Source organism: Hemiscyllium ocellatum, chromosome 7 (assembly GCF_020745735.1).
Source record: "Hemiscyllium ocellatum isolate sHemOce1 chromosome 7, sHemOce1.pat.X.cur, whole genome shotgun sequence".
Taxonomy (NCBI): Eukaryota; Metazoa; Chordata; class Chondrichthyes; order Orectolobiformes; family Hemiscylliidae; genus Hemiscyllium; species Hemiscyllium ocellatum.
This window is the reverse complement of record NC_083407.1, coordinates 101,161,122-101,233,210: the sequence shown is the minus strand read 5'-3', so window position 1 is coordinate 101,233,210 and position 72,089 is coordinate 101,161,122. Positions and strand designations below refer to the sequence as shown.

The 72,089-nt window shown below is 43.5% G+C and overlaps 1 protein-coding gene across 1 annotated transcript; it reads left to right on the top strand.

Moving 5' to 3' along the window:
• Positions 1-24,524: 24,524 nt before the first annotated feature.
• Positions 24,525-50,479, top strand: LOC132817655 (carboxypeptidase O-like). Its single transcript, XM_060828155.1, has 9 exons — positions 24,525-24,601; positions 30,525-30,636; positions 30,724-30,825; positions 32,757-32,861; positions 33,374-33,484; positions 33,602-33,692; positions 37,126-37,328; positions 43,689-43,773; positions 50,214-50,479. Exons 1-9 carry the CDS (start codon positions 24,525-24,527, stop codon positions 50,477-50,479), a joined length of 1,152 nt encoding a protein of 383 aa, XP_060684138.1.
• Positions 50,480-72,089: the final 21,610 nt, after the last annotated feature.

Genomic DNA, 72,089 nt, shown 5'->3' with positions numbered 1-72,089 from the left:
AGGGGCACTACAGTCCTGCAAAGATGATATGGGATTTAAAGTAAAAAGGCAGAAAGATGTTAAAAAAAACCCTGAGGGGACAAAGTTCTGAAGTCAAAAGGTGAAATGGCATGACTTCTCATAGTTCACCAAGTTTCCTGTCGATGAGATTGAAATGCTGTCCACCAGAGAATGTGAATGTGGCTTAAAATAGATTATATTCACTGTCAGCGATCTGTGCAGCTAGTTCTGATGGAAGTTTTACTCTTACCTTTCAGGAGAAACTGCCTTACTTGCTGCTCACTCTGCAGTTGTTTGTTTGACTATCACACCTGATGACGGGCTCTTGCCTGAAATGTTGATTCTCCTGCTCCTCAGATGCAGCTTGACCCTCTGTGCTTTTCCAGAAGCACACTTTTCAACACCTAGGTCCTGGAAAGCCAGGAACCAACTCCAAAAGAGCGTTTCTTCCAAATCAAATTTGTCCGTCAATTATAGCCACAAATAATCCTAACATCTTATCTCCCTTGAAAGCTTAGCTTGTCTCCTTTCCAAAGTAATTTGACTTTTCAGTAATTAGCACAAGAACAGGTCATTTGTTTGAATAAGTTCATGTCCTCCTATGCTTTTGCATCTAAATCTATCAACATAAATAAGTCTCTAGACTTTAACTTTCTCATATGCTTTATCCCTTTAATTACACCTTTACTATTTCTACCCTCCCCGTTCTAGTGAGCTTCAGGTTTTCACCACTCTCTGGATAGAGATGTTTCTTTAGAATTCCCTACTGGATTCCTTAGTGGCTGTAATTACCAGTAGCTTAAGGTGCGGAGGGACAAACAGCCAAGATTGCCTGCACATTTGCAAGTACAGTGGATAGGAAGGTGGACAAAATCCAGTGTAATGGAAACAACAGTCTACTTACAGAACACTATGTTTTCAATCAATCAGGCGAGACTTATTTAGTGGTCTGTATCAGTAAATTGTAGATGTTAAGTTAGTTAAGCTCCATCATTATCACTGCACATAATTGGGGAGGATGGCTGAGATGGGGCTTGGCAATGTGGGTAGTTGATCAACCTTAGCTGGGTCAATTTGCGTCCTGGACCTAGCTGAAGTGGGACATAACTTAATTAAAAGTGCATTTACTCTCAGCAGCATGCAGACTCCGTATCTTTTTTTACGTGTAAGTTGAGTCAGAAGGTTTTTGTTTCGAAAAGGTGATAGGCTTCTGCACGTGTCAGATATCATCGGATTAAAAGTTAAAAGCTCCCGAGGGACTGGTCACGGTCTCTTCTGTTTGCCCGTAATGAGGGTGAGCTGCTTCTGGAGTGTCCCAATTTGTGGATAATGAGGAATTGTGTGTGAGAAATGCAATGTTCCTCAGCAGATGGAGTTGGTAAGAGAAGCAGTAGGTTAGGCTTTAAAGGGGAAGCCACACATAAGGCAATTTACACAGGATGAGCAAAATTCACATGCAATAAATGAGGCAGCTCAGGATAAAGAAAAAGATATCAAAGATTACCAAAGCAAATAGATTATATGATTAAACTGCAATGGTATTAACAGAGGTTCAGTCCCAGGCAGACACATTGCTGAGAACACGTGTGGGGGGTATCCTTCTCCATTTTGAAGCTGTTGGATACAACATAATGCATCTATCCAGAAAGACAGCGCATTGCTTCCATCACAGCATCCATTTTAGTAATTGGAGGTCAGATGCTGGGAATACTGTGGCAAGTAACTCATCGCTTGATGCCCCAAAGCCTGACCACCATCTACAAGGGACAAATGTGGTGGAATATTCCCAAGTTGTCTGGATGGATGCAGTTCCAATAACACTCAAGAAGCTTGACACCGTCCAGGACAAAGCAGCCTGCTTGACTGGCACCACATCCTCAAGCATCTACTCACTCAACCACCGACACTCAGTAGTGGCAGGGTGCACTATCTGCAAGATGCATTGCAGAAATTTGCCAAAGATCCTCAGGCAGCACCTTCCAAACCCACGACCACTTCCATCTCGAATGACAAGGGCAGTGGGTATATGGGAACACCACCACCTGCAAATTCCCCTCCAAGCCACTTACTATCCTGATTTGGAAATATATCGCCATTCCTTTGCTGTCACTGGGTCAAAGTCCTGGAATGCCCTCCCTCCTAATGGCATTGAGGGTCAACCCACAGCAGGTGGGCTGCAGCAGTTGAAGAAGGCAGCTCACCACCACCTTCTCAAGGGCAACTAGGGACGGGCAATCAACACTGGCCCAGCCAGAGATGCCAACATCCCACACATAAATAAATAGTTTCCACTAGTTTATTTCTGCAAGTCTAATTATTGATCAGCTCAGAAGATCTTCCTGAGATTGGTTCCAAGTTAACATTTACTGTGCTGTTGTAGGTAAAAATAAGATGAATTTAGTAGTGAACCAGATGAAGTTTTTTTGAGCAAAAGTTTTTGGGAGGAGCATGAGACCTCAACGTGGTCAAGCCAGCTTCTTGATAGTTACATAGGGCAGCTATGTTTTATACTCTTGATTACATTTGCCCCTTGAAAACAACCCGCGCTCATGGTCTGTACACAACAACCCGCGCTCATGGTCTATACACAACAACCCGCGCTCATGGTCTGTACACAACAACCCGCGCTCATGGTCTGTACACAACAACCCGTGCTCATGGTCTGTACACAACAACCCGTGTTCATGGTCTGTACACAACAACCACGCATACAGAGAGGATGCCAGCAGGCCCCGAGAGGAATCCATGTGAAAAGAAAGCAAAGGGTGAGGATCCTCAGTTAGTACCTGTCTATTCTTTCAGCTGGGACCAGTGTTTGCTGACCCCCTTCCCTTGCACCTCAATACAAATGCACGTGTCACACCTAATGTTCAACTCCGGCACCATTCCACTTAGGGGCAAAACCAGTTTTACCGAGTAGAGTCTTCACCATAACTTTACTAGTTGCTGATGGGACATCGGAACAATCCCCTGATTGCCTCTGTTCCACCCGTCCTGCCTGTTTGTCCCTAACTGGTTTATGCATCTCCTTCAGCTTAGTTTTCCCCGGTATCTTGGACGATGGTAATGGATTTGGCGGGTGGCAAAAGGACAGCCTCCCATTTCGCTCTTCTCATGTTAGAGACTGACCATAATTTTCCTGGTTTTTAGCATTTCCACAGGGTATGTTTGGTATGTAAAATAATATTCCCTGTCATCACAATAGGATCACTGACTCTTAATGCCCATGTGGCAGAGTCTAAGGTGGCTATACATTTGGCAAGCCGTTAACTATGGGTCCCTCTGCAGTCGGACAGTACCCTACAGGTCGCTGTTTGTCGCCATGGATCAAGGTTACCACCACCGAATAAAAGCACCTCCCCTCGTTGTTGCAATAACTCTGGAAGCATTTACTTGCTTCTGGCAATCCCAGTCCCGGGGATGACATTTACTCCACGTTCAGTTTTATATTGGAGTCATCTTCTTCCTGATTCCCCAATCAAAGTGGTCCGTTGCAGGTTCCCCTTTTTTACCAATCGTTATGTGGACTTGACCAATTCGGTAAACTCAGGGATAAAATTCCTGCAGTAGTTAAACAAGCCCTAGACCTTTCTCACATCACGGATTGTCACAGGTTGTGGCATTTGCTGTATTGCAGTCTTCCTGTCTACAGGCATTTCTTTTGTGCCATGGGAGATTAAATGCCCCAAGTAAAGAACTTTAGTTTTCCCAATCTGGGCTTTCTTCAGGCTGCCTTTAACCCTCTATTCCTCAGGACAAAGTATAGTGTCTGCTGAGGCCAGTTTGGACTCAGAAGCCAGTAGGATTTCATTGACATATTGGAGTATAGTACTGCTGTGCAGCAGATTGATCTCCCTGAGCACATCACTCACTGCACGGTAAAAGATGGCTGGACTACTATGGAATCCTTGGGGAAGCCTGGTCCAGGTATACTGTTTATCCCTGATGGTAAATGCAAACTTATCTTGGGAGTCACAATGGAGGGGGATAAACCAGAATCCATTGGCAATATCCAGTACAGTAAAGATGTTATGGGTAGGGGAGAGCCCAATTAAGATTGTGGATGGATTGGCGACTATGGGGTACAATTTATGAGTAACCCTATTTAGGGCCGTGCAATCAATTGTGAGACAGTAACTCCGGTCAGGTTTACTGACCGGCCAGATAGGGGAATTAGTGGTTCCTGTGGTCTCTTGGAGAATTCCCTCTCCACAATTTCCCCAACATCCCTTCTGGCGTTCAGGTTTTCTCGGGTATTGGCTGCGCGGTTTAGGTTCTGGACCCTCGACAGTAATGGGGCCGGTTGTAATTAGGCCTCTGTCCAATTTATTTTCCGCCCATTTTCACCGACGGAAGCACAAATGGCAGCGAAGCCATTTCCCCTCCTTGTCAATTGCATCCCGTGATGGATGTGGCTTGGATGATGCCCAAGTGTCTCACATAGGTTCCCATTTTTTCCTTTCTCCTATCGGGGAAGGGGTAAGATTAATTCACCTTCCCCACACTCTATAAGGACTTCATATTCCTTCATTAAATCATTCCCCATAATAGTTCCTTCGTTGTTGTTACACACATAACATCGCATCGGTATAAACAGATTATTGATTTCTACCAGAGATTCCTCACTCAAATACACATGAGGTTCATCATCTGTTAATCCGTTACATAAAGCATTTTATTAGTTGTGGGCAGAGGTAGGTCAGTAATAGATATAGGGGCTTCTGTGTCCACTACCAACTCACACTGTCTGCCCCTTACAAGTGCAGACATGTAAATCCTACCCTCCTTATTACCCATGCCTGTGGGGGTAGCTGGATGTCAGTCTAATGTGTTCTGGGTGGTTGTTGGTTTGCTGTGTTTTCCTCAACAAGTGCCTTCAGAGTGGTCCTTTTTGCCACAGCCTTGACAGACACACACGTACATCACTTTGTTCTGTTTTGGGGCCTTACACTCCCTGACAAAGTGACCCGTCTTGCCGTAATTGTGGCAAATGGATTTTGACTTTGTCACAGCGCCCACATTCTCCTGTTTTATTTGCGTGGTTTTTTTTCTCCCATCTCTTCCCTCACACCCAGGTCAGAGCTGTCTGTCTGTGGAATCCCTGAACACTCTTGATAGACTTTAAAGAGTCGCTCTCCATACTTGGAGGTGACGTCCCCTTTCTGCTGTTTAGCAAGAGTTATTTTTGCCCAGTTGGTGTCTCTACCAACACTGAAACAAACACAGACTACATTTTCAAATCATCAAGGATTTCCAAAATGTAGACTTAATTCAAAACATTCCTGATCTCAAGTTCGAGGGAACAAAAGTGAATATTACACTAGCCCACATATAACCACCATCGAACAAAATTACATTCAAAACAGACCTCAAAGAGTTAACACTTATTTCATGAGAGAAACTGTTCCCCATTCTTTTGACAACTGTCTCTCTCTCTCTCTCTCTCTCACACGCACACATGCACACACATGCGTGCACACACAGACACACACGCACACACACAGACACAGACATGCACACATACAGACACATACAGACACACACAGACACAGACACACACATGCACACATTTGTGCACACACGCGTGCACACACAGACACACATGCGCACATACAAACAGACACACACGCGTGCACACACACAGACACGCGCACACATACAGATGCAATTGTATACATGTACACATGCAATACACATGCAATTCAAACTGGAGATCCTTTAATGCAAATATTACAATTTAGCAAGTTGACCAATGCACACAAAGAAGTTCCAAATTGTCTAATTTCTCAGAGGAGCCTTTAATCTCTACATCTCTAACTCGTCACTGTAGGATTCTTCTCTCCTCTGTCTGCCTCTTTGGGGATTCTGAGGTTTTGGCCTATAATGCTGGTCAATTTTTGCAACAAAATAACCCCAGTTTTATTGGTCCTACCTTTTTTTTTGTTCAAAGAGCCAATTTCATGGTTGATTCACTGCCCTGGGATAGATTCCAACCTCCCTTTTCTATCTGTTTAATAAGTGAATGTCTGTCTGTTACATACCGATTAACGAGAGACCCTCGGTGTCCCCATTGACCTTCCTGGCCCTCCATAATTATAGGCTTAGACTCATGATGCCTCTGATCTCTTGACTGCATTTAACACACTGGCCACCTCATACTCATATTTTTCCCACCAGCCACGCCTCATGCACGGTTGTACCCTTCAGAGTCCAGGGATACCTAAATGGAGGGTGATCAATTCTCCATATCCTGCTTTACTTTCTCCTGGGCAGGTTCTCAACCACCACACTGACGTCTGAGTATCACATCCCAGGCATCCTTTTTCCAGGCTCCACTCCTACTTCAGGGTCCTGGCTTTCGCGTGGGGACTTCCCCTCTTAGAATCATAGAGTCATAGAGATGTACAGCATGGAAACAGACCATTCGGTCCAACGCATCCATGCCGACCAGATATCCCAACCCAATCTAGTCCCACCTGACAGGACCCAGCCCATATCCCTCCAAACCCTTCCTATTCATATACCCATCCAAATGCCTCTTAAATGTTGCAATTGTACCAGCCTCCACCACATCCTCTGGCAGCTCATTCCATACACATACCCCCTCTGCGTGAAAAAGTTGACCCTTAGGTGTCTTTTATATCTTTCCCCTCTCACCAAACCTATATCCTCTAGTTCTGGACTCCCCGACCCCAGGGAAAAGACTTTGTCTATTTATCCTATCCATGCCCCTCATAATTTTGTAAACCTCTATAAGGTCACCCCTCAGCTTCCGATGCTCCAGGGAAAACAGCCCCAGCCTGTTCAGCCTCTCCCTATAGCTCAGATCCTCCAACCCTGGCAACATCCTTGTTGATCTTTTTTGAACCCTTTCAAGTTTCACAACATCTTCTTAACTACGGCTCAGGCTAGGTGCTAGAGGTGGATACCTCCTTCTCTGTTTACGCTCAACTCAGACCCCACAGGACACACACCCTCACAGTCACTCATAACAGATCAGCAATTACTGACATCTGATTCACTTAAACTTTGTTTGGTGTCCTTCTCCGATGCCTGGGCAGTGACCACCTGGTAGACAGGACCCTGCTCGTAGTGCCAATTTGTTGTAGGCAAAAATAATATGAATTTAGCAGTGAACAGTTTATTGAGTGAAAGCTTTTGAGAGGAGCATGTGACCGCAACGGGGCTAAACCAGCTTCTCTGTTGTCACATGGAGCAGCTATCTTTTATACCCTTGATTACATTTTACTAGTTACGTACACAGAGCCACACATTCATATCAGCTAAGCAGATGTTGTCTTCTGATACACTAACAATGATTAAAAGTTCCGTGAATCTTGGGTTTATGGTCTTCTTGGTAAGGCCAAAAGCTTATCTCACCTCTCCTGCAAAGTCACCCTCGTCAACCAATGTTGGTCAACTATCCAGGCATTCTTTGCAAATTTAGCCAACAATCCCAGCATGCTCTGCGTCATATGCCAACCATAGTTCCATTGCCCTGACATCAAAATTACTTTAGGGTGACAATGCAGATTTATCTTTCCCATTGTCAGGGAATGTGCAGGCTACAATTTCTCAAAACTTGGAAGAATTGGGAAACATGAGGAGGATAGCAATAGATTTGAAGAGAACTGAACAAGGCTGGTGGAATGAGTGGCAGATGAAATTTAAGCTATTTTGAAATAAGAGGTGATGCATTTTGGTTGAAAGAGTGAGGAGAGGTTTTATAAACTAAAATGTGCAACTTAAAGTGGGTCTAAGTGCAGAGGGTATGTGCACACACATTATTGAAGGAGTTAGGACAATTTGAGAAAATGGCTAAAATAATCTTGGGGATTCTGAGCTTTATAAATAGTGACAGTGGTACAAAAGACAGGAAATGATGAAACTTTATGAAACTCTGGTTAAACATCAGTCAGAGCACTGTGTACTCTTCTGGATGGCACCAATTAGGAAGCATGAGACTGCGTTAGAGAGGGTGCAACAAAGATGAATGGTTCCAGGGATGAGGGGTTTCAGCTATGAGGATATCTTGGAGAGACTGAGGTTGTGTTTTTTTTTGTGAAGGGATCATTAAAAATATATTCAATTGAACGGTTCAAAAGCATGAGGTACTGGGCAGATGGGCAGAAACTGTTCCCTTTGTCAAAAGGATCAGGAACGGGAGGACATTGATTACCAAAACAGCCAAAGGTGAGCTGAGGAAAATCATTTCTATTCAGCCTCAGTTTTCCTAATGAAATTATTCACTTTGAACTTTCCATCATTAAATTTAACCTGCCATGTGTCTACTTATTTTATCAGTCAACTTATCTGCTCTCAAGCACTGACACTATCCTCACTGCTTTTTACGTTTCTGCATTTTGTCTCAGCTGCAGACTTTTGAAATCATGTCATGTCGACCCAAATGCAGGGGGCTAATCTATATTAATAAAGCAGTGGTTCTCAAATCCACTCCTGGAGGAAAGTTCCTTTGAGTCAGAAAATGAACCCTTCACCACTACTCTATGGTGCTGCCAGTGTCCCATTAATCCCAAGTTCACTGTGTGATACTTCAACAAAAATCTGCTGCAAGTCCATAGATGCCATATCATCCCACACTGCCTTCATCAAGCCTTGTTATTCATTGACCAATGAACTCAATCGAGATGATCAAATTAAAAATCAAAGTAAAAAGTACTAGAAATACAACCGCTCAGACAGAATCTATGGAAGGAGATGGATGACCTTTCGGTCGAATTGGTCAACTGCTTCGGTCAGTTCGCCAATGTCCTTTAGGGAAGGAAGTTGCCATCTTTACCTGGTCTGGCCTATGTGGGTGTCTCCTGACCCATAGTAATGTGGTACAAACAATGACTGCAGATGCTGGAAACCAGATTCTGGATCAGTGGTGCTGGAAGAGCACACCAGTTCAGGCAGCATCCAAGGAGCAGCGAAATCGACGTTTCGGGCAAAAGCCCTTCATCAGGAATAAAGGCAGAGAGCCTGAAGCGTGGGGAGATAAGCTAGAGGAGGGTGGGGTGGGGAGAAAATAGCATAGAGTGCAATAAGTGAGTGGGGGAGGAGATGAAGGTGATAGGTCAGGGAGGAGAGGGTGGAGCGGATAGGTGGAAAAGGAGCTAGGCAGGTAGGACAAGTCCAGACAAGTCATGGGGACAGTGCTGAGCTGGAAGTTTGGAACTAGGGTGAGTGGGGGAAGGAGAAATGAGGAAACTGTGAAGTCCACATTGATGCCCTGGGGTTGAAGTGTTCCGAGGCGGAAGATGAGGCGTTCTTCCTCCAGGCATCTGGTGGTGAGGGAGCAGTGGGGAAAGAGGCCCAGGACCTCCATGTCCTCGGCAGAGTGGGAGGGGGAGTTGAAATATTGAGCCACAGGGCAGTGTGGTTGATTGGTGCAGGTGTCCCAGAGATGTTCCCTAAAGCGCTCTGATAGGAGGCGCCCAGTCTCCCCAATGTAGAGGAGACTGCTTCAGGAGCAACGGATACAATAAATGATATTGGTGGAGTAATGTGGTTGACTCTTCACTGCCATCTGGGCAATTAGCAAAGGGAAATAAAAGCCGGCTGAGCTAATGTCACTCACACCCTGTCAATGAATAAAAACACAATTTTCTTTTGACACACCTGTGCTAGTTTCAGTTATATCGCCAAGAGTTGATTAATTTTGTCCCGAGTTAATGCATCTTTGTCTATTCACACCATGTCATCAAATTTATCCATCTACCTCATTATTTTAAACAAGGAAGCAACGTTTGTAATTCATCAAACCTCTTGCATCACTTGGCTGGAAGATTATGGCTATAGCTTTCATCATTTCCACCCTTATTGACCTCATTCAACAATCTAAGATGTGTCCCATCTCCATAGGATTACTATCCTGAACTCCTTGTAGCTATGGGGTGACCATCTCCTAGAACATGCTCTCCAAGAAATGTTCACTGTTTGGTATGTCATGCAATGACTCCAACTGTTCCTTAAGTTCGGATGTGGAATGACTTTTCCTGTACTCTTCTTTTCCACACTATATATCATCAATTTCCACACTGAAAACATACGTTGCGGCTGTACAGGTTAGACCACTTTTGGAATACTGCATTCAATTCTGGTCTCCCTGCAATAGAAAAGATGTTGCGAAACTTGACAGGATTCAGAAAAGATTTACAAGGATGTTGCTGGGATTGGAGGGTTTGAGCTACAGGGAGAGGCTGAACAGGCTGGGGCTGTCTTCCTTGGAGTGTTGGAGGCCGCAGTGTGACCTTATAGAAGTTTATAAAATAATGAGGGAGATGGATAAGGTGAATACTCAAGGTCATTCCCCCAGTGTATGGTAGTCTAAAACTAGAGGGCATAGGTTTAAGGTGAGAGAGGAAAGATTTATAAGATACCTAAGGGGCAACCTTTTCTCTCAGAGGGAGGTGCGTATATGGAATGAGCTGTCAGAGGAAATGGTGGAGGCTGGTACAATTGCAACATTTAAAAGGCATCTGGATGGGTAAATGAATTGGAAGGGTTTGGAGGGATATGGGCCGGGTGCTGGCAGGTGGGGTAAGATTGGGTTGGGGTATCTGGTCAGCATGGACGGGTTGGACCGAAGGGTCTGTTTCCATGCTGTACATCTGTATAATTCTATAACACAGAATTTATAGCACAAGATCATAGTGTCATGCAAGTGATATAATATATTGAACAAACCTAGATTACTATTATGTCTTCCATCTTTTAGAATGGGTGGCATTATTTTGTTGTACTTAATACCTAATCTGTTTACTTATGCAGAAAGATCATTCAGTTTTGATTTGGTTTCCTAACTATAGGAGATGCCATAAATTGCAATCGTATTGGAGGTGGTTCTGTTTTGGTCATTAGTGTTGAGCAGAATGCAGCCTGCTCGTTGCACCCTTTAGAACATAGAACATATAGAACATAGAACATAGAAGGATACAGCGCAGTACAGGCCCTTCGGCCCTCGATGTTGCGCCGACCGAATCCTACCTAACCTATACTAGCCCAATAACTTCCAAATGCCTATCCAATGCCCGCTTAAATGACCATAAAGAAGGAGAGTTCACCACTGATACGGGCAGGGCATTCCATGAACTCACAACCCGCTGTGTGAAGAATCTACCCCTAACATCTGTCCTATACCTACCTCCCCTTAATTTAAAGCTATGTCCCCTAGTAACACCTGACTCCATTAGCGGTAAAAGGTACTTAGTATCTACCCTATCTAAACCCCTAATCATCTTATACACTTCTATCAGATCTCCCCTAAACCTTCTCTTCTCCAATGAGAACAGCCCCAAGTGCCTCAGCCTTTCCTCATAAGATTTTCCTACCATTCCAGGCAACATCCTGGTAAACCTCCTCTGCACTCGTTCTAAAGCTTCCACATCCTTCCTATAGTATGGCGACCAAAACTGCACACAATACTCCAGATGAGGCCTCACCAGAGTCTTATACAACTGCAACATGACCTCAGGACTCCGGAACTCAATTCCTCTGCCAATAAAGCCCAGTACACTATATGCCTTCCTCACAGCACTATTTACCTGGGTGGCAACTTTCAGAGATCTGTGTACATGGACACCAAGATCCCTCTGCTCATCCACACTACCAAGTAGCCTACCATTAGCCCAGTAATCCATCATCTTGTTATTCCTACCAAAGTGAACGACTTCGCACTTAGCTACATTGAATTCCATTTGCCACATTTCCGCCCAGCTCTGCAACTTATCTATATCCCTCTGTAACCTATCACTTCCTTCCTCACTATCCACAACTCCACCGACTTTTGTGTCATCCGCAAACTTGCTTACCCAGCTTTCAAGTCCTTCCTCTAGATCATTTATAAAGATAACAAAAAGCAATGGTCCCAAAACAGATCCTTGTGGTACACCGCTAGTAACTGCGCTCCAAGATGAACATAATCCATCAACTACTACCCTCTGTCTCCTTCCAGCCAGCCAATTCCTAATCCAAACCTCTAATGTATCCTCAATGCCATACCTCCGAAGTTTTAGCATTAGCCTACCATGGGGAACCTTATCGAACGCCTTACTAAAATCCATATACACAACATCTACTGCTTTACCCTCGTCCACTTCCTTAGTTACCTTCTCAAAGAACTCAATAAGGTTTGTGAGGCACGACCTGCCCTTCACAAAACCATGCTGGCTATCCCTGATCACGTTATTCCTACCCAGATGTTCATAAATCTTATCCCTTACCATTCTCTCTAAGACTTTGCCCACCACTGAAGTCAGACTCACTGGCCTATAGTTACTAGGGCTATCCCTACGCCCTTTCTTGAACAATGGGACCACATTCGCTATCCTCCAGTCCTCTGGTACTATTCCCGTTGACAATGACGACATAAAAATCCAGGCCAATGGCTCTGCTATCTCCTCCCTAGCTTCCCATAGGATCCTGGGGTAAATGCCATCAGGCCCAGGAGACTTATCTATATTCATCCTTTCCAATATTCCCAAAACCTCTTCCCTGCATATTTCCAGGGCATCCATTCTAATTATTTGTGATTCCATATTCACATCAGCAACAGTGTCCTGTTCCTGAGTGAATACTGATGAAAAGTACTGATTTAATGTCTCTCCAATCTCCTCCGCCTCCACACACAACTTCCCACTACTATCCTTGACTGGACCGATACCTACCCTAGTCATCCTTTTATTCTTGACATACCTATAGAAAGCCTTTGGGTTTTCCCTAATCCTACCAGCTAAAGACTTTTCATGTCCCCTTCTCGCTTCTCTTAGCTCCCTCTTTAGCTCCTTCCTGGCTACCTTATAACTCTCAATCGCCCCTACTGAACCTTCACGCCTCATCTTTACATATGCCGCCTTCTTCCCTTTCACAAGGGACTCCAATTCCTTACTAAACCACGGCTGCCTCACAAGGCCCTTTACACCATGCCTGACTGGTACATATCTATCGAGGACACGCAGTAGCTGCTCCTTGAACAATCCCCACATCTCATTAGTGTTCTTCTCTTGAAGCCTGTTTTTCCAATCCACACATCCTAAGTCATGCCTCACTGCATCATAATTTCCCTGCCCCCAGCTATAGCTCTTGCCCTGCGGCGCACGATTATCCCTCTCCATCACTAAAGTAAAAGTCACCGAGTTGTGGTCACTGTCCCCGAAGTGCTCACCTACCTCCAAGTCTAACACCTGGCCTAGTTCATTACCTAGAACCAAATCCAATATAGCCTCCCCTCTTGTTGGCCTGTCGACATATTGTGTCAGGAAACCCTCCTGCACACATTGTACAAACACCGACCCATCTAATGAACTCGAGCTATAGCTCTCCCAGTCAATATCTGGGAAGTTAAAGTCCCCCATAACAACCACCCTGCTACCTTCACTCTTTTCCTGAATCATCCTCGCAATATGTAATAAGACAGGACAGAAAAGTCTGCAGCTTTATTTTTTATAGTTTTCGCTGCTTCCTATAAGATTATAGTATCCTTAATGGGCAGAAACAGGCCATTTGGCGCATTGAGTCCACACCAACCTTCTGAAGAATATCCCACTCAGACCAACTTCTCGCTTAATTAATATGTAAATCCCAGAATTCTTTTACGTCACATTCCTGAGATAACTTTATGAAAAAATGTGACATCTCAGTTCAGACAATGCATTAAAGGTGTGAGATTAGAGTCTGTCTGTAATCCAATCTTGAATCAGACTGGTTATATTTCCAAAGTGGGCTAAATACTTCAGGCTAGACAACTGTATCAGGAACCTCACTGGGCAATGTCCATGAGCAGAACTTCATGGGTACTGTCTTGTCATCCTGATCAGAGTTGGAGTAATTGAGAGTCACCATTGAGTGGGAACTCAAGACACTTTCCCCATGTTGCCTCCACCAGTCCATGCCACCTCCCTCCATGTCACCCCGGATGTCTAAATATTAAATTAAAGCAATTTGTAGAATTGGAGGCAGTACTGTGGGAGGTCATTCCACCCACCAGGTTGTTGCAGGCACTTTAAAAGCGCTATTCAGTTAGTTCCACTTTGCCCCATGGTACTGCATAGCTTTTTTAAAAAAGTATACATCCAACCTTTAAAACTCTTGAGTTGCAGTGATAGTGGGTAAGTTAAAGGTGTGGGATTCAAGTCTGCTACAGAGGAGAGTCATAACGTACCTGAACTGGTCATTGGAGGTACTTACATCGAACTTGCTTTTGAAAGCTATGGTCAAATCTGCTTCTGATTCCCCTTCAGACTTCAAAAAAAATTCTTCTCATCTCCCCTCAACTCCTTTGCTGATTATCTTCGATCAGTGTCCTCTGGTTCACAACTCTTCTGCCACTGGAAAAATGTCTCTCCAAACCCAATCAATCAAAACCTTCCATAATTTTGAATGCATTAATTTGAACAGTATTTAAATTTCCCTGCTTTTGAGGATAGCTTTCCTGCCTTTTCCAAATAGCTGAAGTTAAACTCGTCTTCCGTTCACATTTACAATGTGAAGAAGCTGCAATTTGGTTGCTTGTGGGTTAAGAATGTGGGCGTGGGGCATGCATAGTGGCAGATAGTTTTATCAGACCCTGTGCTCTACACAGCTCTCAGTTTCCAAATCCTTCAGTGAGAGTTTGTGAAAGTCTTAGGGGAATATATTTATGAATACTATGCAGTGGTGGATAAAGTGTATCTCTATCCTGGGGATATTCCCTCTGACTTCTGGATATTTCCAGGCACAATACAATGGGTAAGTTAAATATATTTTTCTTTGGAGGAGTTGGCTTTCAGCCGAGGCATTAAACAGAAGTATTGGCTTAAATCGTGGTGTCACGATTGTCAAAATTAGAACTTACATTGGAGAGCACCTCAGGGCTACATGGAAAGTGTCAACCTGTGGGCATGGACAGCAGATCTGAAGGAATTACATGATTTTACAGACTTACAGAAATGCAGGGTTACAGGGATCGGCTAGAGAAGTTGGTCTGGGTGGGATATTCTTCAGAGGGTTGGTGTGGACTCAATGTGCCAAATGGCCTGTTTCTGCCTGTAAGGATCCTATAATCTTATAGGAAGCAGCGAAAACTGTAAAAAATAAAGCCGCAGACTTTTCTGTCCTGTCTTATTACATATTGTGCAACGAGCAGGCTGCATTCTACTCAACACTAATGACCAAAACAGAACCACCTCCAATACGATTGCAATTTATGGCATCTCCTACAATTAGGAAACCAAAACAAAACTGAGTGACCTTTCTGTATAAATAAACAGGTCAGATATTAAGTTCAACAAAATAATCTCTATATACATATACTGACAGATATTCTTTGGACTTTAACCAGACTCCCAGGCTAAGGGTTCAATTCCTATTTCTGGCAGCTGGTGGAACTGAAACTTAGTGAATAAATCTGAAATATTACTAATTTCAGGGCTGGTGACTATGAAGTCAGTAATTGCTCTGTGAAAGAAAATATCTGATTCACCAATTCTCCTTCAGGAAAGAAATCTGCTCTCTGTCTGGTCTACAGCCAGTCAGTTGAAATGCTGCAAGGAATGGGCAACAAACGCTCACAAGGAACCATAGGATCCCTTCAGTGCAGCTAGGGGCCATTCAGCCCAATGGGGCTGCACCAACCCTCTGAAGAACATCCCACCCAGACCCACTCTATCCCTATAACCTGCATTTCCTATGGCTAATCCACCTAACCTGCTCACCGCTGGACACTAAGAGGCGATTGAGCATACCCAATCCATTGAACCCGCGCATCTTTAGGAAGAAACCAGAGCACCCAACAGAAACCCACAGAGGCATGGGAAGAATGTGAAACCTCCACAAAGTTGGAATCATCCCATGAATTTCAGAGGGGTGTAGGTAGAATCATGAAATGACATAAAAATGACGCAGAAGTTCAAATTACTCACCTTACTGATTGAACGCCAAAGCAAGCTGATGCCTTATGTTACGACATGGCAGTGAACCCCTCTGCTAATTAAGCTAAACACCCAGAAAGGCTCACCTCACCTCGTAATCTGTTAAAATATGAGTGACAGAGAATTCCCAAATTCCACTATATAAAGAAAATATTATCTATTTATTCTTTACTCTTAAAGTTAACATTAAACAACAGCTATTCAGAATTCTAAGCTCCCCTTTCTCTTAACTGCTTATTACCTGTCTCCAACTCTATAATAATATGCTATTCCGATAAAACACTTATTAAAATTACATCAACTTAATTTCTAAACCATTAAACGGCCGTCATAGAGTCATAGAGATGTACAGCATGGAAGCAGACCCTTTAGTTCAACTCATCCATGCCAAACAGATATCCCAACCCAACCTAGTCCCACCTGCCAGCACTTGGCCCATATCCCTCTAAACCCTTCCTATTCATATACCAATCCAGATACCTTTTAAATGTTGCAATTGTACCAGCCTCCACCACTTCCTCTGGCAGTAAGAGATATAAGCTTTTCATGTGTGGCTGTCATCTTTGGTGCCTGTCTTCTTCCAGCTGAAGATCTTCTTGGGCCATATTCTTTCTTTTTATACTGTGAAGGTGTTTCATATGAAAAGGTACTTTGATAGAGAGTGTTTCCTAATTTCTTGAATTTCTCTCAATGGCTGTTGGTCTGTCTGCAATTTTCAAAATGCCTGCCTTTTTTACATCCCCAATATCAGATCGTCTCATTGGCTCAAAGTCAGCAAAACAATAAATTGAAACTCAATTGGGTTTTAGTATCCTTGGACAAAGTTTAAATTGATTGGTTACATTCGAATTGTTGTCAAAACAGCATCCAACTCAGGTATCTAGTTCACAGTCAAATGTTAGATATTTTCATTTTTCCAGTACACCCTGAGACTGCCTTTCTGAGCTTTCAGTGCAGTATAGCATTCATTCTCTCTTAAAGGTACAGTACACACTTCAAATTCATAACACTTACCTTAGTAAACCTTCCCAACTTTTCAAGCATGATTTGTGGGTGTCACTTTGGCTCTTTGGGGTGTCCTAGAGGATAGCCACAAGAAAGTAGGATGTTAAGCATAAACCAATAGACATGATGGTTCTGAAGCTGATGAAAAACTCAATGTCACTGTCTCTTCATTTGGATTGAATGTAAAATTTTCTAAAGGGCTATAGGTACCTGGCCTGAATAACATTCTCAATTAATACTGAACACACCTTACCTTACGCCCGGACCAACCAACCCAACCACCCCGTGGCTCAACACTTTAACTCTCCCTCCCACTCCACCGAGGACATGCAGGTCCTTGGACTCCTCCACTGGCAGAACATAACAACACGACGGTTGGAGGAAGAGCGCCTCATCTTCCGCTTGGGAACCCTCCAACCACAAGGGATGAACTCAGATTTCTCCAGTTTCCTCATTTCCCCTCCCCCCACCTTGTCTCAGTCGGTTCCCTCGAACTCAGCACCGCCCTCCTAACCTGCAATCTTCTTCCTGACCTCTCCGCCCCCACCCCACTCCAGCCTATCACCCTCACCTTGACCTTCTTCCACCTATCACATCTCCATCGCCCCTCCCCCAAGTCCCTCCTCCCTACCTTTTATCTTAGCCTGCCTGGCACACTCTCCTCATTCCTGATGAAGGGCTCTGGCCCGAAACGTCGAATTTCCTGTTCCTTGGATGCTGCCTGACCTGCTATGCTTTAACCAGCAACACATTTTCAGCACACCTTACATTTAGCAAGGTGCAAGGATAGCACCTTTAATGTAATAGAACATTCTGAGGGGCTGCCCAGGAAATTCATAAAGCAGAATTAGACAGCAACCCATATGAAAAGATATTAGGACGGGCAGTAATAAACTTAATTTCAGGAGAGATTAACTGCTTGTTCAGCTGGGATCTTGTCACACACACCTGGAATGAAGGGACTGACGTTGGAAGCTTGGTGAATCAGAGGTTGTGCCAAACACCTTCACTGTGTCCTGCTGTAAGTAACTGCTGCTGAATGAGCAAATGCATTTTTCCCACAACGCAACTGGATCCTTGCCCACAATCTTTTCCTTATCACACTAATGAATACAGATTGTTACAACATTGAGATGGACAGCCAAGCCAAATCAGCCTTTCTACCTCTGTATCCACAACACAGTAAAATTAAGACTTCCCAAGAGCCTAAGCAGAGTTTTAAAATAAACAATCCCTGACACTGCAAATAATCAACTCTTGTGTCTTAAATAAATATCTTAGCAATTTGTTAACAATATAGTAACTTAGGCAGAGCAACATTAAACAACAAAGTAGACAAGCAAATGCAATTAACAGATAAATAAAAGATGCGAACAAAATTGGCAGATTACTTGAGTGATTTTCACAGTGTGTTGTTCCACAGGCATAAATGATAGTTTTAACTCAGTTTTCTAATCTCTGAGCTTCCAAGAGTTGGTATGGAGGTTAGGCTAAGAGCTTTCAAATCTTCAGGATGTAGCATCGACAGCAGTCCAAAACCCAATTCAAACTCTGACCACTCCCTGACAGACTGGCCATCTCCTTTACCAAGTCCAAGTTACTATTCAGCATCTGCCGTCTGGAGTAAAAGGTCTTTTCAAGACTTGCTAGAATCAATTCTCAGGCATTGACCAAGTTAATTGCCAGCTTGTGCGATCTGTTTAAACATAATGCCCTTCTCCAATGACAAAGTGTGTGCAGAACATTTTGATCAGGACCCAAAATTGTTGAAAGAATAAAATAATATAAGGAAAAGTTAGTACGGGCTCTAACTGGTCTATAATTGAGTCTATATAAGTCTGTTAGCCACTAACAGTCCCCATTGATAGCCATTCATCCTCCTAGCCAGATCGTTATCCATTCCTTGTCTGTCCAATTGTCCATCTCTCTCTTTGGGCTCGCTCTCCACATATCATTTATTCCTTAGCCCTTCCCCCACCCTAACTTCTGCATTAAAAACCAACATTTTCCAAGCTACCAACTGTTCTGAGGAAGGGTCACTGGACCCAAAACATTAACTCTGATTTCTTTCCACAGATGCCACCACACTTGCTGAGCTTTTCCTGAATTTCTGTTTAAGTTTGTGGCCTATAGTTATTTTTTTTTTGTCTCCTGCTCTTTTTAAAAAATGGAATTACATTGACAGTTTTCCAATTCTCTGGGACTTTTCCAGAAACTAAGAATTCTTGGATTATAACTCCCAGTGTTTCCACTAACTTGTAGCTACACTCCTTAATTCTTTGATGGGAGCTCTAATGTAGAGGTGCCAGTGTTGGACTGGCGTGGACAAAGTGGAAATCACACAACATTTCAAATAGACCTGTTGGACTATAACCTGATGTTGTGTGACTTCTGACTGATGGGAGTTATACAGTTTGAAGTTGACACATCCTCTCACAGAACGATACAACGATAATGTGAATGGGCTGACTCACCTCTGGATAACACCTTGCAGTTACTGGATGACTGGTCAACAGGTACATTGTGCAGCCTGTTAAAAATAGATAAATGCAAAAAAAAGCACTTCCTAATTTACTTTGAAAGGTGTTGTATTGGTGAGGCTCCCTTCACTACCCGTCAAACACTCAACAGCCAGGATTTCTGGCCAAATGATTCCGGCAACAGGGGGAGAGGGGTTATTAATTAATGTATGACAAATCAGAAGAAAATAGGAATTGTGAAAAGGAACTTCTCCTCTCATTTCAGGGACCAATTGTTCCGATTCACCCCTACAGATTCCAAGCAGGTGGAGTTTCTAATGGAACTGGCAGAGGAAGAGTTGGTAGGTTACAGTATGCGCTTGAGCAACCTGATCAGCATTTCTCATGGAGAATTGACATTCTGATGTCTGCTTTTTTTTTTGACAAGAGGTGGGCTTCTGAATGAACTGTCCAGGTATTGTCAGGCTCATTGTCTATGTCCAGTTAGGATTGATCTGGAGATGCCGGTGTTGGACTGGGGTGTACAAAGTTAAAAAAAATCACACAACACCAGGTTATAGTCCAACAGGTTTATTTGGAAGCACTAGCTTTCGGAGCGCTGCTCCTTCATCAGGTGGTTGTGGAGTATAAGATTGTAAGACACAGAATTTGTAGCAAAGGTTTACAGTGTGATGTAATTGAAATTATATATTGAAAAAGACCTGGATTGTTTGTTAAGTCTCTCATCTTTTAGAATGATCATGTTGGTTTCAGTTCTTTCATGTGTAAATCACAAAACGTTTCTTTTAAAAGTTCATTCTCAAATGAACTTTAACAATAGGTGACATGTCAGCTTAGATAATGTATTGAAGGTGTAAGGTGTCCTGTTGGAGGCTGTCTGTGCTCCAGTGTTCAGATTGATTCGATTTCTAAAAAAGGGATTTTACAGAATCTTACATGGATTCATGCAGTTTTTGAGCAAAATAAAATGTAGTTCTGCAAGTACAAATTCACCTACAAACCTATGTGTGTATGTGTGCATGTGGGTGTGTGTGTGGGAGGGTATGAGAGTCTGTGAGAGAGTGTGTATGTGTATGTGTGCGAGTGCGAGTATAAAGGGGTATAAGTTCGTGAGAATGTGCATGTGAGGGTGTGAGTGTGGGTGTGTACATATCAGCATGTGAGAGAGAGCTTGTGTGTGAGAGAAGGTGTGTGTGTGTGTGTGTGTGTGTGTGTGTGTGTGTGTGTGTGTGTGTGTGTGTGTGTGTGTGTGTGTGTGTGTGTGTGTGTGGTGCAGTGCACCTATAGTGTGACATGAACCCAAAGTCCCGGTTGAGGTCATCTCCATTTGTACCCATTAGGATTGGATACAGTAGTACCATAGGAGTATAGTCAGATGCTTGACACCAAATGACATAATATGACATGAAGACAGTACAGTAAAAAGCACTTCTGAAGAGAATTCTGAAAGGGTAATCTAATTATATTACATTTCATTGCAAGGAGAGTTGAATGCAAGAGTAGGGAAATTATGCTTTGATGCATGGGTGAGACTGCAACTGAAGTACTGTGCACAGCAGCAGTCACTGTGCATATAGAAGGATGCTAATGTATTGGAAGCAGTTCAGTGAAAGTTTATCAGACTAACATCTGGAATGAGTGGAATGCCTTATGAAGAAAGGCTAGTCAGGCCTCGAGTTTACAAGAGTCAGAAGTGGCTTACTTGAAATATATAAGACCCCGAGAGGACATAACTGGGTCGATGTTGAAAGGATGTTTCCTCTTGTGTGAAAATCTATATCGAGGAGTCATAGTTTAAAAATAAAGGGGAGCCCATTTGAAATAGAAATGAAGAACTATGTTTTTCTCCCAGAATATTGCGAGTCTTAGGAATTCCCTTCTTCAAGAGGCAGAGGATGCAAAATCTTTAACTGTTTTTTAAGGAAGAGGTAGATAGATTCTTGATTATCAAGGGAAGGGAAGATTATTGGGGGGATATGCAGGAATGCAGAGATGAGATTAAAACGAGATCAGGGGTTATCCTACTGAATGGCAGCGTGGCCAACCTTTGTTCTTTGTTTGGGTGTCATCCCTGCATCATTGTAAACAAGGACAGAATTCTATTTTTATTTATATGGGTGGAGCTTCCTTGCATTTTGAAATATGTTTTTGGGCAGGATTTTAAATAAGACAATGTCTTAGACTCCTGATGTTAATGGCCCTGTGTAGAAATAGGTTGTTAAATGTGGCAGATAAGGGTGATATGAAGTGATCATATTATCATTGTTTTTACAATTCCCGAGGATCTATGTTGTGATATTTTGCACAGATCGAGTTATGGAGATCGCAGATCCCGGAGGGAATTCAACCTCATGGTGAGGTTCACGCTCGGGTTCCAGCCTCAGCACTCGGCACAGTCAGAGGAGAACTGAAGAAAAGGGCCATCCAATACAAGTAGGTGTAACTCTGAATGATCAAGTGATAATAAGTTTGTTTTATCTTACTGCAGTGTTGCTCACGCAGTCACTTTACACATGATCAGACCACAAGGCGAGTGCTGCAGCATTGTTTATATCATTCTTACACTGTGATAGCTGGCCATTCCCCATTTTCCAAATTGGGTGGGGTATAATCAATTCATGACGTAGATCAATAGATTCCTTTCTTTCAAGATATCCAGAGATATGGGGATAGTCCAGGAAATTGACAAAGAGTTAGAGGATCAGCCAGTTAAACAGCATAGCAGACTTGAGGGGCCCAATAGCCTACCTCTTCTCCTATTTTCTAAGACCCCATATTAAGAAGGATTGCAGCAAATTGCAGAAGGACATTAATGAACTTACGCATGGGCAAGCAATTGTCAAATGAAATTCAATGCCGATAACTGTGAGGAAGTACATTTTGAGAGGAAGAATAGGTCCCACTTACTGCCTTCGTTCTTCTTTCATGGGATGTGTGTGTCTCTGGCTGGATCAGCAGTTGTTGCCCATTCCTAATTGCCCTTGAGAAGTTGGTACAATTAAGGATGGACAATAAATGCTACAGACACCCAAACCCCATGAAGGAATAAAGAGAAAACGGTGCAAATCTTTTTGGGGCAGAGGAGCACAGGGATCCCTGAGAGCACGTCATTAAAATTTGCACCACAGGCTAGTAAGACTGTGAAATTAATAAACCAAGCTCTAGGCTTTATTTCTGATGAAATAAAACTTAAAGGTTTTTGCTACCCCTATACTGAACTTTAGTAATGCTAAACTCTTTGGAGAAATTCAGCAGGTCTGGCATATAGAAACTCTACAGTATGGAAGTAGGCCATTTGTCCCATTGAGTTCACACTAGCCCTCCAAAGAGCATCTCATCCAGACCCACCCTTACCTCTGTAGCCCTGCGTTTCCCAAGGCTAACCCAACTTGCCTGTACATCTCAGCACACTATGGGCAATTTAGCATGTCCAATCCACCTGGCCTGCACATTTTTGGACTGTGGGAGGAAACTGGAGCACTCGGAAGAAATCCACGCAGACACAGGGAAAATGTACATGGACAGTCACCTGTGGCTGGAATCGATCCCAGGCCCTGTTGTGGTTGAGAGCACCTTTTAGGAATGACCAGGAAATGCAGAGAATTCCTCAAGATGATAAACCTTTATTTGCAAACAAAAGCTGTGGCCATCAGAGAAGCCAACTCCGAAAGCCCCTGAACAGCGAGAGTACTCTAAAGTTACATTGTTCTAAAAGCCATGCCCTATCCCCATTACATTAGCCTAACCAATCGCACTAAGCCTACATTATATCCCCTAAACCAATCAGACTCTGCCACAATTGTCTTCTGGATTGCTGCAGACCATCACCTTGTGCCGTGGTTATCTTTCTTCACCTTTTGTCAACTGACAGGCCGCAGTCACGCTCAGCTGACTCAAGCACACAACCCAGACCTTACACTTACGCAACATCTCAACATGTATTACTTTGTAATTATATATTCATATTTTCCATCCTTTGCGACTTATTGGTCTCACACAAAGAAAGAACACAATCATGCTAGACCTTCAGAACCCAATTTATGTAGCTGCCGCCCGGAAGCGGGCAGAAGAAAATTTAGAGATTCAGTTCTCAAATGGTTCTTCCTCTATCCCTGGAGTATCCGGGCTAAAAACCCGTCCCCCATTGTCTAGAACCAGGAAAAATGACCCAGAAACCCTTACAGGTGAAGTCTAAGAAAAAAGAAATAGGAAAAGAAAAATGCAAAACGTCATGTGCCCACAAGCCATCTACACTTCAGTGGAAAGTGTGTCATATCAGTAGAGCATTGGAACCTTTTCTGTGATGGGAGACAACTGTAAACAAACCGGTATGACGAGGAGTTGCTGTTCAGCAATGCGCACTAAAGAAGACTTAATGAGAGGTAAAGCACAGTATAGCACAACAGCAAGGACCAGTAACACAATAGCAGCAATGATTCCAATCTTGGCAAACCAAGCCCCCTTCCTAACCTCCCAAGATGCTGTCTAACCAGTCAAAGAACTGATGACCAGACCCTGGATTTTCCTTAAGCTCTGTTCTCAGACTGCTCAGCTTATCCATTGTCTTAATAAATGGCCCCCCAGGACGAGTGTCATTAGGTATGAAGGTACAACAGTGTTCCCCAAACATTACACAGACACCACCTTTCTCAGCCAACAGCTAGCCCAAGACCTGCCTATTTTGCCATGACATTTTGCTGGTTGCATCCAACTGCTCACCTAATGCTGAGAGGGCATCATCAGTGTAATTAATAAACCTCTGCTGTTTATAGTGAATATAATGAATCCATTCAGCATTTTTGCTAACGTTTGGCCACCCCATACTGTCAATGTGGATCACCAGGTCAGGGACATAATCTCTCCTATGGTGATGTAGTATTCATTGAAGTGGTGTGTTAAACTGACCCTTCGGGGAGATAGCAATTTGTTGTAGAAGCATCACTCAGGTGCAGGTGGCTCCTCATTCCAGGGGAAGTGTTCGCCTCAGTCCCCCTTCCATGCCACGTAACCACCAAGATTCTGCCATCGAGATAAGCTGGGCATCCAATGCACGACCTGGGAGTGCGACACCTACAACAGGCACTACACCGTGTGTGATGTCCCATGCCCGGGTGCACCTTCTCACAAAATGACCGACCAGGATGTCACCACGCCACGTGAAACACTCAAAGCCCAGATAGTGAAGGAGGCCAAGGGCCTGTATTGGTAATTTCTGTTGTCTTTGATGGTAGATGAAGGAGGACTGTAATTACATTTTCGGATGAGTTCACTTTGATCTATTTGGGGAGATGCCTGGTATAACATACACCAATATGGACAATAGGGCGCATTGCTAGTACAGTTGAGGTAACACAGGTCACTTACAAGGCAGCATTTCCTTCTACAAGGTGTAATCGCATTGGGGCATTACCTATTACATTGATCTCTGCTCATTTGTTAAAAAAAATTCACAACCGTTCTAGCACCTGAGTCTTCAGACGGTGTTGCCTCCACCCAATCTATTAATCACCACCAACATATATCTTTTCCCTCTCACTGTCTTTATCATATCCACATAGATAATCACCCAATGTTTAAAAGGTCCTTCGAGCACTGGTATGTGACTTAAGGGCGTCAATATTCCCTTTCTAACATTATTCTGAGCACATACCTTGCATTGTGACAGGATGTAATCTGCTGTCTTGTTCCCAGTCCCAAAGGTGTAGCAATGGGGCCTGCCTGTCCCCACTTCCAGGGTCCCCTCAGGAAAGGGTTGCTCAGCAGTGGTCAAGCATTTGAGGTGGCTTCCGCCCTTAGTGGGGTATGCTGGTCTCAATCAACCTGCAGCTGCATTATAAGGTCTTGTCTACTCCTTATACTTCTAATGCACAAATAATGGCTGAATCCAAAGACACAGATATTAACAATAGGATATTAAGTTTTGATACATGATTTTCACAACGTAATATTCAACCCAAACTTCGATTCTCAGTGAGGGAGGGAAATTGATATAGAATAAAGTCACAACTGGCACTCCATAATCACCAATGAGATGCAGCAGTCTTAAATGGAAACAAATGAGTCGGAAACGAAAACAATATTTCTGCCAGTATAATATTATGCAAACAATATTGTTAGCTTGGGATATTTTGGATCTATCTTTATTCTTCCAGTTCTAAAATTTTTAAACTAGATTCTATAACATTCATGTAATTCCTCCACCCAATGAGCAACTGTTAAAGTTTGAGGTGATTTTCCTCAATGTTAGGTTTAGATTATTAAAATGAATTGAGGAGACACTTGCCGAGGCCAGGACTTACAGAGCTACTGCTTTTACTGCCTTTAGTCTAATCTTTGATTAGTCCAATGAGGTGAAAGGGGTGAAATTGATATTTGGCAGTAACATCAAATTATGGGGAATTTGGAAGTAGGTTTATACTAGTGTCAAATTGTAATGCCGTCTTCCTCCATATTAAACTGATTCAAATTTAAATAAGATTGGTTGTCATCTAAACATAAAATGTGACTAGTTAGAAATTGACAGTAGAGCAGTCATGAAGAATGGGTGGGTTAAAATTTCAATAATTTTTTTTTACAAAATATTCAGTCTCTCTCTCTCTTGCACACACACACACGAACATTTTCCAACTTTCTTCCTATCTCAGTTTGCAGCTTTTGTTTAATCCTTGCTTGTAAGGGGAATGAGGCACTCACATTACAGAAAAATCAAAGTTAGGGAGTTTAACCTCATAAACTTGCCTGTGACACATAACTGCTTAAATCAAGGGGACCTCTCAGCTGTTCCATTTGCAACTCTAACAATATTTTCGAGGCAAGTTGTTCGTGCCTCTGCATTAGACTGCAACCTAACTTCAGGAACCCTGTCACCTATAATAGCAGTGCTGTCAAATCTCCCATAGCCAACAATTGTCTTGTGGTTTTGTCTTCAAAGGCTCTAATCCATTTGCCTGCACCCTCATGTATACTGGGCAATGCATTTCTCAGCCCCTTCAGATCCTGGGTTCCCCAGGGAATATATTGTGAGTGTTCCTCCCCCCCCCACCTCCCCCTTTAATGAGCAGAGGCATCATTCTAGTTGTATGTGGGTCTCTTTCTCCCTGCTATCATCCTCATCCAGGCAGTCCCCTTTGAATCCTGACCCTGATTCTATCTCCAAGTCATTCTATCCATCCTCTGCTGGCTCCATTCAGACCCTCCCCTTATGGAAACCTTCTGCCCCTTCAGAGGATCATGTTCCCTCTGACCCCGATCAATACTCTGTGTAGAGTTTAGAAACTTCCCGTACTGTTTTTGTTCTCATACTGTCCGCAGTAACCTGAGGTCCTCCTCCAAGTTCCCCCTTTGTATTTTTCTTGTTTCCATTTCCTCCTGTAACATCTTTCTCTCATTCTGCCTTTCCTTGATTAACCCCTTCGCTTCCTCCCTTCTCTGGTTCAGTTTATCTTTCTCGTCATTGTCATCAACCCATGCAATTTCTCTTCTATTTCCACCATACCCTTTATCAAAGGACATTGCTTTGTGTATTCTGTGTTTGAGTAAGGTGGCAGTTCATCTAGCTCCTGCAAACCAGGATACAATAGAGATTTGTCTGCCTGACCTTCAGTTTTCACAGACTGCTTTTATTGCTCTTTAGCCGCCTGCCTGGTCACTGCAGGCGCCTGGTACACTCTTATTAGTTTTTCTCCCTCTCTTCTGAAAAGTTTTCATATTTCTATCTTCAGTTCCTTTTACAGATTTCTCTTTTTAGAATTATCTCTTGATTTGTGATTTCTTAAATTAATCCTTCCATTTCATCACAGACATTTATATCAAAGGTACCTTCTTTTTGGTTAATAAGTTCTGAGTTCTTTTTTCCCTTTTCTCGGAGATCCTCACAATGTCATGTTTTGAGACAGAGAATTTTTTTACCCAATATTTCAACTGGAGTTCCTTTATTAATTTTGACCTATATTTCAGTCCAGCTCACTTATTGCCTCTTTTCTCACAGTTCACTCCTCTTCGCCTTGTAAGTCTGGTAGTGTCTCATCAATTATTATGAGTATTCCCTAACTCTACAGTTTGTAATCATCCCTTATCAATCTGTCAGTCCCTAACTTCCTTGATTTCAATTAATTAACAAAGACAATCTATCCTCATTTGTTCTGCCTATGCAGACCCCTACTGTTCTAGGGCTGTATCCGCAGAACTTACTTATCACTGATGGTTCCTTAAAAATCCTTAAAAATAGTTATCTTAAATTCTCAAAGTTCATATTATCATCAAAACACTCCCGGATCCGAGCTCCAGGGAACAAAACACAAACATTCAATCACCAATAAACAAATGTGCATTCAAACCAGATCACAAAGGGTTGAACTCAGAGTCTCTCTCTCTCTCTATCTCAGATACACATACATGAACCTTTCTGCAAACAGCCAGGAAAACAGCACTGAGTCAGAGCTCCTCTCTCTCGCTCTCTCTCACACTGCTCTACACGTGCATACCCTCACGACCGGCGGGGCAGTATCCACAGGAATTTACGAACAGTACACTGACTTACATGTGCAGACCCTTGTGACCAGCAAGGTGGTATCCACAGAACTTACTAACATTAGACTGTCCTGTCCGAGCAGATCCTCACAACCAGCAAGGTGGTAACCACAGGGATGTACGTACACTACACTGCCCTGTCTGTGCAGACCCTCGCAACCAGCGAGGTGGTACCAATGCGGGCTTACTAACACTGCACTGCCCTGCCCATGCAGATCCTTGCGACCAGTGAGGTGGGGCTTACCAGTACTACGAGGAATTTTATATTAGCAATTTCTACTTTCTATTCTTACCCACCCCACTGCACAGTTTTCTTGACCAAAACTCTGAGTCTCCGCAAATTTTAATTTATTACCAGACTCTTTGGTTCTTTGAATTGGAGAGACCTTTCAGCAGCTTTCCTGCACTTCTGCATCCCTGAGGACCTCTTTCACTCAATAGAATTTAATCTGAATTATCAGCAAAATGCTTATCTCTTTTTGTGGGTGGTTAGCCTTATTCTATCAGGCTCAGGAGAATCCCTGATGGACCTGGAAGCGCCCTCGGGCTGCTGCCTCCTTTGTGTAGGTCTTTTTCCAACCCTGCTCGCAGCACGAAAAAGGTTGATGGCACCTTTTAGGAATGACCAGGTGACACAGGTAATTCCTCAAGATGACAAGCTTTTACTTGCAAAGAAAAGCTGTGGTCATCAGAGAAACCAACTCCGAAAGTCCCCAAACAGCGAGAGTACTCTAAAGTTATGTTGTTCTAAAAGCCATGCTATATCCCCATTACATTAGTATAACCAATCGCACTAAGCCGACATTATATCCCCTTAACCAATCAGACTCTGCCACAATTGTCTTCTGGATTGCTGCAGACCCTCACATTGTGCCGTGGTTATCTTTCTTCACCTTTTGTCACCTGACAGGCCTCAGTCACATTAGGCTGACTTGAGCACACACTCCAGGCTTTACACTTATGCAACACCTCTACATGTTTTATTTTGTAGTTATATATTCATATTTACCATAGTCCCTGGCACTATAAGGCTCTATAAAGAGATCCAGTCTATCAACGTTTCTGGATATCTAAACTCACACATGAGAATAAAACCATAAGACATAGGAGTGGAAATAAGGCCATTCGGCCTATCGAGTCCACTCCACCATTCACTCATGGCTGATGGGTATTTCAACACCACTTGCCCGCACTCTCCCCGTATCCTTTAATTCCTTGTGAGATTCAGAATTTATCAATCTCTGCCTTGAAGACATTTAACACCCCGGCCTCGACTGCACTCCATAGCAATGAATTCCACAGGCCCATCACACTCTGGCTGTACAATCTGTCCACAGATGTTGCCAGACCTCAGAGTTTCTCCTGCACGTTTTGTTTCTCTTTCAGATCTCTAGCAACTCAGGCAACTGTCTGTGTGGAGTTTGCATATTCTCCCTGTGTCTGCATGGGTTTCCTCCTGCTGCTCTGGTTTCCTTCCACAGTCCAAATAATGTGTAGGTTAGGTGAATTGGCCATGCTAAATTGCCCATAGTGTTAGGTGCATTAGTCTGGCATAAATGTAGGGCAATGGGTCTGGGTGGGTTGCTGTTCAGAGGGTCGGTGTGGACTTGTTGGGCCAAAGGGCCTGTTTCCACACTGTAAGTAATCTAATCTAAACCGCCATACTTACCTTTTGTTGTACAGTACTGTTTGCAGTACTGTTTAGAATTTTAAAAAAATATTGAGACATTGGCAAGGCTTCAGAGAAGATTCACAGGCATAACACCAGCAATGTTTATCTCAAGAGGGTTGGAATGTAAAAGCAGCGACGTGCTACTGAGACTTTATAAAGCTCTGGTTAGGCCCCATTTAGAATATTGTGTCCAGTTTTGGGCCCCACACCTCAGGAAGGACATACTGGCACTGGAGCATGTCCAACTGAGATTCACACAGATGATCCCTGGAATGTTAAGCCTAACATAACAGTGAATGGCTGAGGATCCTGGGATTGTATTCATTAGAGTTTAGAAGGTTTAAGGGGGGATCTAATAGAAACTTACAAGATAATGGATGGCTTAGAAAGGGTGGATGCTGGGAAATTGTTTCCATCAGGTGAAGATACTAACACCATGGGCACAGCCTTAGAATTAGAGGGGATCAGTTTAGAATGGAAATGAGGAGCCATTCCTCCTTATGCGTGGGTTTAGATATCCAGAAATGGATCTCTTTCCTGTTGAGAGAAGGGCCAAAGGGTGACCCAACCAAAGTCTTTCAAACTGTGAAAGGCTTTGTTTGATTGGATACAGAGAGAAAATTGCCTCTTGTGGGGGAGAGTTTAGCTAAAGGCCTTCAATATAAGATAGTCACCAAAGAATCCAATAGGGAATTCTGAAGCAGCTACATTACCTAAAAAGTAAGGAGAATGTGGAACGCTCAGTTCCAGTGAGTGGTTGAAGTGAATGGTACAAATGCATTTAAGATGAAACTGGGCAAGCAGATAAGGGTAAAGGGTCACATGGAGGGAGGCTTTTCGAGTGGAACATACTCACTGGCATGGCTGGTGCGGTCCATGTAGCCTCTGTAACCCTATGCAAAAATGTGTCTCATTCTTATTAATCAGCGTTCTGACACAGAATATTCAAGATCTCCTGGACAGGCAGATACAGCGTGAGGATAAGCAGCCTTTCGACACTGGAGCATATAGCTACACCAAGTATCACCCGATGGAAGAGGTAAGTCTTACGTAAGAGGAAAGAATTGACTCTTTTCCCTTTAACACTTCAAAAACATCCTTCACTGTTTCTTTCTCAAACACTCAGATCTACCAGTGGATGGAAGAAATGAAGGAAAACTATAAGGAGCTGGTGACACAGCACCTACTGGGGATAACCTACCAGAAACGGCCAATGTATTATCTGAAGGTATTCAGAGAGTGTATTTAAATGTTCTACCTCCTATTTTATCTCATTACTAGCCCTCTCATAACCTCCCTTACCAATAATTGTTCTGGCAATGGACTTCACCACATAGCAGCTCACTGACCCTGTTGCATCCATGTGGCTACAGAATTTCCCATACTTCCTATCCTTGAACCATCTCAGTCACCTTCCCAATTACTGAAATAGTTGGAGTACCAGATAGCAATGTAAAAGAAGTTGAGATTAGATATTGGAATTGTGTGAACAAAGACATTCATCATGTCTGTCTGGGCTCAGTTAATGATTGGAACTGAAAGACTAGGATTTCTGCACAATTTGTGTTGAACATCCTGTATAGAATTTATAGAGATGTACAGCGTAGAAACAGACCCTTCAATCTAACCTGTCCATGCCAATCAGATATTCAAAGTTGAACATATGTTCCACACGATCATGCCTGAATTTGAGCTAAAGTCTTGGGAGGTCAGATGAATAAGGTTTTAATTGTAACACCATGTCTCCCCATTACATCAGTCCATTACCAAATACAGCAAGACCCGGAAAATATCCAGACTTGGGTTGGCAAGTGGCAAGTAACAATTACATCTCACAAGTACCAGACAATGACCATCTCCAATAAGAGAGAATCTATCCATTGTCCCTTGACATTCAATAGTATTACATCACTAAATGTCAACATCCTGTGGGTTACCATTGACCAGAAACTTCACTGGACTCACCACATAAGCACAGAGGTTACAACAGTAGGTCAGAGGTTAGGAATACTGTAGGACGTAACGTATTTCCTGACTCCTCGAACGCCTGTCCACCATCTATAAGGCACAGGTCAGGAGTGTGATTGAGTACTGTCCAGTTGCCTGGATGACTACAGCTCCAGTAACAATCAAGAAGCTTGACAGCATCCACGATACTTGTTTGACTCCACATTCACAAACATCCAACTCCCGCCACCTCCGATGTTCAGTAGCTGCAGTGTGTACCACCTACAAGGTGCATTGCATAAATTGGCTAAGGCACCTGAGACAGCATCTTCCAAAACCATGATCATTACCATCTAGAGGTTCAAGGGGAGCTGATACATGGGAACACCTCCAAACCGGTCATCGTCCTGTTGTTCTTTCAGCATTGCCAGGTCAGAATCCTGGAACTCCCTCCCTTTTGGGTCTACTCACAGCAAACTGACTGCAGAGGTTTAAGCTTGCCATAGCTCCTCAAGGCCAAATGGGGATGGGCAATGATACCCAAATGAGATGGAGCAGACCATTTCATTCTTTGAGTCCGCACTGCAATTCACCATGGTCATGGTCAATTTTAAATTTCAAATCCTTTTTCCTGCCAATGTCTGGGTTACTTCATTCCCTGAAAGACCAACAGCCTGTCCACCTCAACCTTAAATACACTCAATATCGGAGCATCTGTGTCTTAGTCCTAAATGACGGACTCCTTTTCTCTTTCCCCTTCTCTAATTGCTTGATGTACCTGTAGGATGACTTTTCAGTGTTTTATTTTGTTTGTTAACAGTTAGAAAGTTGGAGAGAACATTGTTTCACGGGAGCTCAGTGAAATTTTTGAATTGCAAGCTCTTTTATCCTCTTAAATCATTTAATAGAAATGTTCATGGAACCATTTTAAGGTACCATCAAGACAATTGATATCATCCAGACAACAACAAACCTAAAACCTGTAACAAGGTCATTCATGTCCTCTACAAAGGTTCCTCCAGCCAAAATATTTGTCTCTGGGTGGACACTGAAAATTTCCAGTTGGCAGATGTCTGTCATTCTATCGCACTGGCACCAAAGCCTTTGCTACACATCATTCTTCCTCCTGCGAGATGCTGTGATCCCAATCACCCCACACAAATCAACATCAGAACCAGTGGCCCCTTCATCTTCCATCTGTTTTGTTTGCAGATCAGTAGAAGATCTGATAAACCCAAGAAGATTATCTGGATGGATTGCGGAATTCACGCCAGGGAATGGATTGCTCCTGCTTTCTGCCAGTGGTTTGTGAAGGAGGTGAGTGTCCCCTTACTGGAGATCTACAACAGAAACACTCAGGTTCAAACCCTTGGGACACTGGTGAGGCCAAATCTTGAGAACTGAGATCCAGACTGATTGACAAATAACAAACCTGGTTTCAGAATGAGGTAAACGTGTGCAATGGCTGACAGAGCGAATCTTTCTTGCGTAGCTTGCAATCTTGCTGAGGGTTTTGTTAATTTTAGAGTCACATGTATTGCTAACACATGTAGAGAAAGTGGCTGCTCCTCATAGAAAGGCATTACTTTGAAACTGTGAGATAGTCTGCTAGATTAACAGTGAGACGTACAAGAGCGACAAGTTCCAATATACTATTATTAACACATAGAATTATACTCTTTAAATTATTATTTTTACATGATGAGAAGTGTCAGCAGTGCTGAGGAATGGAGCACTTGCTGATTGCTGTAACAGAGTCTCCAATCATTGATAGCATTAATTGCAATCAGGATGAACTTTTCATGATTTAATTTTTGTGTGTGTGCCAGATATTACAGACCTACGCTGCAGATCCTCAAACGGACCGATTCCTCCAGCACATTGACTTTTACATTCTGCCAGTTCTGAATATTGATGGTTATGTTAATTCCTGGACTACAGTAAGTATGCTCCTTGATCATGCATCATTACCTTGCTGGCGCAAATGCTTTCAAAGGCAATTCGGTGAAATGTGTCACAGTCTAGTTCACCATTGCTGTGTCCTTTTCTATCTCTAGGACCGCTTATGGAGAAAATCAATGTCACCGTGTCAAAGCAGCACTTGTTTGGGCACTGATCTCAACAGGAATTTTAATGTGGAATGGTGCAGTAAGTAAAATTCCCATACTGTCTGTGCCTGTCTCCAAATTTCTGTACAGCAGAGTATTATATATGGTAATGATTCCAAACAAGATAATGTTGAAGCTGCATAAACCTCCATCCAATATGACAATATCTTATCGTCTTTCTGGGGGAGGTGGTCCAGCCTAAGGTCCTGACAGAGAGAAAGTCGAGTCCTACCATGCTCGTGATAGTCTCTACAATTAGAGTCATAGAGTCATAGAGATGTACAGCATGGAAACAGACCCTGCGGTCCAACCTGTCCATGCCGACCAGATATCCCAACCCAATCTAGTCCCACCTGCCAGCATCTGGCCCATATCCCTCCAAACCCTACCTATTCATACCCATCCAAATGCCTTTTAAATGTTGTAATTGTACCAGCCTCCACCACATCCTCTGGCAGCTCATTCCATATATGTACCATCCTCTGCGTGAAAAAGTTGCCCCTTAGGTCTCTTTTATATCTTTCCCCTCTCACCCTAAACCTATACCCACCAGTTCTGGAGTCCCAGACCCCAGGGAAAAGACTTTGCCTATTTATCCTATCCATGCCCCTCATAATTTTGTAAATCTCTGTAAGGTCACCCCTCAGCCTCTGACGCTCCAGGGAAAACAGCCCCAACCTGTTCAGCCTCTCTGTATAGCTCAAACCTTCCAACCCGACAACATCCTTGTAAATCTTTTCTGAACCCTTTCAAGTTTCACAACATCTTTCTGATAGGAAGGAGACATAACTTTTATCTATTTCTGTCATGCAGTAGGCTCCATGATGTGCAAGGCAAATGCCTCTTCTCGTTAAGAATCAATATTGGCGTATCCTCCAGCAATGCTGGTAGAGCAGTCTCCTTCTCTGTGGTTATATCCATGCCTCAGGTGTTCATTGCGAGGGGGTATGCAATGTTCACTGGCACAATAGAGGCCTTTAGAGACCGGTGGGCACCACAGGGGTTGGAGCACATGAACGGGCCAAATAGCCCATCTCTATGACACCTGTGTGTATTTTATATTACTCTTGAGAACAAGATTTTGATTTCATTTTGGTAAGTGTCCATTTCAGTTTTGCAAAGCTTATGGCTATTTGATTTTCTTTTTGCGTCACCAGGGCTTCTCCAACCTGACTAAAGTTTTATTTTACAAGGTGGGAAAAGAGGATTGTAAGGACATTTGTGATGCAGTAGCATTGTCCCTACCTTGGAGCCAGAAGTCCTGGGTTCAAGTCCCATTTGTTCCAGAGGTGTGTCATAACATTTTTGAGTAGGTTGATTAAAAATGTCCAGAAAAGAGGACGGGTGACCGTACTGTATCCCAACCATGAATCACCAGTAGTTGATAACATGATGCAGAGCATGTGCTGGAATCTGAACTAAGAACAGAAACCACTGGAAATAGTCAACAGAATTTTAAAAATTACACTTAAATAAGACAATAGACAATAAGACCATAAGAACCAAGAAAAGGAGTAGGCCATTCAGCCCCTCAAGCCTGCTCCTCCATTCAATACGAAATGGCTCATCCACCATTCCTCACATCCACTTGCCTGCCCTTTCCGCAGAATCCTTGATTCCCCGGCTGATCAAGAGTCTATCCATTCCAGCCATAAATACAGATAAGGACTCTGCCCTGGAGCTCTCTGTGGTCAGGAGTTCCAAAGATTCACAAACTTCTGAGAGAATAACCTCCTCCCTATCTCAGTTTTAAACTGGCACTATTTTATTCTGAGACTGTGCCCTCTCATCCTAGAATTTTCCATGAGGGGAAACATCCTCTCAACACTTACCCTGACAAGCCCCTTAAGAATGTGACATGTTTCAATAAGATCACCTCTCATTCTTCTCAGTTCCAGTGTCTGGAATCCCAACCTGTTTAGGCTTTGCTCATAGAAAATTCTTCCATATTGGGGATCATCATAGGGATCATCCTAGTGAGCCTTGCCTGAACTACCTCCAATGAAGTAATATCTTTCTCTCGACAAGGAGACCAAAATTGCTCACAGTACTGCTTATGTGGTCTCACTAACACCTGGTACAGTTACAGTCAGACTTTGCATTCTCCAATCCCACTGAAATAAGGGTCAACAGTCCATTCGCCTTACTGATTACCTGCTGTGCCTATGTGGTAGCTTTCTGTGTTTTGTGCACAAGTTCCCCACCCACACACAAATTTTTTTTGTCTTACAGCTTTCTACATCTAAATACTCTGTTCTTTTGTTCAACCTTCCAAAATGAATAACTTCACATTTGCCATGTTATACTCCATTTGCCAAGTTTTTGCCCACTTACTTCACCCATTAATATCTCTGCAAACTCTTGGTATCCATCTCACAACTTACTTTTTCATCTATTTTTGTGTCATCTGCAATTTGGCTACAGTGCATTCATTTCATTTCTCCAAGCTGTTAATATATATTCTGAACAGTCACTATCCCAGCACTCATCCTTGTGGAATTCTGCTTGCTGTTTCCTGCTCATCAGTCAGTACTCCAACCTGGTCAATATTCTACATCCATCGCCATGATCCCTCCATCTAAGATTTAACCTTTTGTAAGGAACCTTGTCAATTGCCCTCTGGGACTCCAAACACAACACATCGACTGGTTCTCCAAAATAAACTGATTCTAAAATTTTTCCAACAGTATACATTAGCCTATAGTTATCTGCCTTTTGGCCTCTCTCTGTTTTTGAATAAGCGTGACACATCAGTAGTTTTCTAATTCTCCTGTACTTCTCCAGTATCCAAGGATTTCTAGAAAGTTACAATCAATGCATCCACTATCACTGTAGCTACCCCTTTTAAATCCTAGGATGCAAACCATCAGGCCCAGGGGACTTATCTGTCATGAGCCCCAGTAGTTTGGTTCATAATACTTCTCAAGTGATGGTGTTGATGCTTAATTTGTAATACAAAATACCTGTTTAACTTGTCTGTAATAACCATTATTATTTTTACAAGCTCCTATTATTTGTTGATTTATACAGTGTGGCTACTGTTTTGGGTCTATACATGACTCTTACCCTTGACTTTTTTTGCTTGCTGTTAATTATATCCTCCCGAATGGACTCCTCATCATCTGAGCTCAGGTCATCTCTCACAATTGTCCTCTTTTCATCTCTTTTTAACAGTGGTACTGCACAACCTTTTCCTTCCCTCCTATCGTTCCGGTAGGTCACATGACTCCAACCAGTGGAGAGTTACCCCTTCCTTCCCATTGGCTTCAATCTTGCTTGCATTGTTGATGCTGTACTCAGTCAAGGATTGCTTTGTCTCGAGGACAGACACTTAGAGCCGAGGCAGCTGAGTACACAGCTACCAATGGTTGAGTAATGTAGTACAGCATTCACAAGTGACCAGAATGGTAGAAGCAAGCACACACCTATTTGTTGCTTTCCTTTGAAATCATGCACGTCATCTTTTGTTACAGGTATTGGAGCTTCAAGAAACTGCTGTTCAATCACTTACTGTGGTTCAGCACCTGAGTCTGAACCAGAGACCGTTGCAGTTGCTGCTTTTCTCCGTAAGCATCTAAGTGATGTACTGTGCTACCTGACCATTCACTCCTACGGTCAAAAGATCCTTACCCCTTACGGATACAAAAACATAACGCCCAACAACCACGAGGAAATGGTGAGATATCAACATCAGCAGCTTGGGGAAGGGGACTGGTGGGAGTCTACGTTGTTTCGTATTTAACCCAGATGCTCCTTAGGTAGGCATCAGGCTGACTGGGACAGAGGGCCCTTACTTACAGTGAACGTACTCTGGAAACCCTGGTAAAGATAGTTATTCCCAGATTATGGATTGAGAACTGTGTTGAGCATAATGTGTAACTGCAGCACCTCTGTATCGTTTAATAAGCCAGAATATTCATTACAACCAGGAGAAAGTGAGGACTGCAGATGCTGGAGATCAGACTTGCATGTCCTTGGTGGAGTAGGAGGGGCAGTTGAAGTGGTCGGCCACGGGGCAGTGGTGTTGTTTGGTGCGCGTGTCCTAGAGATGTCCTCTGAAACATTCCTCGAGTTGGCATCCTGTCTCGCCAATGTAGAGGAGACCACAGTGGGAGCAACGGACACAGTAGATGAGGTGTTTGGATGTGCAGGAAAATATCTGCTGAATGGGAAAAGATCCTTTGGGGTCTTGGATGGAGGTGAGGGGGAGGTGTGGGCGCAGATTTAAACCTCTTGCGGTGGGCAAGGGAAGGTGCCGAGAGTGGAGGGTGGGTCGGTGGGCGGTGTGGATCTAACAAGGGAGTCACGGAGGGCATGGTCTCTGCGGAATGCTGATGGGGATGGGGAGGGAAATATATCTCTGGTGGTGAGGTCTGACTGTTGGTGGTGGAAATAGTGGAGGATAATATCTTGTATCCTGAGGTTGGTGGGGTGGAAGGTGAGGACCAGGGGTGTTCTATCCTTGTTGAGATTGGAGGGGTGGTGTTCAAGGGCGGAGATGTGGGAAGTGGAGGAGATACGCTAGAGAGCATTGTTGACCCCATGGGAGGGGAATTTGCATTCCTTGAAATAGGATTCCATCTAGGATGTCCTGAAGTGGAATTGCTCCTCCTGGGAGCAGATATGGCAGAGGTGGAGGAATTGGGAGTTAGGGATACCCTTTTTACAGGAGGTTGGGGTGGGAGGAGGGGTGGTCCATGTAGCAATGGGAGTCGGTGGGTTTGAAGTCAATGTCTGTGTTGAGTCAGTCACCGGAGATGGAGATGGAGAGGCCAAGGAAGGGAAGGGATGTGTCCGAGATGGTCCAGGTGAACTTGAGGTCAGGTTGAAAGGTGTTAGTGAAGTTGATGAACTGTTTGACCTTCTCGTGGGAGCATGAGGTGGCGTTGATACAGTAATTAATGGAATGGAGGAAAAGGTGGGCGATGGTGCCACACCAGGACATCCCCAATGGCTTCCTATTTCAAGGACTGTAATTTCCCTTCCCACCTGATCAACAATGCCCTCCAGTGCACCTCCTCCACTTCCTGCACCTCCACTATTGAACCCCACCATTCCAACCACAACCATAATAGAACCCCCCCAGTCCCAGCTTCCTCTCCACTAATATCTGGATACTGTGCATTATCCTCTGCCATTTCCGCCACCTACAATCAGACCCCGACACAAGAGATATATTTCCCTCTTCACCCCTATCGGCATTCTGCAGAAAACATTCCCTCCATGACTCCCTCATTAGGTCCACACCACCACCCACCAACCACCAACAACCCACTCTCCACACTCGGCTCCTTCCCTTGCCACTGCATGAGGTGTAAAACCTGCATCCCCCCCTCTCTCTCCCCCCGGCCCTAAAGGATATTATCACATTTGGCAGAGATTTTCCTGCATATCCAAATACCTCATCTGCTGGATCGTAAGTCTTGGATCGTACCTTTGGGGTCCTGAAGGGAGAGGGTGACCAGCCTCAAGTCGTTGTCCATGTAGGTACCAACGACATAGGTAGAAAGAGGGATAGGGATGTAAGGCAGGATTTCAGGGAGCTACGATGGAAGCTGAGGGCTAGAACAAACAGAGTTGTTATCTCTGGTATGTTAACCGTGCCACGTGGTAGCGAGGCAAGGAATAGGGAGAGATATCAGCTGAACACGTGGCTGTAAGGATGGTGCAGGAGGGACCATTTCAGGTTCTTGAATAATTGGGGCTCATTCTGGGGAAGGTGAGACTTGTACAAACAGGACGGTCTTCACTTGAACCAGAGGGGTACTAATATCCTGTGTGGGAAATTTTTTGGTGTTATTCGGGTGGGTTTAAACTAGCTCAGCAGGGGGATGGGAACCGGAGGTGTACCTGCAGTGCACAGGAGGGTGAGAATAGGGAAGGCATGGACAGGATTTCAGCGTCACAGGAATGTGACGGCAGACGGCAAAGTGGTTTGAAGTGTGTTTACTTCAACACCAGAAGTATCCGGAATAAGGTAGGTGAGCTTGCAGCATGGATAGGTACCTGGGACTTCGGTGTTGTGGCCATTTCGAAGACATGGATAGAGCAGGGCCAGGAATGGATGTTGCAGGTTCCAGGGTTTAGATCTTTCATTAAGAACAGGCAAGACGGTAAAAGGGGGATGGGGGTGGGGTGAGGGTGGGGGGTGTGGGCACGGCCTTGTTAGTCAATGATAGTATAACAGTGGCTGAGAGAACCTTTGATGAGGACTCGTCTACTGAGGTAGTGTGGGCTGAGGTTAGAAACAGGGGAGGAGAAGTCGCACTGTTTGGAACCAAAAGAGAGGCTCTGACAAAGGGTCAGTTAGACTCAAAACATCAGCTCTTTTCTCTCCTTACAGATGCTGCCAGATCTGCTGAAATTATCCAGCATTTTCTCTTTTGGTTTCAGATTCCAGCACCAGCAGTAATTTGCTTTTACCACACTGCTTGGAGTTTTTTATAGGTCTCCGCAGAGTTCCAGAGAGGTGGAAGAGAGGATTAGCAAAATTATTCTGGGTAGGAGTGAAAGGAACACGATGGTCATTATGGGGGACTTTAACTTCCCCAACATTGACTGGAAATGCTATAACTCCAGTACGTCAGATTGATCAGTTTTTGTCCAATGTGTACAGGAGGGTTTCCTGACACAGTATGGCGAAGGGCCAACAAGAGGGGAGGCCACACTGGATCTGGTGCTTGGTAATGAACCAGGCCGGGTGTTTGATTTAGTGATAGGTGAGCACTTTGGAGAGAGTGACCATAATTTGGTTACGATTAGTTTATCGATGGAAAGAGATAGGTACATGCCACAGGGCAAAAGTTATCGATGGGGCAAGGGCAATTATAATGTGATTAGACAAGAATTAGGATGCATAGAATGGGGTAGCAAAATGCAGGGGATGCAGACAATGGAAATGTGGAGCTGGTTTAAGGAACAGATATTGTGCGTCCTTGATAGGTACGTCCCTGTCAGGCAGGGAGGAAGTGATAAGGTAAGGGAACCGTGGTTTACTAAAGAAATTGTATCTCTTGTTACGATGAAGAAGGAGGCTTATGTGTTGATGAGGCAAGATGGTTCAGATGGGGAGATGGAGAGTTACAGATCAGCTAGGGCGGATTTAAGGAGAGAGTTAAGAAGAGCAAAGAGTGGACACGAGCAGTATTTAGTAAATAGAATAAAGGAGAACCCTAATGCTTTCTGTAGGTATGTGAAGAATAAAAGGATGATTAGGGTAGGAATAGGGCCAGTCAAAGACAGAAGTGGGAAGTTGAGTGTGGACCCTGTGGAGATCGGAGAGGTGCTACATGAACATTTCTCATCGGTGTTCACTCAGGAAAAGGAGAATATTGTAGAGGAGAAGAATGAGGTACGAGATATTAGACCGGAAAGGATTGAGGTTAGTTACGAACAGGTGTTGTCGATTCTGGAAGGAGTGAAAGTAGACAAATCCCCAGGGCCAGATGGGACTTATCCAAGGATTCTCTGGGAATTAGGGAGGAGACAGCAGAACCTTTGGCTTTGATATTTGAGACTCATTGTCTACAGGTTTGGTACCAGAGGACTGGAGGATTGCAAATGTTGTGCCTTTGTTCAAGAAGGACAGTAGAGATGACCCAGGTAATTATAGACCAGTGAGCCTTACTTCTGTTGTAGGAAAGGTTTTGGAAAGGATTGTAAGAGATAAGATTTATAATCATCTAGCAAGCAACAATTTGATTTCAGATAGTCAATATGGTTTTGTCAAGGGCAGGTCGTGTCTCACAAACCTCATTGTGTTTTTTGTGAAGATGACCAAGCATGTAGATGAGGGTAGGGCAGTTGACGTGGTAAACATGGACTTCAGTAAAGCCTTTGATAAGGTTCCACATGGTAGGCTGTTGGAGAAAGTGCAGAGGCATGGGATTGAGGGTGATTTAGCAGTTTGGATTAGAAACTGGCTTTCTGAAAAAAGGCAGTGAGTGATGGTTGATGGAAAATATTCAGCCTGGAGTCCAGTTACTAGTGGTATGCCACAAGGATCTGTTTTGGGACCACTGCTGTATGTTATTTTCATACGCAGACATAGGTGGATGGATTAGTACATTTGCAGATGACACTAAAGTCGGTGGAGCGGTGGACAGTTTGGAAGAATGTTGCAGGTTGCAGGGGGTCTTGGATAAACTGCAGAATTGGGCTGAGAGGTAGCAAATGGAGTTCAATGCAGCTAAATGTAAGGTGATGCACTTTGGGAAGAATAACAGGAAGGCAGAGTACTGGGTTAATGGAAAAATTCTTGCTAGTATGAATGTGCAGAGGGATCTTGGAGTCCATGTACATAAATCCCTGAAAGTTGCCACCCAGGTGGATAGTGCTGTTAAGAAGACATACAGTGTGTTAGCTTTTATTCATAGAACGATTGAGTTCTGAAGCCGCAATATCATGCTGCAACTTTACAAATCGCTAGTGCGGCCACACTTAGAATATTGTGTACAGTTCTGGTCCCCATTTTTCAGGAAGGATGTGGAAGCATTGGAAAATGTGCAGAGGAGATTTACCAGGATGTTGCCTGGTCTGGAGGGAACGTTTTATGAGGAAAGCTGAGAGACTTGGGTCTGTTCTCATTGGCAAGAAGAAGGCTAAGAGGGGGTTTGATAGAGACACACAAGATGATCAGAGGATTAGATAGGATAGACAGTGAGAGTGTTTTTGCCATGATGATGACATCAGTGCGTACGAGGGGGCATAACTACAAATTATGGGGTGATAGATTTAAGACAGATGTCAGAGGTGGATTCTTTATGCAGAGAGTTGTAACGGTGTGGAACGCCCTGTCTGCCAATGTAGTCAACTCAGCCACATTAGGGAGATTTAAACAATCCTTAGATAAGGACATGGGTGATGATGGGATAGTGTCGGGGGACAAGCTGAGAATAGTTCACAGGTCGGCACAACATTGAGGGCCAAAGGGTCTGTTATGCGCTGTATTGTTCTATGTTCTATGTTCTATGCTGTGTCCACTGCTCTTGATATGGTCTCCTCTACATTGGGAGACAGGACGCCAACTCATGGAACATTTCAAGGCACATCTCTGGGACAAGCACCAAACAACCCTACCGCCCTGTGGCTAACCACTTCAACTCCCCTCCCACTCCGCCAAGGATGTGAAAGTCCTGGGCCTCCTCCACCACCAAATCCAAACCACACTGACACCTGGAGGAAGAATGCCTCATCATCTGCCTTGGGACCTTCCAATCTCATGACATCAATTTCACCAGTTTCCTCATCTCCCCTCCCCCCACCATATCCCAAATCCAACCCTCTAACACAGCACCATCCTCTTGACCTGTCCTAGCTGTCTATCTTCCTTCCCACCTATCTGCTCCACCCTCGCCTCCGACCTGTCACTATCACCCCTCCACTTATATCTACCTATCGCCTTCCCAGCTACCTTACCTCCACCCTCACCCCCCACCCTTACCCTCCTATTTATCTCTCAGCCCCCTCCCCCCACCATTCCTGATGAAGGGCTTATGCCCGAAACATCGATTGTCCTGCTCCTCGGATGCTGCTGACCTGCTGTGCTTTTCCAGCACCACACTTTTCGACTATTCAATATAATCACCAAGAACAATACAGTGAAACACTTAGACCAAACACTCCTGTTTGATTCAATAAATACAACTAAAGGTCGTCTGACCAATTCAATATTTCAATCAATTCGATCTTTGCAACTCACTGCAGATCATCTATGTATAATTGATTCTATTCACATTCCCCAGGATGTCTAATGCCTCATGAGCTGAACATTACAATGGACAATTAAGAGTTAATCTTATTGCTGTGGGTCTGGAGTCCCTTGAAGGCCAGGCCAGGGAAGGATGGCTGATTAGTGAATGAGATAGGTTTTTACATCAATCAATGGTAGTCATTCTGGTCACCATTATTCATTACTAGCTTTTGATTCCAGATTTACGAATACGGAGAGTGAAAAAGAAGAAAATACTTAAAAGTTTTTATCTTTAAAAACATTTAAACATCATCCTGTTCGATCATCCTCTTTGCCGTCTTCTAGATGAATGTTGGACGAAAGGCAGCTGATGCGTTGTACCAGAAGCACGGGACAGAATATGAAGTGGGACCCTTATCAGAGGTTCTCTGTAAGTTTAACCCTCCTCACATATTATCTTTATTTCTGTTAATAATCCCACCTCGCTTCAGGTGTTGCTCACTCAGCTGAGTGACACTATTTGTGGACTGATTTTCATTTAAATCAAAAAGGGGGCTGCTGATGTCATTGCAGAGAGACTAATTACAGTAGTCATACAGGAATAGGACTGATCTGTCTCAATTATGACGCCAACACAGACCAATAGCGATTGAATTTCATTGTCTTGGCATTTAAGTGAAGCATTCCCAAACGGTTGAGGTTCTTGTGTTTGTGACTAAACGTAAAATAACTCGCTTATGTAAGGTGAAATATGAACAAGAGGCAAAAGACATGAACAACACAATGGAAGTCAAGTTCTAGGCTATGCCCTTCACAAAAGATAGATTAGCCTTGGAGAGGGTACCATTGCAAATACTTAGTTTATGGTTTATGTGTATGAGTAAACAGCTTTTTGTTTTGCTTTTTAACTGTAGAAAATGGAGTAAATGCAGCTATAACATGCTGGAAGTCTGTTACATTTACAACATTGAGGTCTTGTAGATTTAACAGGCTAATGTCTAGATGGTAAGTTCATGAAACAGCAGGTGAGCTTGTGTAGCTAAGTAGACATAGCATCTGACATCATTTCACTAATTGCAGTACAAAGAAATGTTTTCCTTTTGTACTTAGGTAAGCCCCGAAGGGTTGTGTAATCCATTTATTTAATCAGATCAAAGAAGGAATGAGGAATTAAGGTCCATGCAGGTAAATCCTAGAGCACGCTACATCATCATGGAGATGGATGGAGCATAAGGGGTTTAATGGTTTAAGTTTATCAGGGTGTTTGTTATTGGAGTTTGTTGCAGCCTGGACCCTGAGCTCACTGTGGGAAGATAGCCAAAGTAGCAGACACTAACTTCAGTAGCAGAAACTAACTTCAACATTTAGCATATGGAATGTGGATGACATTTGATCCCAGTTTGACTTTGGTGCCTGTGTGGAATGAGCTGCCAGAGGAAGTGGTGAAGGCTGGTACAATTACAACATTTAAAAGGCATCAGAATGGATATATGAATAGGAAGGGTTTGGAGACAAATGTTAGGAAATGGGACTAGGTCAGATCAGGATATCTGGTCAGCATGGATGAGTAGGACCGAGGCATCTGGTTCTGTGCTGTGTGGCTCTTCGAGTCTAACCCTTTTGTGGAGAATTGCAAAATTGCCAAATGTGAAGTTGGTGGAAGAATCCAGACAGAATCTTGAGGCAAAAGAAAACAATGAGAGGAAGGAGCTGGGAAGGATACCACCTGGAGTGGTATGCTCCTCTTAGAGATGTGGGGGATCAGAGAGAAGTTAAATGTCCCTCACAACAATGTCTGCAGCAAATGTGTCCAGCCGCAGCTCCTCTCAAACCACATGGATCAGTTGGAGTGGTAGCTGGACTCAATGGAGAGCATACAGGAGGCAGAAAGTTTTATAGATAAGAGTTTCAAGTATGTGATCACACTAATCGTTCAGTCACATAGAGAGGTGACTACCAGCAGAGACAGGCAGGCAGTGCAGGACTTCCCTATGGCCATTCCTCTCTTGACCAATTAAACTGCTTTGGATACTGTTGAGGAAGATGGCCTTGCAGAAGACAGCAGCAGCAGCTAGAAAAAGGAACCATATGTAAGGTTAAGGAAACTGACATCAGGCAAGGCTCTTGAGGTAAGTAAAGAAAGCAGGAAAGACCTTAAACAGGGAATTAGGCGGGCTAATAGGGGCCATGAAGTAACCTTGGAAAGTAGGATTAAGAAGATTCTCTATGCATTTTATACGTCTATTAGGTTAAGTGGATAGTTAGGGAAAGGACAGGTCCACTCAAGGACAAAGAAGGGAATTTATATGTGGGGCCTGAGAAAGTGGGTGAACCCTTGATGAGTACTTCACATTGGCATTGACCAAGGAGAAGGACAATGATGATGGTAAGATTAGAGAGGGGAATGCTGATATTCTGGGTCATGTCAACATTAAGAAGGAAGAGGTGTTGGGTGTCTTAAAAACCATTAACGTCGGTAAGTCCCCAGGGTCTGATGGAATCTATCTCAGGATATTGAGGGAGGCAAGGGAGAAGACTCCTTAGGGGCCTTGACAGAGATCTTTGTATCCTCTTTAGCCACAGGCAAAGTTCCAGAAGATTCGAGAATAGCCAATGTTGTTCTTTTGTTTAAGAAGAGCAATAGGGATAATCCAGGAAATTTTAGGCTGGTGAGCCATATATCGGTGAGAGGGGCATTATTGGAGAAGTTTCTTAAGGACAGGATTTACTCACATTTGGAAAAATTTGGACTTACTGAGGAAAGTCAGCATGATTTTCTGCAGGGGAAGACTTGTCTGAAAAATTTTATTGAGTTTATTGAGGAATTGACAAAGATAACCGTTAAGGGTACAACAGTGCTTGTACTCAACATGCACTTTATTAAGGCATTTGACAAGGTCCCTCATGATAGGCTGCTCCAAATGATTAAGTCACATGGGATCCATGGTGAGCCGGTAAGTTGGATACAAGATTGGATTGGTCATAGAAGGCAGTGGGTAGTTTTGCAGGGATGTTTTTCTGACCAAAGGTCTATTATCATTGATGTCCTGCAAGGATCCAATGTAGTTGGTCTGATTAGTAAATTATCAGATGATATGAAAATTGGTGGAGTTGTGGATAGTGAGGAAGGCTGTTAAAGAATATAACAGGATATAGATCAGTTGGAAAGTTAGACAGAGAAATGGCAGATGAAGGTCAAATATAAAAGGAAAATACAGTGGTGACCCCAGAATCTGATCGCCCTATTGATCGAACAACTCGTATTCCGAATAATTATTTTGAGAAAATTTTGCCCTAAAGCGTGAAGGCATTTTCAGAATCTGAACACCACGTACCATTCAGGTCGCACATTGTTTGTTCAGTTTGTCCCCGGAAGTAGCATCTCTCGTGTGTCCGTCACTAGTTTACCTCGTGTTTTTACCTTGATTTGTGCTGTTTTTTTAAATGATCACCTTTGTGCATTCACCATGGCACCCAAAAGAGCAGTGAAGCAAATAAGAGTAAGAGGAAGTCTGTGAGAACGACAGTTGAGTTGAAGAAAGAACTTATCGCTAAGCATGAAAATGGTACGCGTGTGTCTGATCTCGCTGCCATGTTTGAGATGCCTAAATTGACGTGTGTACGATTCTGAAAAATAAAGAAGTGATAAAAGCAGCTGATGTGGCAAAAGGTGTTACGACTCTGACCTCTAAGAGATCGAAGTTTATAGAGGAAAAACTCCTCTTAGTGTGGATAAACTAAAAACAGTTGTTTGGTGATCCCATCTCTGAGGGCATAATTTGTGAGAAAGCCAGGCTCCTGTATGCTGACCTTAAAAAAGATGTGCCTGTAAGTAGTGCTGATAGTGATGAGTTTAAGACTAATAGGGGGTGGTTTGAAAACTTTAAGAAGAGAACTGGGATCCACAGTGTTGTTACGCATGGTGAGGCTGCTCGTTCGAATGTGGATGCAGCGGCAAAGTTTGTGAAGAAATTTAGTGAGTTTGTGAACACTGTGGGGCATGGGGCACAACAAGTGTTCAGTTGTGATGAGACAGGCCTCTTCTGGAAAAAGATGCCAAGGAGGACCGATATAACTAAGGAAGAGAAGTCTTTACCAGGCCATAAGCCAATGAAAGACAGGCTTACTCTCTAGTTGTGTGGTAATGCTAGTGGAGAGTGCAAGATAAAGCCTTTGCTTGTGTACCACTCAGAGAATTCACGTGTGTTCAAAAAGAACAATGTTATGAAGACTAAGCTTAATGTTATGTGGAGGGCAGTGGGTTACCAGGCAGTTCTTCACTGAGGGGATTCATGAGGAGTTTGCCCCTTTTGTGAAGGCTTATCTTGAGGAAAAGAATCTACCCCTGAAGGCTCTTCTTGTGATGGACAATGCTCCTGCTCATTCTCCAGGCTTGGAAGAAGATTTTGGGGTGAATATAGCTTCATCAACGTGAAGTTCTTGCCCCCCAATACCACTCCTCTCATCCAGCCCATGGACCAGCAAGTTGTCTCAAATTTCAAAAAAACTGTACACCAAGGCTATGTTCCAGAGATGCTTTGAGGTGACAAACGAGACTGAACTGACCCTCAGAGACTTTTGGAAAGATCATTATAATATCTTACATTGCTTAAGAATCATAGACAAGGCATGGAGGGAAGTGTCTCTGAGGGCAATGATCTCTGCCTGGAAGAAACTCTGGCCCAAATGTGTTGCAGGGAGAGACTTTGAAGGCTTCAAAGAACCAACTGTTGTGCCTGTTATTGTGTCTCTGAGCAAGTCCATGGGCTTGGAGGTGAATGATGAGGATGTGGAGGAGTTAGTGGAGGATCACAAGAATGAACTCACCACAGAAGGACTTCAGCACCTCCACAAGACGCAGCAAGAAGACGTGGCAGAGGAAATTTCTTCAGAGGAGGAAGAGGGAACTAGTGGGAACATTTCCAGTGCTGAAATTAAGGCACTGTGCTTCCTGTGGTCTAAAACACAGGCCATTGTTGAAAAGTGGCATCTTAACAAGGCGGTGGTCAACAGGAGCATAAACATGTTCAATGACAATGCGATTGACCACGTCGGAAAAATTCTGAAAAGTCGCCAACACCAGACAATTTTGGATTGGTGGTTCTCGAAAGAAAGTCTGTCCAGTGAGCCCCAGCCCTCTACAAGTGGTCTTAGTGTTACGAAAGTGAAGAGACAAAGACAGCAAACACCAGAGCACAGTTACCTGATGTTATTATGGAAAGTGACTCATCCTTCAAGCAGTAAACCCTCTCCCTCCTTCCTCCTCCCCAGCTCCCACATGCACCATTAGCACTCCTCACTAAGGTAAATGAAATTATTTTCATGTTAGTACATTTATTTCTTGTTTTTATTATTATTAGTTGATATTTAGGTCATTTACTCATCTTATTTTACCTTAACCATATATATTTGCAGTTAAAACTGTCCTGGAAATGTTTTTTATTGGGTCTAGAAATGGATTAATTCACTTTCCATTATTTCCTATGGGGAAAATAGTTTCGGAATTCGAACTTTTTGCAATCCGAACAGCCTCCTGGAACGAATTAAATTCGGATTCTGAGGCACCACTGTATACAATAAATGGCAGGAACCTTATGAACATTGATACACAGAGGGATCTAGGGGTGCAAATCCATAGCTCCCTGAAAGTGGCAACACAGGTGGATGAGGTGGTAAAGAAGGCATATGGCCTGCTTGCTTTCATTGGTCGGTGCATTGAGTATAAACACTGGCAAGTCATGTTGCTGCTGTGTGAAACTATAGTTAAGCCACATTTGGAGCATTGCACGCTGTTCTGTTGGCCACCCTAGAGAAAGGATATGGAGCTTTAGAAAGGGTGCAGATGAGGTTTACCAGGATGTTGCCTGAATTGGAGGATATTAGCTATAAAGGCTAGCCCGAGGGGACATAGCTTTAAATTGAGGAGTGATAGATTTAGCACAGATGTCAGAGGTAGGTTCTTTAAGGGTGTGGAACGGCCTGCCTGCAACAGTAGTAGACTCACCAACTTTAAGAGTATTTAAATGGTCATTGGATAAACTTTTGGATGATAATGGAATAATGTAAGATAGATAGGCTTCAGATTGGTTCCACAGGTTGGCGCAATATTGAGGACCGAAGGGCCTGTACTGCGCTGTAATGTTCTATGTTCTATGTTCCAAAGGAGAGATTGGACAAACTTGGATTGCTTTTGCTAGAGCAACCTGATAGAAGTACTTAAAATTATGAGGTGGATAATTGGAGCCCTTTTCCCCTGGAGGAAATATCAAATGCTAGTGGGCATAGGTTTAGGAAGAGAGGGGGAAGGTTGAAAGGAGATGAGCAAGGCAAATGTTTTTTAATGCCTGGTAAGTGCCTGGAATGCGCTGCCAGGAGAGGTGGTAGGAGCAGGTAAAATAGCAATGTTTAAGTGACATTAAGCCACATGAATGGGCAAGGAATAGAGGGATATGGAGCATGTGCAGGCACTTGGGATTAGAACAGAATGGCATCATGGTTGTGCAGACCATGGGGTGAGGGTCTACTTTTGTGCTGCACTGTCCTATATTCTATTGAAAAGGTAACCAGAACAAGGGTCTGAGAGAACCATGCAAATTTTGCTGAGAATAGTTGGAACTGAGGATAATTAAAAACATTCCCAGAGGATTGTTACAGGTGGTCCCTACAGAAATTTAAGATTGATGTGTCTTATAAGGAAATGCTTTGGGGTGTAGTAAAGAGTAAAACAGTGTATACCATACGTAGTTATAATTTATAGTGTTAAGAGTTTTCTTTGTATTTAATCATAATGTACAATAAAGTTTGGTTTCTTTAAAAGTGCAGAACCATGTGGCATAATTCAATCTGTTAAAATGTTGTTCTATTTCACAGACTATGTTGCTGGCACGTCTTGTGACTGGGTAGCTGACCTTGGGATCGACTTTCCATACATATTTGAGCTCCGAGACAATGGGACCTATAACTTTGTCCTCCCAGAGGATCAGATCCAGCCAACCTGTGAGGAAACCATGGCTGCTGTGATGATCATCATCGAACACGTACATGACAAATATTTCCCGAACTCCACTTCGACCATTCTAGCCCTGTGGTCCAGTGTGTTGGTCCCCAGCTTCTTAACCATATACTTTGTCAAATAATTCCTAGAGCCAGGGGTGAGACCAAAGAAATGGGACAGTGGGTTGGGGTGAGTGGTGTTATTGAGGGAAATGTTGGGATGGAGGAATGGGGACACAAACACATGTCGTCATAGGCTCACTGCGGCTCAGATCACTCCGTAGCACAATCCAGTCAGCCACAGCTCCTGGCTGTGTTGCCATAATCCAGAAGTTTATTTTGCTCAATTTCCTGTCCAATTTCATTTTGAAATCATTGGACGTCTTCCAATTTCCTATAGCATTACCAGTCCCACTGTGAAAAAAAGGGTTCTTCCTCGCCACCCCCTACCCCACATCGGTTCCTTGGTCCTGCTACAGAAAATGGTAATTACGTTTCTTTGTCATTATCATATACAAATCTGCTTTGTCCCAAAGAGGACAATCACAGCTTCTCCAAGCTAACCTTGTAGCTCAAATCTCTTGTCTCTCAAAGCATTCTGGTCAAGCACTTCTGTATCCTCTCAAGGGCTCCCATACCCTTGTTTAACAGCGGTGACTTAAACTGGATGTGATACCCTATTTAAATCCTAACTAGGACTTGATAAAGATTCAGCATAACATTACTGCCTTTGTACTCAATACTTCTACACTATTGATAAGGCTCAATATCTAATCTGCCTTACTAATTACTTTTTCAATATATCCTGTGACCTTCAAAGGTCCATACACATGTACCTCCAGGTCCCTCAGTCTGTACATGTTTACATCTGGATCACTTCCGGGAACAGGAAGAGGAACATGCTCTGACAATGTTTGTAAGTCAGTTTTGTACTATTGCGCCATGTGGCTAGGCCACTCTTGAGAAGGACAGAGATTGAGGATTGTCAGAAGTGTAATGGAGATGTGTATTCCAGTTATCATATGTCATGGTAAAACAGGAATATTCAATGAAAACAAGGGATGACACCCACAGAAATCAATCGTAGGCAAAGTTGAAGGACTGCTGACCAATACATAATGACTGACATCTTTGGAACATTTCACTTGTGTACTTTATTGAAGGAAATGAGAGATTTAATAGAACAACATCACAACATTTTTCCTAAATTCCTGTCCTTTATGTCCCAGCCCTCCCAAAGGGGCTAGGTATATCACATGACAAAGGTGTCACCCTGGCACTCAGATTAAGTGAAATGAAATGCCATTTCCAGAGAGTAGTCGTATGGGCAAACTGACAACTCTCTGGAGTAGAACAAAGTTGTCAAGTAATGCAAATAAATTCCAGCCCAGAAACAGACCATTCAGCCCAAATGGTCCATGCCAGTCTTTCTATTCCACCAGAGTGTGTCTCCTGCCAACTTTTATTTTTAATCTAGCTCTATCAACGTGCCCTTCTGTTCCTTTCCTGCGCTAGCTTCCCATTAACTGTGCCTATGCTATTCACCTCAAATACTCCTCTTATTATTGGATTCCAGATTCTAATCACTCCCTAATCTAAACCCCATTTCAATATATTTGTGACCATGTTTAAGGCCCTCTGTTGACATCTGTCCCATTCAAAACCATTCATAATCTTTCAAACCGTAGCACCCTTCCTTTCTCTCTGGTTTAGAGAAGAGAGCTCCAACCTGTTCAGCATTCTTCTGTTGGGTCCTGGCTTGAGGTCTCGATCCCAAGGGAACAAGGTGGCTGGCCTCATAAATGTCTGATTGAAGTACAATTTGGCAGGCCTTCCCTGCAAGACTCAGCGCACTCTCTTACCAACTCTCTAGGAGCTGCTGTGACGCCCACATTTTAATAGGATTCCACCCAATGTACTACCAAATTCCTGAGTCCAACTTAACTGGTGAACGACAGTGGTCCCAGCACCACTAGGAAGACCATTTGAGGAAGACCATTTCCTGCTTGTTGTTAGTCTGAGTGACCATCTTAAGCGCTAATTCTCCTGGTTTGAAGCCTGGTTTACTCTGTTTCAATGTTAATTCCCTGATTTGACATGATCTAACATTAATCAAGAGTCTAATACGTGCTATCCTATCAAAGGCTTTTTGGAAATCCATCATTAGTGATCTATGCACTTCTATCCCCACATATATGCTTCTCCTTTCAATCGTTAATTTACCAGAGATTATTTGGCATCTTCTGTTCTTCATATTGCCTACGTCTTTAAGAGTTGTTCCTTTCACAGCAATGCAATAGATTAGAAGCTACCACTCGATGCTCAGGGAAAATTAAAAATCAATTTCTCAGCCTGGTAACTGGCAAATTGACTCACATAGTTTGAAAACGAAAGGACTAATGAACTGAATAGGTGATAAGAAAGGAGTCGATATCATAATCATTGCAGCAGAGAGAAAACAAGCTCCTACAAGAGGCACTGGCAGCATCTAAGAAGTATGTCTGAAGTTTGAGTAGGATACGGATGTTCAAATAGACTACAGAGGTTTAAGAAGATGTCAGAAGGACAAGTTCACAAGACAAATCCGGTCAGATTTTCATATACTCCGTCGGCTATAACCAAAACAGGAAGCTATGTTATTCACTGCTGGTTTTACCAAGTCTCAATTTATGTGTAATAAATCTGCACACTTTGACAATATCATTGACTTATTTATCACACCCAAAATTCATTAAACCTCTCAACGTCAAATGCAGGAGATTTGAAACCTACAATATACCAAAGGGTGGTCAGCACATGACAGCCAGTGTATAGACAATGCACATTACTGGTTGCAGCCTATAATTGGGGGATCACTTGGAATATATAGACACTGAAAGGGAGACCTCTAACTTTCACAGAAAAGAAAACTGAGCACCTGACTAATTTTGCTGAGTCAGCATTGCTCCCATGCCTATTTCTCTCATGATTTGGAGATGTCGGTGTTGGACTGGGGTGTACAAAGTTAAAAATCACACAACACCAGGTTATAGTCCAACAGGTTTAATTGGAAGCACACTAGCTTTCGGAGCTACGCTCCTTCATCAGGTGATAGTGGAGGGCTCGATCGTAACACAGAATTTATAGCAAAAAATTTGCAGTGTGATGTAACTGAAATTATACATTGAAAAATTGATTGTTAAGCCTTTCATCTGGTAGAATACAGTGATTGTTTCACTTCTTTCATGTGTAATTCACAAAACCTTTTTTTAAAAGTTGCATTCTCGGGTTAGCTGTTAACAATGGTGATAGCTAGACAATATGTTGAAGGTGTTAGCCCCCTGTGTTCTCTGTCTATGACCTGATGTTTAGATTGACTCTAATCTAAAAAGTGAGATAACAGAGTTTTACATAAATTCATGGAGTTTTTGAGCTCAGAGTTCTACGTGAATGTATGCAGTTTTTGAGTAAAGTGCAATGTAACTCTGCAAGTACAAATTCACCCCACAAAATATATGCGTGCATGTGGGTCTTTGTCTGTGTGTGTCTGTCTGTCTGGGGGTGGGGGTTGTGAGTGTGAGAATGTGTGTGTGTGTGTGTGTAGTGAGTGCAGAGTGTCTTAAGTCTGTGAGGGGGTGCATGTGTGAGTGTGGGAGTGTGTGTGTGTCTATAAGGGTGTGTGTGGGTGTCTGTGTGTATCTGTGTCTGTGTGTATGTGAGAGTGTGTATGTGTAGTGCAATGGTGATCACCTGTAATGTGACATGAACCCAAGGTCCCGGTTGAGGCCCTCCCTATGGGTACCGAACTTAGTTTCCCATAGGGAGGGCCTCAACCGGGACCTTGGGTTCATGTCACATTACAGGTGATCACCATTGTACTACACATACACACTCTCACATACACACAGACACAGATACACACAGACGCGCACACAGACACCCACACACACCCTTATAGACATACACACACTCCCACACTCACACATGCACCCCCTCACAGACATAAGACACTCCACACTCACTACACGCACACACAGACACATACACACTTTCTCACACTCACAACCCCCACCCCCAGACAGACAGACACACACAGACAGACAAAGACCGACATGCAGACATATATTTTGTGGGGTGAATTTGTACTTGCAGAGTTACATTGCACTTTACTCAAAAACTGCATACATTCATGTAGAACTCTGTGCTCAAAAACTCCACGAATTTATTTAAAACTCTGTTATCTCATTTTTTAGATTAGAATCGATCTAAACATCAGGTCATAGACAGAGAACACAGGGGCTAACACCTTCAACATATTGTCTAGTTATCACCATTGTTAACAGCTAACCTGAGAATGCAACTTTAAAGAAAAGGTTTTGTGATTTACACATGAAAGAAGTGAAACAATCACTGTATTCTACCAGATGAAATGCTTAACAGACAATCAATTTTTAAATGTATAATTTCAGTTACATCACACTGCAAATGTTTTGTTATAAATTCTCTGTTACGATCGAGCCCTCCACTATCACCTGATGAAGGAGCGTCGCTCCAAAAGCTAGTGTGCTTCCAATTAAACCTGTTGGACTATAACCTGGTGTTGTGTGATTTATATTTCTCTAATGTTATTACTGAGGGATGATTTTTCTTGTGTAGTATAAATTGTTGTGATTCTGGAAAGTGTGAAAATAGATAAGACCCCTGGACCAGACGGGATTTATCCTAAGATTCTCTGGGAAGCCAGGGAGGGGATTGCAGAGACTTTGTATTTGATCTTTATTTCATCATTGTCTACAGGAATAGTGCCAGAAGACTGGAGATTAGCAAATGTTGTCCCCTTGTTCAAGAAAGGAAGTAGATACAACCCTGGTAATTATAGACTCTGAACCTTACTTCAGTTGTGGGTAAAGTGTTGGAAAAGGTTATAAGAGATATAATTTATAATCATCTAAAGAGGAATAAGTTGATTAGGGATAGTCAACATGGTTTTATGATGGGTAGGTTGTACCTCACAAATCATATTGAGTTCTTTGAGAAGATGACCAAACAGGTGGATGAGGGTAAAGTGGTTGATGTGGTGTATATGGATTTCAGTAAAGCATTTGACAAGGTTCCCCACGGTAGCTATTGAAGGAAATACGGAGGCATAGGATTGAGGGTGATTTAGTGGTTTGGATCAGAAATCGGCTAGCTGAAAGAAGTCAGAGGGTGGTGGTTGATGGGAAATGTTCATTCTGGAGTTCAGTTACTACTGGTGTTCCGCAAGGATCTGTTTTGGGACCACTGTTGTTTGTCATTTTTATAAATGACCTAGATGAGGGTGTAGGAGGATGGGTTTGTAAATTTATGGATGACACTAAGGTCGGTGAAGTTGTGAATAATGTGGAAGAATGTTGCAGGTTGCAGAGGGACATAGATAAACTGCAGAGCTGGGCTGAGAGGTGGGAAATGCTGTTTAATGTGGAAAAGTGTGACGTGATTCACTTTGGAAGAAGCAACAGGAATAAAGAGTACTGGGCTCATGGTAAGATTCTTGGTACTGTAGATGAGCAGAGAGATCTTGATGCCCATATATACAAATCCCTGAAAGTTGCCACCCAGATTTATAGGGTTGTTAAGCAGGCATATGGTGTGTTCGCTTTTATTGGTAGAGGGATTGAGTTTTGGAGCTATGAGGTCATGTTGCAGCTGTACAAAGCTCTGGTGCGGTTGCACTTGGAGTATTGTGTACAGTTCTGGTCGCCGCATTAGAGGAAGGATGTGGAAGCTTTGGAAAGGGTTCAGAGGAGATTTACTAGGATGTTGCCTTGTATAGAGGGAAGGCCTTGTGAGGAAAGGCTGAAGGACTTGAGGCTGTTTTCATTAGAGAGACGAAGGTCGAGAGGTGACTTGATTGAGACATATAAGATAATCAGAAAGTTAGATAGGATGGATAGTGAAAGCCTTTTTCCTCAGATGGTGATGGCTAACATGAGGGGACATAGCTACTAATTGATGGGTGATAGATATAGGACAGATGTCAAAGATAGTTTCTTTACACAGAGAGTAGAAGGGGTGTTGGATGCCCTGCCTACAACAGCACTAGATATGCCAACTTTAAGGGCATTTAAATGGTCATTGGATAGACCAACGGCCGAAAATGGAATATTGTAGGTGAGATGGGTTTGAGATTGGTTTCACAGGTCGATGCAAAATCAAGGGCCGAAGGGCCTGTACAGCGCTGTAATGTTCTATATTCTACATTCTATGTTATAAGTTTGGCGTTCTTGCGTTTTGGCCTCATGAATACAAGATGGAAGGTTGCAGAAGCCTGTCTCTCTTTCATTCAATAAATCCTAAAGTGGAATGGTCACAACACCAATCTCTGGGGGAGGCCCATTGTACATTTATCATGATATTTCTGAAGGAGCTTTTTAAAAAAGTGAGCATAGATACTTCTGGGCCCCAGGATTGGGATTCATGCCATGGCTTTACTTGTTCAGATCAAATGTATGAGGCACAGAGTTGGACAACTCAATTCATCTGCTGTATTTCTGTGCCCTCAGTGCTGGTCTTCTCTTGCCAATACTGCCTGTATGGTCTGCACAGACCAGGAGGCACCCATAAAATTATTTGCCAATCCTGTGATAGAGCCAATGCTTTTTTTTGAAAGAGAGGTTGTCTCTTAAAAGCAAGGCCAGGCTTCCATCGTTAGTTATCTCATCAACGACCTTTCCTTGATCATCACATCAGAAATGGGAGAATCCACTGATTTGTACATAATATTCAGGAAGGCGTGGTGGCTCAGTGGCTAGCACTGTTGTTTCACAGTGCCAGGGACCCTGGTTTGATTCTACTGTTGAGTGACTGTGTGTGATGTTTGCGTATCACCTCTGACTGATAACTCTCAAGTTAAAATTGGTGTCTCACAAATAGCAGTTTTGCAGACAATGACCAATTCCAACAAGAGTGAATCTAACCATCACCCCTTGACAGTCAGTTGCATTATCATCACTGCACTCCTCACAATCAGTACCCTGAGGGCTACCGTTGACCAGAAACTAAACAAATAGAGTCACAGAGTCATAGAGCACAGAAACAGGCCTTTCAGTTCAACTTGTCCATGCTGGCCAGGTTTCCCAAACTGAACTAATCCTGTTTGCCTGCATATGGCCCATCTCCCTCTAAACCTTCCCTATCTGTGTACTTATCTTTTAAATGCTGTAATTGCACTCACCTCTATCACTTCCTCCGACAGCTCCTTCCATATACCTGCCACCCTCTTTGTGGAAAAGTTGTCCCTCAGGCCCTTTTTAAATCTTTCCCCTCTCACTTTAAATCTTTGCCATCAAGTTTTGAACTCCCCTACCCTGGGGGAAGAGACCTTGACTATTCACCTTACCTATGCCCCAGGTGATTTTATAAGTGTCTTGGAGGTCACCCCCTCAGCCTCCGACGCTCGAGGAGAAAACGTCCCAGCCAAACCAGGCTCTCGTCGTAAGCCAAGTATTCTAGTCTCAGTCATATCCCTGGAAATCATTTTTATAGAGTCATAGAGATGTACAGTGCAGAAACAGACCCTTCAGTCCAACCCGTCCATGCCGACCAGATATCCCAATCCAATCTAGTCCCATTTGCCAGCACTTGGCCCATATTCTTCTAAACTCTTCCTATTCATATACCCATCCTGATGTCTTTTTAATGTTGTAATGTTGTACCAACCTCCATCACTTCCTCTGGCAGCTCATTCCATACACGTACCTCCCTGTGCATGAAAAAGTTGCCCCTTAGGTCTCTTTTTTATATCTTTCCCCTCTCAACCTAAACCTATGCTCTCTAGCTCTGGACTCCCCCACCCCAGGGAAGAGACTTTGTCTATTTACCCTATCTATGCCCCTCATGATTTTATGAACCCATATAAGGTCACCCCTCAGCCTCAGACGCTCCAGGGAAAACAGCCCCAGCCTATTCAGCCTCTCCCTATAGCTCAAATCCTCCAACTCTGGCAACATCCTTGTAAATCTTTTCTGAACCTTTTCAAGTTTCACAACATCTTTCTGATAGGAAGGAAACGAGAATTGCACGCAATATTCCAACAGTGGCCTTACCAATGTCCTGTACAGCCGCAACATGACCTCCTAACTTGCACCCTTACCAGTTTAATAACATCCTTTCTAGAGCAGGGGTTACTAGAATTATATGTAGTACTCCAAATGTGGCCTTTCCAATATCTTGTACAGCTCCTCAATATGATGTCCCAATTCCTATACTCAATACTCGGACGATGTAGGCAACCATGACAAACTCCTTCTTCACCACCCTGTAGACCTGGACTAATACCTTTTAAAAATCTGAAATATCCTCTTTCAAATTTAAAATTCATCAATTGAAACTGCCAGGCCAGTGTGTGCCCTGTGACTCACCCCCCGGTATCCTCACCCCTGCTTACTAAGGGTCAACAATTTCTCCAGGGAGAGAGTTGCAGATATCCCCTAGCCTTGATGATATGCATCCCTCATCACTCATGACTGTCTGGCTCCCCAGTTCAAGCTGCAAACCATTTAGACAAGGTACAAGTGTTTAGGCTGGTTTGCACTGAGTTCACTCCTAAATTGGTGAGCTGGCTTTTTGAATGGATTTTAAAATGATTCAGGAAACATGGGCTCTGCTGCTGGGCCGGCATTTTATTGCCCTTGAGGAGGTGGTGGCAGCTGCTTTCTTGAACTGCTTGGTGCAGGCTGACCCACAATGCTGTTAGGGAGGGCATTCCAGGATTTTGGCCCAGCAACAATAAAGAATGGTGATGTAGCTCCACGTCAGGATGGTGAGCGGCTTGGGGCCGATGGTATTCCCATGCATCTGCTGCCCTTATCCTTTGAGATAGAAGTGCTCGTGGGTTTGGGTGATGCTAGGTAAGGATCTTTCTTGAATTTCCGAGATCTTGCAGGAAGTGCACGCTGATGCAACTGAGCATTGGCGTTGGAAGGAATGAATGTTTGTGGATTTGATGCTAATCAAGTGGGCTGCTTTTTCCTGGATGGAGTCACTCTTCTTGAATGTTGTTGGAGCTGCACTCATCCAGACAAGTAGGGAGTATTCCTGATGAAGGGCTCCTGCCCGATCTTCCTGCTCCTCAGATGCTGCCTGACCTGCTGTGCTTTTCCAGTACCACTCTAATCTCTAATATCTCAGTATTCCATCACACTCCTGACTTGGGCTGTGATAACTTGAGAAAGTCCAAAGTTGTGATTCTGAGATAAACAACTCGCCTCCATATTCCGGCCACCCTCTATAAGACAAAAGTTTCTGGAGTATGATAGAAATCCAGGCAGAAGTGGGTACTACAGACACTGGAGATTAGAGTCAAGATTAGAGTGCTGCTGGAAAAGTACAGCAGGTCAGGCAGCATCCAAGGAGCAGGAAAATTGACATTTCAGCCAAAAGCCCTTCATCAGGAATGATAGAAATATGTTCTATCGCCTGGAGCTCCAACAGCACTCAAGTAACTCCACACCATCCAGGACAAAGCAGCATGTTTGAATAGCTCCCCATCCATCATGATAGAATCCCTACAGTGTGGAAGCAGACCATTCATTGAATCCACACTATCACTCCAAACAGCATCCCACACAGATCTGCCCCCTCAAACCTATCCCTGTAAGCGTGTATTTCCCACGGCCAATCCTGGGTCTCTGGCCCTGTAAGGCACCTGTGCTAACCACTGAGCCATGCCAATCATCTTCAACATCCACATCCCCCAACTCTCACCAGCAGCAGCTGGTGTCATTTACAGGGCATACTGCAAGAACTCACCAAGGCAGCTTCCAAACCCAAGACCAACTACTACCATCGGGAAGGACAAGGGGATCAGATACATGGGAACACCACCAACTGCAAGCTCCCTCCAAGCCACTCACCACCTCGACTTGGAAATATATCACCTTATTCCACCTGTGATACCGAGTCAAAATCCCTGAACTGACTCCCTACATTATGGGGGTTACTGCACCCCAAGGGCTGCAGCGCTTTAAGAAGGCAGCTCACCACCACCTTCTCTGAGATAATTAGAGATGGCCAATAAATATTGGCCTGGCCAGCAATGACTACGTCCTGTGAAAACATTTTAAAAGGTACATGCCCCCATCAGTCACACACTAGAGCTCATACCTGACCCCAGATACTGACCCCCCTCACCCTCACACCCTTATCCATGCTGCAAAAACCACAGCCACCTCCCAGTGTCTCCAGCTACCTCCAGCTGATCAACTTTTGTGGGCACATCAACCAAACACCGTGGCAGCACAATCACTTCCATTCTTCATCTTCTCTGTTGTAGGGCAAAGGAAGGTCCAAATGCCAGCTGTCTTGGAGGTCAAGGTGGCAAATGGGCACTGCTTCCTGGGACTCAGATGAAGACTGTGTATAGGGGAGCTCTAAATGAGCTTGCACTCGGACAGGCCGGGTGAATTAGCTGGCCTGTTGGAGAAGTCCTATTTTTCCACAGTCAAGTGCCTGTTGCTTTATGTAATGGCATTGTGGGACCCAGCAAGCTCTCTGAACAGTGCTTGTGAGGGAGAGGCAAAGGGTAGGTTAGTGGTTAACACTACTACCTCACAGTGCCACCAACCTGGGTTTGATTCCAGCCTCAGGTAACACTCTGTGTAATGTTTGCGCATTCTCTCCTGGTCTGTGTGGGCTTCCTCCCACAGTCCAAAGATGAGTGGGTTAGGTAGATTGGCCAGGCTAACTTGCCCATAGTGTGCAGGCTAGGTGGATCAGCCATGGGAAATGTAGGGTTACAGGAATAAGGGGTAGGGGTTGGATTGTGTGGGATGTTCTTCAGAGGATTGGTATGGATTTGAAGGGCTGAATGGCCTGCTTCCACATTGTAAGGATTCTATAATTACCCAAGTATGTTGCCAAGTATCTTCTGTCTTAAAAGAAAATTCAGGACAATACAATTTGGTCAATTAACCACAAAGCGACAGAAAGTGCCATGGATAGTGCTATCAGGCAACACTTACCCAATGATAACGTGTCCCTCTACAAAATGCATTCACTTGAAAGGGCTGGCAAATGGTTAGTTCAAAGTTAACTTTGAAACATGTTGCCTCACTCATTGCACTGAAGTGTCCCCTTGCTTTTTGTGCTGAACTCCTGGAACAAGAATTTAAAACCCATAACTTTATAATGCGGAAGCTGCCCATTGGGTCATGGCTGAACTAAGTCCAACCTCTTGATTTGTTTTCTCAGCCAAAAACTTTTCCTTTCCAAATATTTGTTGGATTTCCTTCTGAAAGCTGCTACAGACTTTACACTTGCATCAGGCAAGTGACAACGTGCTGTGCTCAGAAAAAAAAAACCTCATCTCCCTACTAGTTATTCTGCCCATTTTCTTAAATATGAGCCCTTTGGTTACCAATTCTCCTGTCAATGGAAGAGTTCCTCCCTCTTAAAATTTATAATCTTGATAATATTTCTTATATCTCCCCATAAATTCTCTGCTTTTAAGGAGAACTAGGTTACTTTTTCCACCTTCTCCACATAGCTGAAGTTAATCTAACCTTTCATCATCTTTACTTACAATGCAAAGAAGCTACAAGATGGTAATTTGTGGGTTAAGAATGTGGGCGTGTTACGGGTGCTACCGAAGACAGTTTTATTAGACTGCGTGCTATGCACAGCTCTCAGATCCCAAGTCCATTTGTGAGGATTTGTGAAGGTGCAGTGAATTTGAATGATCATGAAACGGTGGATAAAGTGCATCTTTATCCTGGAGTTAATCCCACTACTAACGGACAGCTTCCAGGCACGATACAATGGGTAAGTCAATCAAATGTTACTGTTGTATTATCAGTGAAGAAGACGGTTGGTATTTGCCTAATGTCAATAATATATGACAATAAATCCACAGTTCTGGTGGAGCTCCCCCACCCAGTGACAATGATCCACCAAATCTGGGCATGATTGAACTCATAATCTAAACCAACCCTGCCATGCAGTGTTGCGGGAGTGCAACACCCTACAGCTGAAATGTAAAACCAGGGTATTGTCCATTCATTTGGGTTGATGCAACAGATCCCATGGGACTATCCTGGTGCCTTGTTCAATATTCCTACTGCATAATGCCATTAGAGGTATGGTAAGCATCCATCTGATTTTGCTGCTGGTAGGATCTTGTCATAACTTGACTGAAGTGATTGAGGTTGGAAGCTTGATGTATCAAATGTTGCTCATTCACTGTCTGTTGTTTAAGTAACTTTTGAATAATCTTTGCCCTTACTTAATTCATGTCCACAATCAGTTCCTCATTAACATCAATGAATACACTTCAAACAGTATGTTGTTGATTGGCAAGTGTTTTTGAAGTACTCTGATGTTTACAATTGTTTTAAAAGCACCAATTATTTTTGATATCTCTCTCATCTGGTACGGTTAGATGCATCAGCTGACTATTAGAACACTTGTCTGTGTTTAAGTAATTCACTGGCAAATCTACTCACTTAACAAGTCTGTGGTCTGCCCAGTGTGTGTTAATGAGCAAACATTAGCACGCAGACATTGCCAACAAATCCTGCCATTATGGTTTTTGGCTAAATCCGCAATGCATTGGGTTCGTTGGAGGGTTTTCAGATGGAGTTTTCTCACCCTGGTTTACCCAACTCACAGCATTAATTACCTACACCGCGCCTATGGCATCTCTCGTGCCCACTTTCCACCCCACCTTACCATGTGCTGTTCCAATATCAAATCACTCCTCAGCAGATACCTATGTGACAGCAGACAGGTATGGGAGGCTGCATTTGCCTTATTGTGTGAGGACCTGCTGACTGATGGATGCCTTCATGAACTCCATTGAGGACAGTCACCTCAGACTTTGAGACATGGTGGCCTGGTTGCCACCCACACACTGGGTATGCTTACCAGGTAAGCCGCTGGCACATAGAGCAAATGTGAGATTGATGTTGTACTGCAAGATATACACCCCCCACCTGGCAGAGGACTGCACAGCAGCAAAGTCAGCTGCCTGTTTGCGTGACTGCACGTCATGGTTGTGATGCTATGAGCACACAGATAGGCATTAAGTGAGTGAATGCCTGGTCTGGTCCGTGAACCTGGCGTCTGTCCCTTTGCACCGAGTCTCTCCGCCATTGCCTTTTCAACGTTCATTGCCAGTCTGCCCTGCAATGCAAGTCTGTGCTACCAGAGCACACAGCTGGTGTACAGCAGAAGTGCCATGTGGCTGTGGTGGGTTAGCACAGGCTGGATGCTAATGGCGTTGGAAGAGGAGTGCATTCGGCCAATGCTGGGCAACATGGAGGTGATTTGGAACAAGGTACACACTTTGGTTTCCTTGGTGAGTTTTCCGAATGTCTAACTTGTTTGGTGAGTCTCATCGGTCGGGAGGTTGAATATTAGCAAGGCAAAGCACTTAACAACCATTAGTCCCTGTCAATTAACATCTAATCACCAGCCTTGCATGAATCTAGTCACACCACTTCTGAAAATCATACAAGATGGAGCGGGATGATCTCGCTGTGCCTGATGGCACTCGTCATCCAATTCTGCCACACATTAAAATTCCCCTCACAGTCTTCTTGCACAAAACTAATGAGGCTAACAGCTGGGCCTTGCATCAAAAGCAGTCAGGGGCTGCCACCGGGCACTCAATATTCCAAGGGAAGCTCTGATGAAGGCCAGGAGTATGGGCAAATTCCAAACGAAAACGGATTTCTGGTTAACATTATTGGGGTGAAGAATGTTGGTTGTGGCAAACATGTTCAGCAAAAGTGTTATAAGCCAATCCAGTTCTAAACATTACTCCGGGACAACACAATATGGCATTTGGTGAGAGAGTTGAATATTCCAACCCTGTCCTGGTGGCCTACGATTTTCTTGGTTGTGCTGTGCTGCTAAAAAAATAGTATTGACACTGTTTGCTGAGATAGGGAAAGCTTTAATCTTATCGTGTTTTTTAAAGAAAATATCTTATTGCGGCTTTATCTTTCCACAAGGGAGATCAAGATCACGTAACCCTTGGTATTGAGATTTAGGGCCTCAATAGTCCATTACAAAGTCAGACTACACACCTTTTACCACACATTCCACCCTTCATGAACTTGACCTCACACAAAAACCCTGCTATCCATATGCTGATATGCCCAAGACCAGCTGATCCACTGTCCCTGTTCTCACTCATCCACATTGGCTGCTGGATCTGCAAACATCAATTCTAAAATTCTTATCCTTGCTTTCCAATCCCACCATGGCTATGTCCTTCTGTATCTTTTAGGATTTTGACATTCCTCCACTATCAGTCTCTTGTTGGTCCCCAAATTTAACCACTTCCTTTTAGCAGTTGTGCCGTAGATTTTGAAATTCTTCCTCCAAAACACTTGTGCCGCTCCACCCTTCCCTCCTGAATGAATCATCTCTTTTGTCAAGCTTTAAGTCATTTATCCAAGTACCTGTTAATGCAGCTTGATAAGGACATGTTTTGAAAAAAACTCCTGTTAAGTTCTGCAGGACATTTTGGAACTATAGAAATGCTCACAGCACAGAAAGTGTCCATTTGACCTGTCAAGTCAGTTTGCTCCTTAGGAGAGTGATTTAGTTGGTCTCACTCCCTTGCCCTTTCCCCTAACACTGGAAATATCATCCCTTCAGGCTGATATCCAATTCCCTTCTCAAAGTCCTGATTGAAACTACCTCCACCACTTCCTTGGGCAGTAGATTCCAGATCTCAGCCACCCACTGGATAGAAACCTACTTTCCAATGTTATTGCTGATTCCTCTGCCATTTCATCTTAAACCGGCGCTCAATTTTTTTTAATACCTTATCCATCCATCCCCCAGATGAGTGCCTCATACCCTCCATGACAAGATTTGCCTCTTCACCCATCCCCATGGACCTTCACACCATCCATGCCAAGCTATGACACTCACACGCCCATTTGCATACCATACACTCTGTTTAGAAGGAATGGAGCCGATTGTAATGTGTTTCTGTCAAGGAAGTCTATCACTACAGCCCAATAAAAGTGTCACTCATTCAGGCTCTGTGAAGTAAGAATTCTCGTGAGCTATTCTGTACTGAGAGCCCAGGCATCCAGTTGATTGTTGAAACACCTGCCACCCCCACAAGCCCCTCCCTTCCATCCCACCCCCAAGAAAATATTGCTTGATTGACAGTTCTAGTTCTCTGATCTATCCTCTCAATGGATTTTTGTTTTCCCTTTTGGGTTGGCACACACAACCTTCCTTCACACCACCAAACCACCTGTAGTACTTTTCATCTGTCACCAATAAATCACTCAATGTGTTTCCAATGAATCAAATGACTGCAATCCCAAGCAAGGGAAATGCAGACGGTCAAAGGTGAGCGAGAGGTAGAGGAAGAGGGAGGGAGCTACACCAAAAAGGAATGGAAATTGCAGGATGGTTAAACGGACAAGTAAAGAGGTTTCAGCTGCTTGCAGTTTCTGCTGTTGACTTTTAAAAAGTCCAGATGGTTGACATTATTACTAGGCTATCTTGATAATATTTTAAAGAAATTGGATGATGATGCATTAATGTTTTAATCATAAACTTCTTAAACGCTTCCTATTGTCACTGAGAGATTAATTGGTTCTTACAGAGTGTATCAGAAGTGAATAGGCATGGCAATATCGTAAGCTAGCATAGAGAGTATGGGGCTCATGGGGTGTCCATGAGAGCATGAAAGGAGTGGGTATTTTGAATTTACATTTCCAAAGGTTCCTTCATGGTACCTCTGAGGTGCCACAAAGCAGGAGTCCATTAAAAGCTAATTCTGAGGACCTGGGACATGTTTAACCAAGCAATAGAGTCTGCCAGGTCTGGTGTGCACAGTGACCACTCCCAAACTCGGTCACACCCTTAACTTGGCAGAAATCTGAGGTGTTGGGAATGGGGCAGGGAATAATGGAATCAGGTCCTGGTTTCCATTTGCACATCTCCACAAAGTCTCCCTGATGCCATAAAAATGCTGCTCCTCATGATTATTGATCATTTTTCTATCAGCCTTTTCTTTCCTAAGGAGGATAAGCCCAACTACTTCAATCTATCTTTCTAAGCACACCATGGGAACATGTGTTTGTAACATGCTAAATACAAGAAGAAACCAAAGTTAGGTAAATGAATTTTGTCTCTCATTTCAGGGACCAAATACTCCAACTCATCCCGAGGGATTTCGAGCAGATGCAGTTTCTGAGACAACTCGTGGAGAACGACTGGGTATGTTCAGCAACGAGTCTGTGTGGTTGGTATTCTGGTTTGGGTTTCAATTAGGTAGTCTCCAGGGTTATCATTCAGCACATTGACCACTCCCAATACACTTATTACAGTAACCTAACATTGTATCCACAGTGTCGTCTTGGCCTTTATTACTGCTTATAAAATGGTGGAGTGAATCTTATCGGACATATATATATAGCAAACTTTATTTTTGCAAACTTTATTTTAAACAGCACTTTATGAGTCAGCACTCTTAATAAATCGACAAAAGATATATACCTCAAATACAGCAATGTTTACTATATAATTCCATACAATTATCATAATTTGCTAAAATGTATTGGCTTCAATTGAATGGCCACACGAAATATCAACAGTTGATTAACTTTCGAGTCAACCTCTCCTCAAATACTGCAATGTTGTCAGTCGATGTTGAGTGAGAAGGCTCTCTGCTGGTAGGTTTCATTTAAGGCAAAGTTACATTATTATTCAAGTGATTCATGCTGTAAGTAAAAGTATAACAGTGATATGGATACCCCTGCATTATGTTTCTAATATTTAGTGTGGATTTTTACTTTGATTATGTTGACCTCTTGATTAAGCGGAATATTTGATCATCTGGCACTCTCCTGGTCCCATAGAATGCCTGTTAATAAGACGTTTGCTGCATTTATAATGATCAGATTGTCTGCTTTAGTAAAAGCTGCAAGCCAATTCACCCAAAGATGTCCCATGCTATTCTTAAATTAATGCTCCAGGGATCTTTTAATGTCCACCTTGTTACGATCAAGTGAGGAGAAGTAAATCAAATCAGCTCCCCTCGTTTCAAGTTTCTCAGCTTGTTATAACAGAGACTCACCAGAAAAAAATTAGGAGCCAATTACAAGGTTTTCTTGAGTGAAGGGAAAGCAATTTTATCACCTGACAGAAATAATGAAGACCCAATATCAAATACACACGCAAAGACAGGCAAAACGTTTAAAAAAAGGGGGATAGCATCTTGTACAAAAAGAATACCAAAGAATCATCAATTTAAAGTGCTTAGGTGTTCTTGAAATGTGAGGTTTTAACCTGAGACTATGGTTAGCTAACAATATTCTGGATCCAAGGTAGCTGTTAATATTGTAGCTCTCAGTCGGATGTTTTTTGCCAGTTTGCTCAGTCCTTCAGTAATTGGGAAATGGAGATTGTCATTCTGGTCACAAATCGATCTTCTCTGGCCTCCCCAGAAATATAGCTGGTTTGTGTATTTCAATGTCTCAATCCCTTGTTTTCAAATGAGATGATCATAGGTGTTGTTGTTTTATTCTCCAAGACCAGAACGTCCCATAAAGCTGTACAGCAAACAGGAGATAGAACAGTGTTTCTCAAACTGTGGGTCATGCTGTCCCGGGGGGGTCAGCTGCCATTCTGAGCAAGTTCTAACAGCTATGAGGCCCCTTTAAAACTCACAGATTTTTAAATAACGCTGAGGCCTAAGTGTTCAATCTTGTAGGTCTGAATCCTGTCGAAAAAGAGCCCTAAAGGGAAGGTTGGTGCTTTTCCCTTAAAACCCTATGGGGTAAACAGATTTTCTCCCCTCTGCTCTTAAACCCTAAAAAAGTCCCACACATAAGACTTGAGCACGCAATCGAGACTGGCTCGTCAATGTCGCACTGGGAATTGTCAGACTGCCATGTTTCATGAGATATTAAACTGAATCCCAAACTACATTCTCGGCTCAACATGATAGTGTTACAATATGGACTATCAACTTTGGACAGCCATCTGATTTAATACGTTGGATTTTCATGGACTCATTCCTGACTCACCTCCACTGTGATATCACAGGCACGTCGTCCCTCTGCTCTCACAGACATCTTCCACTCCTGTGATGGGGTAAATTTACCCCACTTAGGATAATGTTCAGACATCCCATTGGGGTGGCAATGAGAAGAAATGCGGAGAGCACTGAGATACAGGTCTGGTTGATTGGTTTGAGTCTCGTTTGATGACAGTTTTAATTTCAGTTCAGCTGAGTTCTTGGCAATGATGGGTTCACGAATCTTGCCTCAACATGTGGTCAGGTGCATAGTGTGACCAATTTTTAAGTCAGCATGTTTTCCTTTTTGAAACCATTTCATGGGAATGTGAGAAGAGGAGTAGGCCACTCAGCCTGTCAAGTTTAGTCCACCACTCAATTAGATCATGGCTGATCACTTACCGCAATTCAACATCAGTCCATGAAAGCCCAACGTATTAAATCAGATGGCCGTCCAAAGTTGATAGTCCATCTTGTAACACTATCATGATGAGCCGAGAATGTAGTTTGAGATTAGGTTTAATATCTCATGAAACTTGGCAGTCTGACAATTCCCAGTACAACATTGAAGAGTCAGTCTCAATTGTATGCTCATGTCTTATGTGTGAGGCTTTATTAGGGATCAATTAGTCTCACTCCACTGCTTTTTCATCATAGTCTTTTGTCATTGCAAAAATCAACAAAGCCTTTTTTTTCATTATATAGAGGGGGCTCCCTTGCATTGTAAAATGTTTTTTATAAATCAAGGCTCCTGAGTATGACTTTAAACAAAGACAAGATCTTGGATTCAATGATGATTATAGTCACGTGATGTTGAAATTAGTTGTTAAATATTTACTATTCCAGATAACAGTGATATGAAATGATTGTATTATCATTATTAGTTATAATAATTCTTGAGGATCTATGTCAGAGATGACTGAATTTACTGAACCTTAGAACCAAATATAATAACCTGCAAACAAATGAGAGCTGCAAGACACAGAAAACCAGGAAGAATACATTTTTATTACTATTGCGTGAAGATGTTATGAGCCTTAAATTTTCCATTAACATCAATGTGTACCAAGTGTCTAAATTCGAATTAATGTTACATTTTAGATAATGTTGAGAGTTATCAAGGCTCATCAGAAAAAGGGGTGGAAGCCTTGTGAATCCCTCCTGAAACAGCCAGAATCAACATCACTCCTCCAGTGCCCTCAAAAGCAATCTGGAGATTTAAAAACAATGTTTCAAGAAATCAACCCATAATTTATACTTCTGCCTAGCTGCCTGATATGTAATTCTTTCTCACTTTTGTCCGGCTGTCTATCGGTTTGTCTGTCAGTCTCTCTCTCACACTCACAGCCAATCTCTCTCTCTGTCTGTCTGTTTCAATCTGACTGTTTGTCTCTCTACTGTCTGCCTGTCTCTCTCTCACTCTCTCTCCCTCTCTCTCTGTCTATCGCTATCTCTCACCTTTGTCTCTCTCTTATCTTTCAGTCTGCTAGTTTATCTCGTTTTTGCTCTGTCTTGCTTTCTGTACATCTCTCTCTATCTCTGGTCTGTCTCAATCCTGTCTGTCAGCCTAGCCCTCTCTTTATCTGTCTCTATCTCCTTCACAGTCAGTGTGTATCTTTGCGTGCCTCTTTCTATCTGTCCTTGTCTGACTGTTCTTCTCCTGTTTATCTGCCTCTCCCTGTCTGTCAGTCTCTGTCTTTCCACCTGTCTCTGTCTCTCATGTCTGTCCGTCTTGTGTCTGCCAGCCTGTCCCTGTCTGCCTGTCTCTCACTTTTGTCTGTGGGTTCCTGTCTTTGCTGTCACCTCTGCCCACTTCCCATAACACCGACCAAGAAAATACCTGATTGAATAGGCATCTCAGCATTGTCCTTTCAATTTGGGTTCTTCTCAGCCACAGCTAGGACAACCAACCGTCAAGGAGGGAAGGAACCGCAACTCTCATTGTATCTACTTCCTGTGCAAACACGATGGGCCGAATGGCCTCCTTCTGCTCTTTAACAATTCTGTGATCAACGAGGCTTTGCCATTCAGCGGCTTCACATCTGGGCACAGCATCGCCCCAATCAAATTCAAACTAAATCAAATTAAATGGAGAATAAAAACGTAGGCAGGCATTGGGTGGGTGGGATTTTGGAGATTCATGGGGTTTGAATTTCATTGGGGGGGTCAGAGCAGTGAACATTAGCCTGACTGCAATCTCCATGAGGAGAAAGTGAGGACTGCAGATGCTGGAGTACCAGAGTTGAAAAGTGTGGTGCTGGAAAAACACAGCAGGCCAGGCAGCATCCGAGGAGCAGGAGAATCGACGTTTCAGGCATAAGCCCTTCTTCAGGAATGACGCTGGTGTGCCAAGCGGGGTGAGATAAAAGGTAAGGGGAGGGAATTTGGGGGAGGGGTGCTGGAAATACGATAGGTTGGAGGAGGTGAGGCTGAGGGTGATAGGCCGGAGAGGGGGTGGGGATTGAGAGGTCGGGAAGAAGATTGCAGGTCAAGAGGGCGGTGCTGAATCTGGGGGTTGGGACTGAGATAAGGTGGGAGGAGGGGAAATGAGGAAGCTGGAGAAATGTACATTCATCCCTTGTGGTTGGAGGGTTCCTAGGCAGAAGATGAGGCACTCTTCCTCCAGGCATCGTGTTGCCATGGTCTGGCGATGGAGGAGGCCAAGGACCAGCATGTCCTTGGCAGAGTGGGAGGGGGAGTTAAAGTGTTCAGCCACGGGATGGTTGGATTGGTTGGTCAGGGTGTCCCAGAGGTGTTCTCTGAAACTTTCCACAAGTAGGCGGCCTGTCTCCCCAATGTAGAGGAGACCACATCGGGTGCAGCGGATACAGTAAATGATGTGTGTGGAGGTGCAGGTGAATTTGCGACAGATATAGAAGGATCCATTGGGACCTTGGAGGGAAGTGAGGGGGGAGGTGTGGGCACAAGTTTTGCACTTCTTGCAGTTGCAGGGGAAGGTGCTGGGAGTGGAGGTTGGGTTGTTGGGGGGTGTGGACCTGACGAGGGAGTCGCGGAGGGACTGGTCTCTCCAGAATGATGATAGGGGTGGGGAGGGAAATTTATCCCTGGTGGTGGGGTCTGTTTGGAGGTGGTGGAAATGACGAAGGATGGTTCGATGTATCCGGAGGTTGGTGGGGTGGTAGGTGAGGACCAGTAGGGTTCTGTCCTGGTGGCGATTGGAGTGGTGGGTTCAAGGGCGGAGGAGCGGGAAATGGAGGAGACGCGGTGGAGAGCATCGTCAACCACGTCTGAGGGGAAATTGCGGTCTTTGAAGAAGGAGGCCATCTGGGTTGGTCGGTATTGGAATTGGTCCTCCTGGGAGCAGATGTGGTGGAGGCAAAGGAATTGGGGATATGGGATGGCGTTTTTACAGGGGCCAGGGTGGGAGGAGGTGGAATCTAGGTAGCTGTGGGAGTCGGTCGGTTTATAGTGAATGTCCGTGTTGAGTTGGTCGCCAGAGATAGAAATGGAGAGGTCTAGGAAGGGGACGGAGGAGTCTGAGACGGTCCAGGTAAATTTGAGGTCGGGGTGGAAGGTGTTAGTAAAGTGAATGAACTGTTCAACCTCCTCGTGGGAGCACAAGGTAGCACCGATACAGTCATCGATGTAGTGGAGGAAAAGGTGGGGGGTGGTGCCAGTGTAGCTGCGGAAGATGGACTGTTCCACGTATCCGACGAAGAGGCAGGCATAGCTGGGGCCCATGCGGGTGCCCATGGCTACTCCTTTGGTTTGGAGGAAGT

What these genes read in the sequence shown, in the direction of transcription:
- LOC132817655 (XM_060828155.1), top strand. Translation starts at nt 24,525, where the DNA reads ATGACCGACCAGGATGTCACCACGCCACGTGAAACACTCAAAGCCCAG. An exon ending in TTTTAATGTGGAATGGTGCA is followed by an intron (nt 33,693 to 37,125) that starts GTAAGTAAAATT and finishes CTTTTGTTACAG; the next exon opens with GTATTGGAGCTTCAAGAAAC. An exon ending in ACCCTTATCAGAGGTTCTCT is followed by an intron (nt 43,774 to 50,213) that starts GTAAGTTTAACC and finishes TCTATTTCACAG; the next exon opens with ACTATGTTGCTGGCACGTCT.